This window comes from Coenobita brevimanus, chromosome 16 (assembly GCF_032717465.1).
Source record: "Coenobita brevimanus isolate Jiangsu-jjx chromosome 16, ASM3271746v2, whole genome shotgun sequence".
Taxonomy (NCBI): Eukaryota; Metazoa; Arthropoda; class Malacostraca; order Decapoda; family Coenobitidae; genus Coenobita; species Coenobita brevimanus.
The window spans coordinates 29,088,849-29,160,937 of record NC_136969.1 but is presented as its reverse complement, the minus strand read 5'-3'; the positions used below and the strand labels follow the sequence as shown (position 1 = coordinate 29,160,937).

General features: G+C 40.8%; 4 protein-coding genes across 4 annotated transcripts; all 4 read right to left on the bottom strand.

Annotated features, from left to right (window-relative positions):
* Nucleotides 1–6,945: 6,945 nt before the first annotated feature.
* On the bottom strand, nt 6,946–14,009 carry Fic (FIC domain protein adenylyltransferase). The gene is made up of 6 exons (XM_080265667.1): nt 13,670–14,009; nt 12,558–12,792; nt 10,635–10,864; nt 10,329–10,504; nt 8,581–8,790; nt 6,946–7,665 (listed from the first exon to the last, which is right to left on the bottom strand). Exons 1-6 carry the CDS (start codon nt 14,007–14,009, stop codon nt 7,018–7,020), a joined length of 1,839 nt encoding a protein of 612 aa, XP_080121793.1. The 3' UTR covers nt 6,946–7,017.
* A 6,151-nt stretch (nt 14,010–20,160) lies between these two features.
* LOC145390931 (uncharacterized) lies at nt 20,161–21,195 on the bottom strand. The gene has a single exon (XM_080265666.1). It carries the CDS (start codon nt 21,190–21,192, stop codon nt 20,491–20,493), a length of 702 nt encoding a protein of 233 aa, XP_080121792.1. The 5' UTR covers nt 21,193–21,195; the 3' UTR covers nt 20,161–20,490.
* A 7,026-nt stretch (nt 21,196–28,221) lies between these two features.
* LOC145391031 (dynein regulatory complex subunit 10-like) lies at nt 28,222–33,082 on the bottom strand. The gene is made up of 8 exons (XM_080265763.1): nt 33,033–33,082; nt 32,653–32,771; nt 31,282–31,403; nt 30,793–30,950; nt 29,943–30,092; nt 29,262–29,391; nt 28,567–28,653; nt 28,222–28,356 (listed from the first exon to the last, which is right to left on the bottom strand). Exons 1-8 carry the CDS (start codon nt 33,080–33,082, stop codon nt 28,222–28,224), a joined length of 951 nt encoding a protein of 316 aa, XP_080121889.1.
* Nucleotides 33,083–37,899: 4,817 nt separating this feature from the next.
* On the bottom strand, nt 37,900–47,584 carry Rcd6 (Reduction in Cnn dots 6). The gene is made up of 10 exons (XM_080265762.1): nt 47,555–47,584; nt 46,534–46,588; nt 44,390–44,517; nt 43,322–43,417; nt 40,659–40,721; nt 40,188–40,325; nt 39,406–39,566; nt 38,787–38,953; nt 38,227–38,416; nt 37,900–38,047 (listed from the first exon to the last, which is right to left on the bottom strand). Exons 1-10 carry the CDS (start codon nt 47,582–47,584, stop codon nt 37,900–37,902), a joined length of 1,176 nt encoding a protein of 391 aa, XP_080121888.1.
* Nucleotides 47,585–72,089: the final 24,505 nt, after the last annotated feature.

The window sequence follows — 72,089 nt, the reverse complement described above, 5'->3', positions numbered from 1 at the left end:
CTCACTATCAAAATCGACCAAACTGATGATACATGTACACATATGCATCGCTGCACACGTGTGGGTCAATCATTAGAAGAAATTTATGTAAAAAAAAAAATAATAATAGACTTTCAAAAGATGTATGATAAAAACCTTTTACAACAAATATAAGATGGCTTACTGTAGGAAAAATAATAAACTACTATTCCACAGTAATATGAAAAGTAGGAACGTGGATCATAAGGTGAAAGGATAAGTTACAAGAGTAACAGCTGGAAGGCATATTGTATTATACTGAAAAACAGATGTTTCATTTTTGCTTTGGTTTTTATGTTGCAAGTACCCAAAATGGCATAGCAGAACACTATAACACCAACAGACACTTATGCTTTAGGTAAGTCTAAGATGAAGATATAGGGAAGGTTACTGCACTTGTTTTCTCATCCTCTCGCCCAACTGTTCAATTAACCACTTCAGTTTTTGTTCTTTCTCAACCCCTTACTGCAACATTTGCCACACCCTTCCTAGTTCACAAGAACATATTAGGGGTAGTCAATGTTTCTGTTCTATCACAAATACTGTACTCACATACTCTAACATTCCTTTAGTTGTTTCCACTTCTGCTGTATCACAAATACCTATTACTTTAATGTTCACCTATTGATGCAACTTCTCTTGCTATATCTAAAACTAAGTTGCAAAAAGGCATACATACTTCTTATAGTAATGTTAAGATAACTGTAAATGTTCTTTCCATGCACTGTTGCAATGAAAACATGCAGGTATGGGAAAGGACAAATTACAGCATCCCAATGCAGGACACATAAAAAATATCACAGCCATTCATCATGTAATATACACTACTGTAAATAAGCTTCTGATTAAAAATTAGGTAGCACTTATATTGATAACCTTTCAAGGGTCAATATACAATTCCACAATGTGCTGATATCAGACCGGCGCACACTGACACAATGTGTTGTATATTAAGGAGAAACAGTAAACTGCCAATAATAATCTTGTACTGAGGAAGTTCATTTAATTTATATCATTATTTATTCCAGTGCTGATGCCCCATAAACTTGCTGACAGCTAAATGGACCCCTATGATGCTATGCAATGTTATCAGTTACAATGACAGAATATACCAGGCTGATGAAATAGTATACACTACAGATATTAATTGTGAAGATCAAAAAATAATTTTATGGTATAAGTAGGTCATACTGCAAGCAAGAAATGACTGGAGCAATCAAGTATGCTGATGCAAAGTTTGTGTCAAAAGGCTATGACAAATACAATAGCAATAAGTTTAAAATGTATGGCAGTAACAGATAAAATTTTTATCTGATGTAATGTCCTATTTTTGACATCTCCCTTTTTTTCCTACATGATACCAAACAATAGAACCCCCATGCTACAAAAAGTAAACTCAAACTTTATGATGAAATAAGACATAACCAGAACTTCCTCACTCTGCCAGAAGAAAAGAATGCAATACCAGCCACAGAACCCATCACTGCTAACTGTTCGTGAACCCTTGAATCCAGGCATGTCATAACCATTTTATTCTAGCTATCTCCAGACAGTTGCAATCAGTTTGCATGGGACTTGAAACTGGCAGAGCTGGATATGGCCTTAATCCACTCCTCAAGTACTTGAGTAGAATAAATAAAATTACTGAACAAAGTTGCCTGGTGATGACAAGAATAAACTAAAGCATACATTAGTGGATTCAAGGAGCTAATATACCAGCATAGATACTATAAAAAATTATTGCTATTCGTTTTAAAAACAACAGATTAAAAAAAAACTTAGCCTTACAAATGCCACTCTGCTACACATTTCACCAAACTTGTGCGTAAAAACTTCAATTTACAGTAATACTCACATAATTAGCATATATGGTATAATCCACTTCCATCCAACATCAGTCTCTCTATATACATATTTCTGGCTTTCATATTCTTACATACTGTACTACATTATGATGGTGACTGTAAAGGCCATGTTCTAGGTTGCATACAAGACTTTTAATGTCTCTCCCTTAGTTTTTTTTTTTTTTTTTTTTTTTTTTTTTAAGACATACTACTCCTCAACATTCTCTTCATATATTATCTATATCAATTTACCATTGTCACTGTTTACATCAACAGCATACAAGAAGATAATGAGGTATAGTGTTCACAAAAAAATAACTAAGGAAGAGGTATGAAAGCCCCAGCCACACTGCAGGTACGACTTGTCGCAAACCTGAAAATCGGGAAACCAGTCCCCGACCACGGAGGTCTCCGAGCAGTTGTGCCACCAATCGGCTAGCGGTGGTCATCCAGTGTCCGTCCAGTGAGGGGCCAAACGGTGACCATGGCCAGGTACACACAGGTCAAGACACCGACGGGCGGCCGGCCGGTCATCGGCAGGCTGCTGACAAACAGCGGCTGGTCTGCGTCCTGTCACAGTTTAGACCACAACCACTAGACCGACACCAGCCACGGATTGCCTGGCTGCTGGTCTCGGTCCAGCCCACCACCTGTCGCTCGACCAGTCGCCAGCTGGACGGCGGCTGGACTTCATCCACCACCATGGACAAGAGGCTTGTGGACGGCAACTGCCGCAGTTCAGTCGTCGCCTTGACAGAGTGCGGATGGCCACGGCACAGAGCAGGCGGTGACTGGAGTCCGTCCAGATGGCAACCACCGCTTAAAAATCAGGTGTCGCTGACCAGTCACAGTCCGTATGCCAGCCAGACGCAGTCCAGCCGCCCATTGGGCGGCTTCCGTGCCACGACATCGGTGGTCGCGGGGAGGTTTTTCGTGCAGCACGAAAAACCTTGCAACGATTTTTTGGTCGCCATGGTGGCCTGCGGCTAGACCAAGACATATGAAGACCGGTAGTAAACCTCACCAAAAACCACCCCCGACTTGCAGGTCGCGGGTGATTTGTGATAAGTCATACCTGCAGTGTGACTGGGGCCTAAGAAATCTCCAAAGCCACTGAATACAATCCCTAATTAAATAAGAGGTAGTGGTCATTATAGTAAATCCCTTCAATCTGATGACATGTTCATTCTCTTCTTACTACCATAGCTCCAGATTATTTCAATAACCTTAAGACAGACTTTTTGAACAAGAAGAGTAAGATACTTTCAATAGCCCTTTTAATATGAAATAAACTGAATGTCATATGGAGGTAGCAAGAATATAATTATACATCATCATACTGAAGGAGTTAACTCTCAAAATCATACTAGTACAGTACACTTTAAATATCAGTGAGACTAATTTACTGTATGTCTGACATTAAAAGCTATGTTAAGGAGAAGCATAGTGCAAGGTAGCACAACATCTTACAAGAACTTCAGTTATACTACAGAAATCTCTGTTATGAATTCAGTGAGACAATATTAAAAACAACATTAAATAGCATATACTTTGGTACACTACCATACAGTTCAGTGGTAAATCCTGAGAAGAGAGGGGGGGGGGTCTTGGTGGTCAAATTCAATTTGGCAAATTACACCATGCTTCTTTTTAAGGAATCTCCTTATTGACTCTGATCATGGAGCAACTGTTTTCTACAGATTGAAAGCTAAACTAAATACCAGAATCATCTAAATGTCCCCAATGGTTAATGGAAACTACCGCAAGTTCAAACTCCCCATATTTTAGCAGTGCCATATGGGCCTCTTTTTCAGCCCACCAAAAAAGAACACATTACCTCTGCCTTTTAGAAATGCATGCAGACAACACATACTGTACAATTATATAAACTTAATTAAAGGATAAAACAACTCATGTATTCCAAAACCTTGCTGACCCTACTGACAGTTATTTAGTTTATGGTTATGCAAACTAAACCTGCATTAAATATACCCTATCATATGGTAAGGAATCATGGTTGGAATGATGTATGGGATGATTATTATATTTTTTTTACCAAACAATTTTTAAATACTGTACAAGACTGCCTACTGAGTAAAAAGTACAGTTGCTCCCATACCTATGAATTTATCTGGTTCCAAGAGTTGGAAATATATTGATACTTGTGGTTATATATGTACAAATCCTTGGTAAATGTTCTGAACACAAGTAGAAACCTATATATCACAGGTGTACCAACTGGATCCAAAGATTAGGTACTTTTAGAAGATTTAGGCCTATAATGCATTATTTTGTACAGTAGATTTCAATGACAAATAATCTAGTAAATGCCTCTCAACAAAGTTTGTATCTGTCAAAGTTTGTAAGTAGGAGAGCAGCTGTACTGGACCACCCCCTCCCTTTTTATTAAATGCTGGATACATCCCTGCAATTATAAAATGATAATTGTGACTAAATTCTCTGACAGAACTACCACATGGGTTTTGATCCATTCACAACACACACCATAATAAAATGCCAATCATTATGCTAACCTTTAAATTATCATCTTTTAAAAAATACCAACCAGTGAGCTAACCTCTATGTTATTAGTACAGCTTGAATACTATACAGCATGTGGTATTACATGGATAGAAAGAATGACAAAAAATAAGGAAGTGAAGGAGCACTGTGGTGTGGCTGTGGATGTGATAGAAAGTGTTAGGAGAAATACAATGAGGTGGTTAGGCCATGTCAAGAGGGTGGAGAGCAAGAAACTAACAAGGAGAGTCTATGTGAGAGTGGTGGAAGGGGGCAGAGGGAAGGGGAGGCAGAGGATGAGATGGAGGGATGGAGGGGGGTGTGAGCTGAGAGCAGGGCAATAAAATGGCATTGGACAGGGTGACATGGAGGCGATTTGTTTGTGGCCATCCCTTACAGGATTGAGGCGCCTGGCAATAGATAGATAGATAGATAGGTATATTATGATGATGTCTTTCTGTAGTCCATCCTTGCCACTTTCAAATTATTTTATTTAACTTTGGGGAAGGCTTTTGCAGTGACGGGATTAGAAACAAGCTCCAATAAAGTCCTCAACTCTGAAAGATCTCCCTGAGTTTGAATAAAGGTGTCAGACACCAATAAGAATGAAGCAAAAATGACATCAAGCTGAATGGGTTACATAGCATACAACTACCAAATACTCCACTTTCTTGGCTCCATAAAAAAAAAAAAAAAAATTCTAATGACAATGAGTTACAATTATAGTGGACTTTTGCTACATACTGTACTTAGTGAAAAGCAAAGAACATAATTAAGTCAATAACTGTAATGGTAAAGTCAGCATATTACATAATCACTGCAGAACCCTTTTTTTTTTTCTTTTTGGGGTGGGGGGGTTGTCTATTTAAATTTGTTATCAGTTGCGGGATCTGAACTAGGTTTAAAACACTATTCTGGTGATACCATACTTCACCTCCCTCAGCTATTTCAGGACTGCTTTTATACCAATTACTATATGTTAGCATGTGAAACTCATCAAGCCCAGGTTTAATACTGAAACAGAATTGACCAAGCTTTAAGTACACTCATTTCATGGGACCTCTTTCTATTTTCAGAAGAATAGCGCTAGCATAATTCTGCACCTTCAAAGTCATACCCTGCTGCAGATACTCTTATGATACTACAGACACAACACTTTAATTCACATTTTCATGGGTATAGGAGGCTTTTTAACACCTTTTCTTTATCAATTTGTTTTGGTCTAGCATTGTTTTGTAAGTCTTATATTGCTTTCATGTTGACATACAGTAGTTGGGATAAATAATATTCAATATATGTTACTATGACATATGCAGACATAACTAAGCGGGAAGGCAGTGCTAGAGAGCCTCCTATAATTGAGAATACAATCCCTTCTGCTACCCATTCCTCACACTCTTAATAAAAATAAGTTTTAATGGCTGTCATCCACTTACAGTTTTAGACAGTCAGGCTCATGCAACTGCTAAGTGCATGAGCACGTGCACATATTTACCGGCAATGAATGCTCACTTGAGTCTCCTTGTTCATTTCACAGGATACGATGCTGTGCCAGTTTTGAGGTCCGAATATAACCATAAGAAACTTTCTTAAATAGCTCACTCCCTTACACAAGTAGCAGCATCACAGCATGAAGTAGTCAACAATTAATCTACTGTACTGTATATGCTTAAATGCCTTTACATTAGGAATGATAATGGTTACTTTACTGAAGGAAATATTCTCCTGGCAACTGAACCACCAGGGTGAGTAATTGGGTTACTTCTTATGTCTGCAACTGTACAATTTTAATAAATCAAAAGTGCAGTACAGGTATACCTCGATATACGATACCCCTAGATGCGATACGCTGGCTTAACAATGGGGATAGAAACACCACCATACTCCACCTAGCGATGGCCAAATCCTGGTTTAATGATAGGTTTTGATCTTTTTTACTGATTTTGAAGATATTTTAGACTAAAATTGTGTGTTCATGTTGATTTATGAACTGTTTTTAGACTTAGATTAATGTGTTTTAGCCATAGGTGGGGTGAACATTGTCATACAAAGGTACAGTTTACTATGCTTGATATTTTCCAGACTTATATTTGATGGTTTTCAGATTTTATCTGCTGCTTTTAGTTGGTTATTTGCAGCTGTTAGGCCATTTAGAATGACTTTTAACTTGTTTTTAGGCTCATTTGGATGGGTTTCAGACTTGGTTGGGGGGGAAACCCAAGGCTGAAAAAAAGCATCCCATTAGGGTACTTTACTGTACATGTTAGATCTATCTCGACATACGATACCCTGCCTAACGATGGAGTTTTACCTAACCAATGGCATCGTTAAACCAGGGTATGCCTGTACTTTGAAGAAAAGGAGGTGCATCTCTTTAAACTGTCAAGTAAAAGATTAGAAGGATCATTGATGCAAGCTAATAAACAAAGACAAAATTCTCGTCACCATTACTTCATGTCATCAATCAATCACTAAACAATACGGTACATTACGGCCTGTAAACTCTACAGTATGCCCCTCATCACTACTGTCTTTTTACACATCTTATGATTTTAAAATTTCAAAGCACTTCGTTTAGAAATCTATACTGCATTAGCTTAAACTCCACTTTAATCCTAGGAAGAGTAGCTACTTCCTAATCAGCCCTTGGAAAATAGTCTACATTATCTTCTCGCATATATGCCTCCTTTTTTCGTATATGGTCTAAAATCTCAGCCTCGGCGTAAATACTCCTTTCATCCAGTACCCTGCTATATCTTCCAGTTGTCTCCACTCTCTCCTCTTCCCCAGAGAACCACAAATGGGGTCTGTCATCATCAAAATACCCATCATTTACAAGCACAGAGTCAACAATACCCTCCTCCTCATTTAATATATGATCCTCAGTACTAGACAACACATGACCTTTACGTTCCTCAGGCATTATCTCTCCAGAGTTTTCATACGAAGAATCCTCAATCACAGGATTAAATGTAAATGTTTTCTCCGACCCCTCACTACTTTCCCCTTCACTATATCCTTCTGTCCTTTCCACAAACTTCTGTTTTTCTTCTTCCTTTCTCAGTTCTGATTCTCTCTTTCTCTTTTTAAATGTAGAGTGCATCTCCTGCCCTATTTTAGGTAGAACTTCACGTGTAGCCCAAAGGTAGACATCCAATGTCTTTTCTGTGCAATGAGCAATGAATCGCACAAAGGGCCTGGTATCACCTTCATTTGCAGTTTGTAGACAGTCATAATAAAGTAAACGGTCTTGTTTGCGAATGATCACTGGGGGATAGCCAGCCTGTCAATGAAAAGATGGATATTAGACAAAGACCGTAAGACAGTGCTGGGGAGGTGTAAAAATTACTGTAGTTTGTTGAGAGCACCTTGTTTAAGGATTGCCAAGAAAAAATGGAAATTACAGAGTAATAGCTTCACTTCAGTGTACTTACGCCAAATGAAGAAAGGATATGTACGACAAATTATGCAAGATATATATGAATAATATCTAATCAGTGGTGAAACAGAGACAATTTAAAAAAATATAATGTACACACACAACTCACACCCTTAATTACACATAACTGGTGGCAAACAAATATAACAGTACTTTACAGAAAATACTTTAACATCCTCAGGCAATGCTTCAAAATGTCACAGCCATTCACCTGTGGTGTGTGTAAAATCTGAATTAGAAAACAGTAACTCTTTTCCTCATGCATACCTCCCAACTCTTCACCATCAAAAGCTGTCTCTCAGTCTGCCACATAATCTATTTCTAATAAGCAAATAAAACCTTCTTTTTTGCCACCCTGTGTGGTCCTTTTTTTTTTTTTTTTTTTTTTTTTTATAACCCACTGGAACAATCTTTATTACCAAACCTACTTTGATTTTAATATCATCATCCAATCAAAATAACAACAACAACAAAAATCCCCTATTCACCTAGCCAATTCCAAGATATACTAGATCTTTAAGAAAATCTTCCATAGGGTCAGATTTTTTTTTTTTCTTGTCTCTTTCCTTACACAAAATGACTTGACCAACCACCTGGCTTCCTGTGCATTCCTTACAGCTATCAATCTTTACAACACATCATACAGTATTACCTCCTGACCACCATTCCACATACATACATGATCCAAACAGTATCTAAAAAAAACAAACATCATTGAGAATTCAGACAAAACTAAGATATAATAAATATAAAACATACCTGCATCAAGAGGAAGTTCATCAGGAGCCTGGCTGTCCTGCCATTTCCATCCGCAAAGGGGTGTATGAAGACTAGCTTGTAGTGAGCCAGGGCTGCATATTTGATGGGATGCAAATTCTGGGCTTCAGGGGAGTTAAGCCAAGTCACAAAATCCTCCATCAAAACTTGTAGTCGCGTGGGTGGAGGAGGTATGTGGTCGCTGACGTACACCTAACATATCATGGTATCAACAACAGGAATACCAGTGGACCGGCACACCACACCACTTTTGTGCCCAGCTGGGCGGTCACACAATAAGAAATAATGTGGTAGACAGTCATCCCTCTGGCTGTGAAATACTGGTACTTACTTTGCATTTTATTTTGCTAATGTAAGACAATTTTACAATACCCCAAAGAAAGATGGGATCCAAATATGTTATACTATAACATATAATGTTTTGCTCTAGAATTACCAACTAAGTATTTTACTGCAACTTACACTGGACAATTTTCTTCAGTTCAGCTCACCACAGTCATAGAGTTAAGAGAACAATATCCTTGTTTACAGACATTTTATAGATAAATAATTAGGATTTCCACAAAAACTTTGGAAACCTTTAACAGTACAAAAATAAGAATGCCTGACTTCAGTTTACCTGAATTTACCAGTTCCTTAACATGTTTTGTAATGTACAGTACCACACTAAATATTGCCACTTGCTTTTGTGTTAATTTCGTTCATACAATGCATTCTTGATTTAATTGTACAGTCCATACCTCAATTCTACTACAGTATTCAAGGTTTCAGACAATTCGTTCCAGCCAACTCAACTAGGGCTATTTTGGGCAAGTATACCACAGCAGTCATCAATGAACCCCCAGCTACACAGAAAGTGACTGTGAAGAGTTATGGCAACAGAAATCAAGTACCATTCTATACTCTTTTCACTTTAACTCAACCTAAAATTGCCATCCCTCTGTCTTAAATGGTTAGTTGTAGCAAGAGATTAAAGCTAGAATATGGTGATAGCCACATGGATGTACTACAGAAAAGATGTGGAGTCACAGTACTGTCTTTTCTGCTAAAATCTGGGACAAGTTAAGGTAAGAGAACTACAGTGTTTTCATATAGTATCCCATGACAAGGGTGTGTTCCCTGGAAAGGTCGCGGTCACCTGATATCTCCAATGTAGACAATGACAGCTTTCATTTCTCATGAATTACCGTACAAAGTGTATCGCTAGTTTTGTGTGAAGATATGAGATTGGGAAGTGTCATTTCTCACACTATTTCTGGAACAAATTTCAGAATGATAGTGAGGATGATGATGAATGATTTGTTTAGATTCAATGTAATATTAGTGGAAGGGAGGCCAAGTAATTTAAAAAAAAAAAAAAAAAAAAAAAAAAAAAAAAAAAAAAAACAATGTTGTGTCAAATGTAATACATCAGAACATAAACTCCAGTGCTACCTTATCATGTAGCAATTTATAAATATGCAAAAGCTCCATACATCTTTCAAGTACCCTAAATTAAGACTTTGTTATTTTTTTTTTAATCACTTTTGCTATGAAGTTCACCATAAACTACAAAAAAAAATTGCCAATTACAGTTCCACTGTTATGTACAGTACTTATAAAGCTGATCTGTCAGTTTCTCCAATTTACAGTACTAGTTGCACCGAATACATTATGATATTTTGGATTAAACTCTGACTCATAACAAGACTGCCTGTACTCATTAATCCAACATAAACAGCTCAACTTACCTGTGTGGTACGCATAGTTCCTGCTTGAATGGGGTCAACATGGCCGAGAACACGTCGATGTATCTCTAGAATGTCATGCAATGAGATCCGCCCAATCCTGTGCACCAGTGTGGTATTGATGAACTTCAGTGCTGCATCTAGACCCAAGATCTCATTGTGCTCCATCACACTTTTTCCTGTTGAACAAATTACATCATAAATATATATTTCCCAAATTTAATAAAAATCATCTGATATTAGGAGGAATAAACTAAAAAGGATATTGTCCATAGGCACAAGGTAAATTACAGTCTCTCTTCAACTCACCACCAACACTGAGTCTAGTCTCAAGTATAGATCTTGTTTGCGCAAGTGTCATGGTATTGCCCTCGAGGCCAGCAGTGTGGTAGACATGGTGGTAGTATGCCTCCTTCTTGATGCGACGGAGAGCAGCCGAGGAAGCTGGGATACGGGCTAAGTCGTCCCGTTTGTTGTCAATGCGGCTCAGGATCTCCGAGTCCATTTCGTCAACTAGTGGCTGGGTGCGTTGACGGTTTCTGTTAAGGGAATTGTGATACAATCAAGAATCTTGAGACCTGAAGCGTGAATGAATGAATATGTGGCCCATTTTACTGAACATGCTGCTGATAGGTTTTTGTATAAGCATATTTATTTTCTATCTTCTTTCTTGCTTTATGAGTCCTATCTCACCTCACCTTTGGTTATGGAAAAAAAATAAATAAATAAAGAGGTTGGAATGATGATGATGATGATGATGGTACAGTAAAAGGCAAAGACCCTTAACAGGTACTGGTAAATGGTAACAACCAATCTCTATACATAATAAGAAAATGGTACAGTAATTGTAAGGTACTGTAATCTTACTTAGGGAACCTGGATGGAAGAGGTCAGTGATGTGAAAATGAGAAATGTTCCTTACAGTACAAACTACTTACATGCAATATTGTATGGTACCGTACCTCACCCATCATCATCATCATCCACCCCTACGTGAGATATGGATCATGAGATGATAAATGATAATGATGATGATAAGGAGGAGGGAAAAGAAGGTCTGGTACCAAGTACACAGTTTTCTGATGAGCAGAACACACTCCAGATTACGACTCTAAGTAAAGCAATGTGTTGTCAGGCTATCGTAATAAGAAAGATAACATTACATAACCTACTTCACTGATAACACCAGCTTCAAGGCATTGCACTGCACATGTAATATACTGTAAAGTGCAGCCTCTGAATACAAACATGCTATGATACATAGCGACAGTATGCATGTATGTACTGTACAGTATGTACAGTACTACAGCGACAGGCTTGTAAATGACTGACGGTGACAGGCAGCTCTACTAAACATGTTCAACCCATGTTTTATATGTCCTGAAGGGCAAATACTGGTAACTTGCAGGGGTGTGGAACACCATTTTGTCACTGCAAAAATTACTCCCCCCCCCCCCATGCTTCATGTATGAGTACAGGTGTGGAAGGCTTAGGAGAGTAGGGTGAGAAGTGCACGTGGAAATTTCAACTGGTGTAACTGTGTTTGTAAATGAGAGAGTCTGTATTTACATGCCCTTGAGGAAACCCTAACAGGGTGCATAGGCTACAGATAAGAGAACATTAAAGAGCACATTAATGTACTTCTTTACTGTCCACCCCTGGGTGGTAATGAACCTAGGTCAGAAGCAATGACAGACACATGTTAATGAATCACCCACTTGCCAGAGGCCCCACAGTCCATGCACCTATAATGTGTCACTTTTTTTTACATAATTTGGCTACAATGCAAAGTGTAACTGACACAACCCCAAAAAAGGTAATCAGTTTTTTTCTCTCTCTCTCCCCTCCAGGTGACTTTGCATTGAGTGACATGCCAAACGGTTTCTTGTAACCCAGGAAACCATTTGCTACACTGGGTTGAACCCACATAACCAAATGACACCTGGCAGCCTAGTGGGCTACAGCATTTAAAGTGGATGAAGCATGTATGGGTTTCTGTCTGTGAGATGCCTGGGGTTTATTGTTCACATAATGCCACTCAAGGGCCAGTGAAGCCAGTCACCCTTGCTGTAAATGTCTAGCCCCGGGCCTCTATGCTTTTGGTGGGGCAAAAGAGGATTGGATGATGGATGGATGAACAGCTAATATTTCTTTATTAAAACTTTCCAGCTTTACCGATACGCTTGAAAATTAGCAGATGATACATCCAATATTCCTTATTTCCAACTTTACCTAAGTGCTCTGGAATTAGCAGGTGAAACAGCCAGTGCTCGCAAGTACAGCTTATCAGCGCGAACCACATCATTCCTGTGTTGCTCCAGGAACTCCCCATAATATATCAAGACATCGGGGTGCCTTGGGGCCAGAGTAATGGCGTGTTCCAACAACCTTCCTGCTCGAGCGCTCTTGCCACTGAACACCAACTCCCTTGCTGCCTTCACTGTATTCAGTGCTTCCAGTTCAACATCTGAGGAGGGGAAACATCAATGAGAAGGTGACAATAAAAATCAGATGGTGTTCTATAAAGGCTCTTTCCACTGAACACCTCACTGCCTTCACCATACTCTGGCATCTGATGGAGACTTGGACAAATAGCAGGCAATGTACCGGGTATATCAACTGCTTTTCTGTATTTCCATTTTGATATACTGGTAATACCGGTATTTATCAAATGGTTTTGTAAATTTTGTATTGCCAATAAAAATCAGTATTTTTTGTGAAAATTAAGCTTTTATAATAGCATTTTTTTTTCTTTAGCTAATTTTTTATTTGACTTTAAAATTTCTACATAAAACTAACTTCCTCTCTCTCAATTGCAAGTTCCTCAATTTTTGATATATTTTTATCATTCTTTTCTCAACATTTAATTCTTGTTGACACCATTTCACCAATAAACTTCCTCAAACTATGTTCTGACAGATGAGCTTGTTGGTAAGACAACAAGAGAGAAACCCTGCCAAAAGACATACCAATAAATTTAAGTAAAGAAAAAAATAACATTAAAAAGGGGTTAACTTGGGTCTGATTAAATTAGGAAAGGGTGGATTACCTTTCCACATGGCTAAACTCACTTATAAAAATCTATCCAACTACCTATAGCCCGACGCCCTAATCCCGCAAAGGGTGGCCGCAGACAAAACGCCTCCAAGTCGCTCTGTCACCCACCATTTGACTGCCCTCCCTCCGACTCATATACCTCTCAACTCCATCCCATACAGAAAGATGAGTAGATGGCCCTGAACTTCACTTTTACCTTATACTGTATTCAAAAGGGAACGAAGTCATGATTAAAAAACTCGTGGTAACTTTTGGTTCAAATTATTGGCTGCGGTATTGCTACCTACGTTTATCCTCCAGTTCCGTCGTTTGTTTCTTGGAGATAGCGTGGTTGTCATCGTGAGCTCCAAGCAACGCCATGGCCACATACCCGTCATCCATGAGCCCCAGGTGAGCCCCAGCTGGCAGAACACCCAGAGAGGAAAGTAGAGTTCCATCGGATGACGTGTACGATGTGAAGTAATTCCGCATAAAGGACACAAGCACTGCAAATATCGCTCCGCAGATGAACACGGCGAACAGAGTAACCTTATTCATCTCTTCACTCTGTAAGTTTCTGAAGATATCGCGAGAAACAACATAATTGTATCTGCGGAGGTCACAGACGTGCCTCAAGACTTTCAGCATTTGTTGTCCTATTACGTCACTCCCCAGCTTCCACTGCAACTCATATCCAGGGATTGTGTATATAAGAATACTAAACTGCCAACTTAAAAGGATTGATTTTTACGAATTACTTCCTTGAAATTAAAGTGATATGTAGACTTAAAGAGATAATTTAGAGGCGGACATGTTTTCTAATGCTCCATTTGAAATATTTATTGTTGTAAAGGGTGAACAAGTGAAGTACAGTAGTTGTTGTGTTCATAAATATTTACACAATGTTCCTCATCAAATTATGCGTAAAAATCAGCATTTTCCTATACTTTTTCCGGCTGCATGTGCTCGCCATCTACTCACTTGATGTACAGCAGTGCAGGCTGCAGCCTTCAGTTGCTTAGACAAATGTTTTCTTGTAGTCCAAAGCAACCTGTAGGCAAGCGCACCTCATATGCACAAAGACAGCTCCCACACTCACTGCCAGCCAGAAAACAAATGTCCACAACAAACACCATGTGACTTGACACTATACACTCACCCACATCCCTTGCATGGTCAGGTAATTCCACACACACACACACACACACACACACACACAATTAAGACATCCTCACAGTCATTGCTAGCCAGAACAGGGAAGTCTGCCACAACCCACTCAACACCCAGATCAGATGCATATGAAATGGCTGCATGGAAGTGCCTGCCACTGCCATCTGCCTATCTTCCGAAAAAGCTTGTGTACCTGCAATCTCCTCTCCGTAATTTCAGCCTGTCCTGTTACCATTCCTTCACTGTACTCACCTGCCTTCCACATCTCTCCCTTACCTATCCTAGCACCTCCTACCTGTCTGCCATTCCAGTCCCCCTAACAGCTGCCTTACCAGTTCCGCACCATCCTAAGTCCTCAGTCCCACTCTGTTCCACCTATTCCTTTCATCCTGCCTATGTAATGGGGTGTATAACGGCCTGCAGAGCGGGGATCCTCACTTTGGCTCAGTGGTAACGTGCGCGTTTATTAAACGTGAGGGCCATGTGAGGCGAGGCTTAGAAGGCCATGATGTTGTTGACTATCTTAAACCTTACATTCCGGGGGTGACCTGTCTGTGTGGTTCGCGGGCTCCCTCAAAGGTGGTCTCCAGTGTGCTATGCTACCAAGTGTGTTCGAAACTGACCAAATGAATCACCAGGGGGAGAAAAGAGTGATGTATTGGGGTGTATGAAAGCCCGCGTTGCCTAGAGGCAAAGGAGGAATCCTCTCTTTGGCTCAGTGGTAACATGGGCGCGTATTAACCGCGAGGGCCCAGGATTGAATCCCGGCCAGACCACTGTGATTAATTTGTTAAGTTTCAGTCCGGGCTATTACACCTACAGTACACTGTCCCTCTCCCACCTAACTTACCTCTCTCACATTCATCTACCTTCCCAATCTGTATTCTCCTGGCCATTTTGCATACCAGGCCTGTAGACAAATCAGCTCACCCTCTAGCCCCACCTTTGACCTCTTCACAGCACCTTCTCAGGCTGGGAGTGACACTGAATAATATTAATAAGACATGACCTTTCACAGCTGCAGTCCAAATAATGGAGCTGATTGCTTTCTTCACCAGGTCAAACTCACACAATAATTTTAAGAATGGAATTGGTACTGTTACAGCTTAATAAAAATGAATAAGAAAAATGCATAAGAATACAGTAAAGAGATGTCTATATTTGTTGACCAAATGGCAGCCCCAACAAGGAATGGCAGGCTTTCTGAGGAGGACATGGGCCATAAGGAAGTCAAAGACGTGGGGACTAAATATGATGTCCTACTGTATTACCTCCCTGGTAATTACAGACATATTATTTACTAAGGCCAGAGAGTCCACTGTAATATACTGGAACACATCCCTGAATTTCAGTGTAACAAGTGCTGGAAATACCACACATCTTGTTTCATTATAAAAATACCTGTACTGTGATGGAATTCACATAATGAGAGTATAGTATATTATGAGAAGTACATAATATATCAATGTACTTAACAGTTGAGGAAACACTACAAAGACATTCTTAACAGTTTAATCTCACATGTTGAAATTTATTGAAAATAATCATTGTACAGTACAGTATAACACATTCACATATGGATGCTTCTGTGTTTAACTCAGGACATTCAGCTTTGTCCTTTAACTTAATGAGCTACTATGTACAGTTCCATAAGGATATTCAGTATACCTGAAACTTGTAGCAACATTTAGTAAAATGTTCAAATGCCTCTGCAATACTAATCAGTACACCATGTACTTTTGTAACTTACAACCATACAACTTCTATCATACAAACCTAATTGTAAGACTTTATTCTGTCATGGGAAACCACCTACAGTACAACTGATATGGGCATCTCTTTACAAAGGTCGTAAAAGTCTACAGCAGTTCATGAATTCACATCTAGTATTGTACTAGATTTCTATCTTAACCCTTTCAGCCTGGTGCTGACAAGGAGCCTACATGTGGCAATGCTGTGCACTCTGGGTGAAGCTATGAATTCGGGAAAGGCTCTATCATCCACAAGGATGGCCTTACAGAAGCAGTTGCTTGCCTGTGGTCCATGGGTCAACTCAGCAAGACAGACCAAGGTTAAACAAATCAACAACAACCCCATCTGGCAGAGCTACTGTCACCAGATGACATTTTGTACTGTACTGGTGAGACTTTTCATATTAGAGGAGTTTAATGAAGGTTCTTTAACCTCATCACTGCAAGGTACCAAAAAATTGTGCAAAATCACCTGGAAGCTCCAAGAATAAAATGAAAAATATGAAGGCGCTGATGAGATAATACTTGTTGCACCAGTGAAATAAACCTACTATGTTATTCTCCACAATTTAATCCCTTAAGTCCAGCTGACTTCCTTTCACATACATCCTTGCTGCTGCCACACTTTCATTCAGTTTGCATAAGGCCCCTCATACAGAAGTGGTTTATTAAGCCTCTATCAAATCCCTCCAGTTCAAAAAGTCTGTTGCAAGCTGAAGAAAACTGTCAGAAGGTGACATAAATATGAAAAAGATATCCACAGGCTGAGTGGGTTAATGCATTCCAATCTACAACTGTAGTGCTTTATTATGTTCCAGCAAACAATCTTTACATCATTAATATCTATGTATTTTTCATTATATTCTTTCTATCTCCTGTTTCATTCAGCTTTGGAGATATTTATTTCCATCTGGAGGGAACAGACAGCCTTTAATAACACATTTAAAACAAGAAATCTACTCTAAGATGCATAAAATCACCTGGGTATAACAAGAACAAACTAATAAAACACCAGTACAACATCAGACTGAAGGGGTTAATACTGTACCTTTAAATAATTTTGTGTGCTCAATACTACTGCATCAATACCGGAGCTACTAAAATCCGACACAGTACGAATACCAAATACTATACAGCACAGTACAATACAAACATTTCTTCATGCAACCCATAAAAAACCTGTTATAAAAGATAATTAAATGTGATGCTGCAGTGGGATGGGATGAAGGGGAGCAACAGCCTCTCTCTACTTGGCCTGCATTCTCATCAGCTATGGAAAGTTCTAACAGCTCTCTTACCAGCTTATTTCTGCATAATATTATTAGTACTTTCTTATGAGTTATATTAAACAAATTATACTGATGTTAAAATGACAACTAAGAACAAACTAAATGTGCATATGGAAAATAAACTGCTAAGGATGCAGTGCCAGAAAACCTAACTGATAGAAAATGCAGACCCTTGACAGTGAGACAAAACTTCAACATCTAGTGCTGGTGGTGACAGTAGTTTCATTACTTACAACATGCAAGAGGGGAGCTGGAACCAAAAATTATGGCTATATCCTTAACACAGAGATCAAGAAGGTGCTAAGCAAGTCTCTAGTCTGTAAATATCATTTGTCAAAATTATGAAGATAGCAAACTGTGCCTAGCTCTTGTACCTAACTCCTGAATGCATGCTTTAATGCACGCCAGCTAAACATGTTTAATGCTTACAATACTTTCACAAATGACCACCAGAAGCTATGGTTTAAGTTTTAAGAATACAGCCATTGCTTTCTCTTATCCACATTCCAAGACACAGAAGGGTTTCATTATTTCTAATGCCCTGCATCCACCTGCAAACCCCCCAGTAGGGGAGGACCATAGCAGAACTGACTCCAGATGGGGTTTGCCTTATAAAATAATAATAATAATAATAATACCTTCCCACCAAATGTGATAATTCGATTATTATACCAAATGTTGTTGATGATCTACTATTAAAAACTGGACTGTATAATAAATCAAAATATAGTACAGTGCACTTCTCTTTATCAACATTTAACTCAATTCCCTGTTATTGTACATTCAAGCAGTAACTTTAGAAAGTGATAAAAAGAAATATGGTATAACTGCATGCTGTAGTCTGTATTCTGATGGTACATACAGGTACTAGTACTCAAACCTTGAACTACTATATATGTCATTAACTATATAAATTATGAGTCAATTCTCTGTTTACTCACATTTCACTTACATGGTTTTTGCTTAGCTACTTGGTATTATGGTTGGCTAGAATAAAAAAAAATCTTTAAGCAGTGTAAATTACAGTTAGGCCTACATGGGGTACAACCTGCAATATGCATTATGTCAATGACACTGCTATTAATGCAAAGTGCTGAGGTCATTCACCATAAAAGTACAGGCTTGGAAACATGTCTAACACATTGATGTAATTAAAATCTGTTGCTGCATGGCTAACACACCCACAATCTGTTCTTGTGTGGATTATGCACTTAGAAAATTGTTGCTGCACACTTATGCTGAGAAAATGACGGTGCTTGTGCACAGCATGACAATTGCATTCCAGTGGTCTGGAAGTTGGCTGCAGTCTGAAAAGATGAAAGTTCAATCTCCAACTGGCACAGGGAACAGCTTGGCAACTTGAATTTTGTTAAAAGTCTTTGCTCATCTTCCACAAGACCCACAGACATGTCACAAAAACACCCCTCCTAATACCACTGCACCATATGGACAGTCAGTGTTAGTACTGTACTAGTGACACGTGGAGTGTGGCATGTGGAAGGACTGCTGGACCTTAGAGAGCAGATCATCAAGCCCATGCCCCAAGACAGAAACTTTAAAAATAAATAAAAATTAAATAAAATTACATATAATTAAAAAATACAAAAACATTTCCATTAATTCTTCCCTTAAATAGGATAGCATTTTGGGAGATTTCTGGTTGTAGCTGTATTTTGTTAAGCATGGAAAGGTGTTGGGAAAAGGGGTATAAAGGAATATTACGGGAAGAATACAACACCTTAGTTACGAAGACGGTAACAAAACAGCTGTTTTAGAGGTGACAATATTAGTTCACTAACATGGTTTTCAATTTTGAAGTTACAGCTTTGTACTGAAATGCTGTGTAAATGGTATGCTGCCTATAATGTACGGTGCACTGAATTTCTGAGCTCTGTGGAATTACAAACATCCATATACCATTGTTGTACCATGTACCAGTACTATGCTTTGCTTCACAGCGTAGGAAATCCAGTTCAAGAAATTAATTAAGACCCATATTTCTTATCCCTACCTGGTGTTGTAAGCTAGTAAAATAATGGTACTGTAATGGAAAATATCAGGATACCAAAACACTGTCACAACACAGGACATAAGGTAGCAAGTGACACCCAATAAATGTAACTTCAAGTTATACATGTAACCGGTATAATATAAAAGATGCTAATACTTAACTTAAAATGCACAGCACAACACATCCAAATTATGGGACAAGAGCTGTGAGAGGTCAGGGCAAAACTTACATTAGGTTTAAAAGAAAGGGGTCTTAATGTCATCAATCATTTCAACCCCTCTGAGGTGCAAGGAGCTGAAGGAAAGCTACTATAATCCAAAACAGTTTGTGGTAGAACAACTTTTGCCCCTGGAAATATTATATGACTGAAAGTTGTCACTCACCTAAGGCATATTTCATATTTCAATTTTTTCTAATATTCATTCCACAGTGCTAAACTTTGGTCAAAGTCATTTGTTACACAATGCAGTACACATGAAAGTGTATATGGTATATACTCTCATCTTAAATGTCAGGATTAACTTGCCTGGCCCCGGGCTCCTATGCTCCTCATAAGCAACACAGGATTAGATGATGGATGGAAACACTGGCTCACAAAATGTGATTACATAAAAAAGGTAAATTTACAATGAAATTAAAAACTATACACAGCAGTACAGTAAATACATGTCATACGTAGGTGATGTGTTTTAAAATATCACGACTTTTTCTTTACACCTGGTACTGTACAGTAATTATGAGCAACTGGTATATCAGCTTTACAGACAGCAATGGAAGTAAAATAGACAATGTTTCTATAATTTACTTTGGACTATGAGCAAAAACATACAATAAAAAATGCAACATAAAAGATGAACTATCTGTATATATACCAATAAGCTACAGTTTACTATAAAATATTCCCAATTTCACTCAGCATTATGAACTAGCATATGTGTATTAAGACTACTCCTTCTGGTAAACATGGTACCACATGACTCACACTCAAACTTCTTTTCACCACTATGCATGAACATATGGGTGTTTAAACTGCTTCTGCGTGTAAATCGCTTTCCACATTTTTCACACTCGTATTTCTTTTCCCCTGTATGAGCCTGGCGATGCATGTTAAGACTACTCTTTCGTGTGAATAGGGTCCCACATTCTTCACATTCAAATTTCCTTTCCCCTGTGTGTACAAACATGTGTGTGTTGAGACTGCTACGTCGTGTAAACCTCGAACCACAAGACTCACACTCAAATTTCTTCTCCCCACTGTGTACCAAGCGGTGCGTATTCAAGCTACTTTTTCTCGGGAACGCTTTTGAACAGATGTCACAGGAAAATTTCTTCTCCCCAGTCTGAGGTTCAGATGATGTGATGCAGGTAAATCGTTTCTCCGTGATGATGGGTAATGCAGTAACTGCCGTGACCCCATCCTCAGTCTGTACCAACATATGCGGATCCAAATGTGTGGGTGGAGGTGGGGGCAAAAGGCCAATGCAAGGCTCACACACTAGTCTCTCACCAGCCTCCACCATGATGTGTGTTATAATGTGGCTCTTGTCTACAACTGGTTTCCAACACTCAGAACACACTATTGTGTCCTCCTGGTTTTCAAGATAATGCATAAGAAATTACTGTAAACGGCATAAGCTTAAATCCTGACTACAAGAAACAAATTGCATTTGCTGAAAATCTGAGTATAAAAAATTAAATTACAGTACATACATTGGAATACTGAATACAAGAAACATAGTTGCAAACACTGAAATTCTAAGCACAAGAACTAACTTAATACTTTTCCATATCAATCCTTCTCAGATTTTAAAGATACTGTCCTGAATACAACACTGAAATAATATGTTTATAACTGACACTGAAGCAAAACATCTGTAAATTACATCTGATGAACACCATACTCTACAAGCAACAATGTATTTACATATTCATGTGCTCTTCAAAACACTTTTCTCTCCAGTTATACACAAGGGTCAGCACAGAGGCTTGCATCTTGAGTTCTTACTTTTGCTGCATACAGCTATGCATTTAGCATCTACATATTTAACAACAACATTTATGATACAAGTGTCATACAGTAAGCTACAATAAAGTACTGTAATCAGTTACCAAAAACAGAGGAGCTTCAAAACCCACAAAAGGGCAGACTACAATATTGTAAGTGCCTTCATTCACTTTGCTCCATTCTGATGCTGGCTATGCAAGACACGGTGTGGATAGCTATGATGCCTGGGGTCTGCAGCCTTCCAGTCGCTTCTTGCCTTCGCTCCAAGTCTGCCAAAGACATCCAATTAATTCCTTCTGCCAAAGGCTATAGTAAAGGAACAATATTGTAAAAAATTACTGCTGTTATAGAAAAATGGCTAGCTACTGTACTACAAACAAATGGAATGGCTGAAATACCTGTAACTAACATCATACAAATCCCCATTTACAGTATGGTATCTACCTTATTGTCAGCAGCAATCTGTTCTATTTACAGGAAAGTCACAGACACAGTTAACCCCTTCAATTCAGTAACATATTTCTTAGCTTACTCTTCCTACTTCAATATAATTTTTAACTCACTCTAAGGGACACTTTAAATTGGAGGAGTCTGATTTAAAATTAATAAACTCCTTATATGCAAAATTATTTCTTAAACAACTGAGAATAATGCCAAAACAGTGCTTAAATAGCCTATTAATGAGAGATGGTGAATGTTAAACATAAAGAATGTTCTGCAGAGTCAGAAAAATATTATGAAAAAACACCTATTACATAAAAAAAAAAAAAATGTATTACCAAATGAACAATTTTCAACAATTGCAACAATTTTTATAACTAGTTAGAAATCTCATACAATAATTAGGCAACAGCCCAAACTAGGAAATGATGGCTAAAGAAAGTCTGCCAAGTGATATAATCCATTTTTGTTTGTCTTGTTCAAGTGAAGAAATCAGCCAATCATATGGCACAATTTAGATGTCACAATCTTTCCTACAATGTATATCACACATATCAAACCTAATGGAACCTAGATCTAATCTAAAGACAAAGCTTTACTGCTTTACACAGTATTATCCTAGGAATGTACCCTTTTCCTTTTAGCAGATGGGCTCTTTAATGCCCCTTCAGGTAAGGTTTTATTATTGGGGGGGGGGAATCGTTCAGTTACTGTCTTTCGATACAGCTTGTAAAAAGAATAAATTGTGCTTTTCATATGAATGACACAGAAGGTCTTGCGCACATTTTCTAAACGCTCATATATACTCTCCTGGTTATAAGGCCATTGCTAAGGTAGCTAACAGAAATTTTGGGGAAAAACCTACGCCTCGGTCTGGCTGTTTACCTATATCTACACACCACCAAATCATTATGCATACCCTCATCTGCCTTGCAAATCCTTTCCAAGCACTTATCTTACAATACTTTATAACATACCTCACTAAAAGACATACAACAACGCCAGGTACTACCAAAAGGTCCGAAACCACGAATGTTATTGTTTTGATTCCGCCAGTGTTGCCATGACAAGTTCCGCAGTGTTCCCAAGTCTACTCTCCTCAAATTTTGAGAGATCATCTATATTTCCCTCATAGACGACAACACTAAGGTGCCATTCGCAACATAGTTCATGAAGAGACCACCTAGGATTAAGAGGATGATAGGGGAGCTGTATTTATAAAACATCTTTACCATTTTTTAATGATAAATGGGACTCTAAACCTCTTAACTAAGCATAGGAGTTCATGTCAAAACTTTTTTGTTTTAATTGGAGTTACTTCATTAACGTTAAAATAACACAGTGATAGAGTATTATGTAGCTATGCAACTTCATATCTCTGAGCATCACGGACTGTAAGTTTCTGAATTGCAAAAAGACAATTAGAGGATTATTATTGTTGTGCCATATTTACAGACTTTCATCGGCTATGTTCTGTGTAGGAGTTTTTGTTTGTACTTTTGTCTTCACTGATAAGGTTACTATACTGTATACTTCACAACCAAACGAGTGAAAATTAATGGTGACGATGGAGGGTGAAAGACTGACGAAGAGAGTGAATGTGAGTGAGGTGGAGGGGGGTAGAGGGAGGGGAAGGCCGAGGATGAGATGGAGGGATGGGGTGGAGAGGTATATGAGAGAGGGGGGTGTGAGCTGGAAGCAGGGCAGTGAAATGGCGGGGGACAGGGCGACGTGGAGGCAATTTGTTTGTGGCCACACCAAACGGGATTGAGGCGTCTGGCAATAGATAGATAGAAAATCATATCCGAATGCCTATTAGTAAACCACTATGGAGATGCAATAATACCGCAAGTTAAGAGCCTTCATAAATAAGAAATGTGTCTATCTTGTCGCTCATATTGCTGGTCAGCAAAGTCAGCATGGAGTCTGCTGTGTGACAGAGCAATACAGTATTCGAGTTGGCACAGACGACTTCAGAATCACATTTTTCCTCATTAGTTTATTTCGCACTTTACACCTACAAGTAATCGTTCCTTTGTTCTTTTGTGTGTGTGTGTGTGTGTGTGTGTGTGTGTGTGTGTGTGTTCTTACCTCTTACCTAATTGTATCTTTACAGGAATGAGTCAAGCTCGTACTGTCCCGTGTCTTAAACCATATTTATCGTACATATCCTTAAATTTGTGAATTGTTTTGGCACACACTATTTCATTTCGTAGTGCATTCCATTGATCAATTGCTCTGTTTGGGAAACTGAATTTCCTTACGTCTTTATCACCTCTCTTCTTATGCAGTTTTTTGCAGTGTCCTCTTGCTGATGCTTCTCCATATGTTAAGTAATCATTTATGTCTATTTTCTCCTTCCCTGATATGCACTTATATAGCATTATCATGTCACCTCTTTTCCTTCGCTCCTGTAGTGTTGGTAGATTCAGTTTATTTAGTCTTTCTTCGTAGCTTAGGTCCCTTAAGCTTGGTATCCATCTTGTAGCGGCCCTTTGAACTTTTTCAATCTTGTCTATGTGTGTGTGTGTGTGTGTTTTGATGTAGAAATAACTTGCATCGGTGAAACAGAAGGTACTGCGATGTACTCGCACTCCTGCAGAATACATCGCTGAGGATGTGATGTCACAGAATCTCCAAAGCCACTTACAATGGTAACCTAAGCCTACCACTGGCCGTAGCAAATGGTTTTCTGGACTTCAAGAAACTGTTTGTCACATTGTGTACGAGTATTGTCACCTGAAAGTAACACTACGTCAAAAACCATACCAAGAGGAAGTTGGAAAATAAAACAAAGTTCACATCAAAATCATATACATAAGATTATATTATATGCACATAGACCAGGTAGTCAAGATCATAATTACATTGTTACTCTGAAAAAATCTCAATGGGTTTTGTTGTGGCCCAGGATCATTTGAACGTGAATCCGGTGGACTCAGAGCTGATGCTGCCCTTTTCGTGCAGTCCATCATCATTCTTTCGGGGAATAGAGAGGAAGCTGAGGGATGTTTGCATTACCGGGCAACAGAACTGCTCGGTTATATCACTGCCACCGAGTGAAGGTGTCCCATTCCAGTACCGAATGAGATATATCGCAGGAATGTAGTTTTGTAAATGAATGCACAGATAGTCCTCGTTAAAAGTACCTGCCTACCTACGTACCTACCTATCTGTCTATCCAACCATCTGTCTATATGTCTATGCATCAAGCTATATTTGTTTGCTTGTTTGCTTACCTGTCTATCCGAAAATGGTGATCACAAACAAATCACCTCTATGTTACCTTGTCCTCGACCATCAGGCTGTCATATCTCCATCTCACACCTCTAAACACATGTACAGTCGCCAAACTTTCCACCTGGGCCACCTAGCCGCGAGAGGTGGGTAACGGGTGCTGGCAACAGTGTATATGTTTGTTCGTGTGTACATGCTCGACGAAAGTTCGGATCATCAACTCTCTTCGTCCATAGTGAACCTCTGTCAGAGTCAGAGTTCATCCCATAGATGGCTGGGTACGGAGTTAGGTGGTGAGAAAAATGTCTCAGGAGTAAGGCGCCTATCCCATCGGCTCAGCCAGTTGCATGAAACTGGTCGCATGGAAAATTATTGTGTGCCACAGGTCGCGCTGACCAAGGCCAAAGATATATGACTATATAAATTTTATAATAAAGTAATATAAATAATATTCTTATATAAATATAAACTTTTATTTATAATACAATAATATATATTATACTATACATATTTGGCCTTGGTCCGTGCAACCTGTGACATGCAACAATTCCATGCTACCGGTTTCCTGCAATTGGTCGAGCCGGTGGGAGAGCTGCTTAAGGGGGGAGCTTGGCATAGTGAAGTCCAGGGCAGGTGCAGGACGTTGAGGGGAGGGGGTTACGTTATTCATACCGCCAGTGACAATAACTGCCGAACTAGTTTTTGAGATCCATTGGCAATCTACCAAATATTTACATTTTTAACAATACTAAACATGTTATTTTCTATGTTGTTTTTACATTGTTACAATAACATGTTAATGCACTAAATACTGGTATCACTCCAAGCCTTTCTCTCACACTCTCTTATTATATCAGTAATTCCATTTCACAGGGTTATCACTTGATACCATTATCAGTATAGGTTGAAGATGAATGCATTTACCTAACATCTACAACCAGTTACAAGTAAGATTGCCTGCCATATTCACATCATGAATGACACTGACCAATAAACATTAGGATGATGTTCAGACACTGTTAACGGTTGCTTATTTCCTCGTTGGTAGTACTTCAGGCAGATGTTTTCATGTGTTCTGTGGTGCACCACGAAGAGTTAGGAGATTAAAATACTGTCACCTCAGCAGGCAGAGAATTTATGCATACTTTTGTCGAATGTGGTTATTATATCAGCTATGATAATGATTTACCGTACCATTTTTCATATGACTATGATCATTACAGCACATCTTTATAGTCCATTCGTCTAACGTATGACTGAATTACACATTGCAAGGAAAACTGATTGTGAGCGGTGCCGCTTATGTGTGCGGTCACACATTTACATGCTCATCGATTATTCACCGAACAACATTATCTCACATTATAGCAAGATGAAGACACCATCTCTTCACCACAGTATGCAAAAGCTTCCAGTCATTTTAAGCTCAATTTTATTGATTCATGAATTGTTTGAACATTTATATCACCATTGCCTGTGATATTACTTATGTGATTGGTAAATGCAACATAACGAACATGAAATTATCATTACAGGCTGGAACCCTTTTTTTTTTTTTTTTTTTTTTTTAATCCCGCGAACCTCGCTTTAGCCCCCGTCACCGAGGTCCGGAGTGCGAGGATATGTGATGTTGGTTGCTGACTGGCTGCTACCAAGACCTAGGTCATAAGACAAGGGCTTGGTGTTTAATAGGAGAAACCCATCTCTCCTGACGGGGGTGGAACCACGTCACACGGATCGCCTGGCGGAAGCGTTAACTACCACGTCACCCACAGTACTGTTTCAAATATTTAATAAATATCAACTATTAAAACAATTGCCGTGTTTGCACTGCAAGCACAGAGATCCACGTAATGATTAAGTGATGAGATGCTTAGGTTTTCTATTGTTAACGAAAGGTTGACTCATGACTAGCTGACTCAAGGCAGTATTCTGCCTCAAAGAACGAGTTTCAACCTCCGACATCTACAGCTCCTAACTCTCCTACTTAGTTTAAATTAATATCCTCCCAATGAGTAATCCTGTAACGATTAATGACCTAACTTGTCTAATCATGTCTCGGATCAAGAATGGTATTTCAATAGGTTTAATCGAGACCGGCCCAGGACTGGCTAAATGCAAAACGAACAGTCAGACACAGGTATCTACTTTTTCAACCATAAGAGCCGGTCACACGACGGTTCTTCCCCCCCAATATGCAGTAGACATTTTTTAGCCATGGGTTTATCATGTAACAATGAAAAAGAATACTTTTTTAAATATATAATATATGTAAAGATGCGGCCTTTTGAATTAGTTTACTTACTGTTTTCAATACTTGCATTATCCAACACTTTCAAGAAGCTCCTTTGAAATTCTATCGCCTAAAAATTGTCGACTGATTACTGGGATGAACTTTGACTGAGGTTCACTAAGGAAAACGAGAGGTGATGATCCGAACTTTCATCAAGCATGTACACACGAACAAACAGATAGCCTACACTGTTGCCAGCACCCCTTACCCACCTCTCGTGGCGGGGTGGCCCAGGTGGAAAGTTTGGCGACTGTACCTCTCCACCCTGGCCCTCTGTCTCATCATCGGTCTTCCCCTCCCCTTTCTGTCCTGCACCTCACTCTCCTAGCTAGTCTCTCATTCTCCAATTTCTCTATGTGACCAAACCATCGCAAGGTACTTCTAGTGGTTTCTAACACATCCACAGCAACATCGATTCCTTCGCTTCCTCATCAGGTTAGAAAATATCAGCTACTTTTTTTTTTTCAACCAAAATATTACTCCATATATCTGGCGCCGTACATTGAGGGGAGCTGGAAAAGTATGCATATCAGTGGGAGAGAGAGAGAGAGAGAGAGAGAGAGAGAGAGAGAGAGAGAGAGAGAATGTGTGTGTGTGTGTGTGTGTGTGTGTGTGTGTGTGTGTGTGTGTGAGTTTCAGCATCTGACACCGTCCCATTCTCGGTTACTTCTTGTTTTCCTTGGCGTCTTTGGGTTTCTTCTTCCTTTTGCGCTGCGCCTTCTTAAGCATCTTTCGCATCTTGTAGTGTTGCCATGCTCGCTGGATAGTCCGAGCCGCGTATTCCCTGCGGAACTCAGCCTGTCGAGAGAAAAGAAGAGTAATCGTGGAGTAAAGTGTGTGGTTGTGACACTGAGAGGTATTTCCATTGGCATAAGAGACCGTAACACCTTCTCAGTGATTTATGTTCCTATTACGAACAATATTCTAGTGTTAATCTCTTATTTCATCTCTGCATTCAAAACACAAATGGCAATTTTAGTCCTAGTTAAAGTGGAAATAGTATAATACCTGCATGGCCGCCAGTCTCTCCTCCTCCAGTCGTTGTTTCTCCGCCTGGATGTTACGGTACTGCTCCTCAACCTCATGCAGCCACGCCTACGTGAAAAAAGAAACGGGGAAGTGATGATACACGTTAAAACATCGAATCCGGTGCTCAGTTCTATAATTTGGGACTTTGAGCCAGTGGTGAAATACCAGTACAAGTCCAGGGCTCGAATCTTGGTGCGGGTAAGGTAACTGGCCGTCTGGCCAGTTCGTGTGTCCAATCCATCCACCCTATATAGGTTGTTAGGTAAAATGAGTACCTAGGATAACACTCATGAAGGCAAGTGTGATAACCTAGATAATGCACCGGCCGTGTGTTCCAGGATAGTGTGTTATCAACTCGCCACGTGACGAGTGGCTTAAGTTAAAGAGATGAGCACCTTAGCTATAAGCGTCTCGACTTTTGCCCTCACCTTTACCTATCTCTGGACGATGTTAATCAAATTAAGTATTAAGGAGCTCAGTTTAGGCTATATGGTCCCCCTTCAGTTTCAAAATTCTCCCCGAAAACGAAGCAAATCATCCGAAGTTAAATTTGGCTGAAGGTGACGTTTTCTCTATGAGAGACTCCCAAGGCTGAATAGACCACAGTCGGCTGAAGGTGCCAAAAATGAAATAAAATGATATCCTAGAGATGCTAATAGAGCATAAACTGTGACCTTCTTGTGGTGCAGACTGTCCACAAGGGCAGCATGATCCTTCTTGAGATCGTCCAGGCGGGTCTGTAGTTTGCTCATGGTGGCGTCGTAGCGGCGGATCACACTCTGGATCTGTCTCTCTAGTTCCTGTCTATGGGGAAGAGGTTATGTTAGATTAGAAGGATGCAGGGGTAGGTGCACGAGGACAGACTGTATGGTAAACAAAGACTGGATAACCCCAGCAACTGTTGTGCGTAAATCATCAAAGTTTTGTGAATACTTTTATCGTCGTGATTTGTATAACAGCATTACAGCACAACAGTTATCACTACCCCTCCCATTACAACCATCAACTAATATACTCTGTCCACTTTAACTTGGCCTACCATTTTCATCTCTCTGCCTTGAATGCTGAGCTGTAACAAGAGATGAGCCCAGAATATGGTGCATGTCACATAAAAACTATTACAGAAAGGATACTAAACCTTGGTATTCTGTTACTACGCCACTGAACTACAGGGAAGATTTCCAAATAGACAAAAATTTTTCGCCAAGTTAAGGTGAACAGACTATACCACGGTCACTAGTCGCAAAAAATGTGCTACAAAACGTACCGGTAAGCAAAGCTCTAGGATTGTCTTAACTTGCCTCTGAGCTGCTACATGAACAAGTTTCAAAGAGACAAAAATCTCCGTCACACACCGTCTCTCCCTCAGCTCCAATTCCGCTTGTTCGTGCCTGGCCTCCTGCGCTGTCATGGCCTCCTGACTGGCCTGCAGGTCACTCCTCAGCTGCTGCAGGCTCATCTCACTCGCGCCCCTAGCCTCATCCATCTCAGCACGAGCCTCCTGTCTGTGGCGGAGATGGTGATTTACCGCAGCCTGTTATATTTTTACCACAGTCTGCCCTATTTCACCACTCCTAAATCGCCGCCACGGCCTGCACTGCCACATTATCATACTTTAATGACCCATCTTGTTTTTATCACAGTGCCATGTTTTTATGTTCAATTCCGTTTTTAAGGGCCGCATCCATGACTTTGGAAAGGAGGATGAGTGAGTGCTACTGGAAGTACCACTTCATCCATTTCAGCAATCAGACAATAATACACTTTTATTTTACTTGCATTAATCACAGGCATACGAGAATATAGGCAAGTGCAGTATGTCGTATAATAATCATCCTAAGCACTTAATCAAGAAATCACAATGTAAACTACTCATAACATTATTCTCATATTATGTATAATCAGTGCCCTCCCCCCAAAAAAAAGGGAGGAGGGGAAGCGGGGAAAGGGAACGTACGCTCCTAACCCCCGTAATTCGTGCGTCCATTGCCACATTCCCACAATCAAGTCCATCACAGCTTGAAGTAACACGGCCTGTCTGTTTTCACTAAAGTCTGTCCTGTTTTCACAAAAGCCTGCTCATGTAAAGCCTATTCCACCACAGTCCCAGAGCCCGATTTTCCACAGCTTGAACTACCACAGTCCTCGTTTTTATCACCACAGCGTATCTTAGTTCCACCATATTCTCTCCTATCTCCACCTCACCTGCAGACACTTATGGCCTTCGTGCCCGAGGTGTGGAGGCGTGTCAGGTGTGAGGTAAGGCTGGCAACTAGGTTCTCTCGAGAAGACAGCTCCGCCTCTCTCTCCCTCTGTGCTGCTGTCACCTTGCTTTCCACTACCTCGATGCTCTCACCGGTCTTCTGACAGGAAGAGAAAGCTGTCATCATCATCATCATCATCATCATCATCCCAACCCTTACTTTCGTCTAAAACTATGTGTGTGAAGTACAGGCAGAAAGGAAACAAAGTTATCATTGTCAGCTTCATCCTACCTCAACTCCCCCCCCCCCCATTCCTCTCTGTCATACACACCTCTGTCTACCTCCTGACAAAAGAAAGAAACTACGAGAGAAAACCATCACGTGTCGGTTTTCATTCATATTTCAACTCACTAACGTACTGAAGGAATTACGCGGCTGAATATGAATAAAACGAGGAGTAAATGAGCATTAAAACCAGAGCATAACTAACGGTGGTGGTTGCCCTACGCCTGGCCAACTGGGAGGCGTAGAAATACTGCAGGGTGGGGCTGAAGTACAGGCGGTGGTGCATGAGTGGACACAGCTCTTCAAACAGCTCCACCACCCTCCACACTGAAATAACCACAGACACTAAGTTCTCGCTGCAAGACCTGTAACCCTCCCCCTCCCCCTCTCTTTTTTGACTTTCTGTTTTGCCAGTTACAAAAAAAAAAATGTCTATTAAAATTCCAATACTAACTATGATACCAATTCGCCAGTTCCCCAAATTTGCAGTACCAGCCGCATAGAAAAGAAAAATGTGCCATTTTGGAACACATTACAAACATATAATGAGGATTTACCGTAACTGAATTCCACACAGCACTCCGTAACACTACAATTTTAGCTCATATTACATATTACACTCATCATGCAAACCCCTACATTGTTGTTGTTGTTGTTGTTTACCCAGGTTCATCTGTACGTAAACATACTGGATTGCACGAGACTAGCCACTTTAACTGGCGCTCCCAGAGAACTCTGTTGAGGGTTTGTCTGTGCTTTGATACTGAAATACAGGAACACTACATACTCTAACACCACAACACACACATTATTTTCAACAGTCACATCATATAACACAGTACAGCACCACAATACACATATTAAATCCATATACTCGCATCGTAGAAAAACTTAAACACGACACGTAACTCATATCATACAACAAACTTACATCAGTCACAATAAATTCATATCATAAACATACACAACACAGCATTGCACCTCAACGCTCATATAACACATAGCACACCTATGTGAAGCCACTTTCCTCTGAAATGTTAATAAAAGTAAGGATTCTTTACACCGGACAAACAGTCAGCATGCCTTCCGACGAGCGATAAACTGCATAAGGCCTAATTTGTTTTACGTTTAATAGGTTGTTTGTCTACATCAATGGTTCACAGGACTGAGGGCTACTGAAGGTGACCGATGTAAATATTCTCTGATATTCCTGAAGAAACCGGCCTCGGTAAAACACTGAATAAACTGTGACCCTACTCAGCACTTGGAGTGTATCTCTAAAATGTCCCTAAAATCGATAATGACTGTATCTGGTGCGGTGCTGGAGAGGGATGCTTTTACCTGGTGTCACTGATGGTCATATAAACATCCCTTGACTCCCTCCCTATCCCCTGAAAGGATGACGGTGAACTGCAAGAAAAGGAGCATTTCAGCCTGCAGTCCACTGGGTTCACATCCAGATGAACCTGGGGCCATAATAACAACAAGAACAATAACAATCGACACTAGATACACTTGAATGTCTCTGGAACTGGTGTCAAAGGAGGTAAATCGACATCCTTAGCTATAGACTGACCTGCGGATTGGTCCGGTGTCGGGGTGGGGCTGCGTGGGTCCTGAAGCTGGCATGCTAGGTCCTTCCCATCCTCCACCAGCTGCTGCATCACACGTACCACTGCAGTCTTTTTCCTGCACACACACACACACACACACACACACACACACACACACACACACACACAAGCACACATGGTCACTGATTAATCCTTTATTTTTGGTGATGTCTTACTTTATATAACAAACTACTGTATAGCCAAAATAACATTTTCGTATATTTCCATCTCTACCTTAAAAGTTAATGCAGATTTTTTTCTATTTATCAGCTGCCGAAATAGTTAATAGTTTTATCCCCAGTTTAAGCTCTCAAGGTATGTCCAGTAAATATTGGTAACTCACCTGGCCACATATGAGTCTTGTTTCTTTTTATTATGCTCTGCCGGGGCCATGGTTGTGCCTAGTAATAATAACAATGACAATAACAATAATAATAATAACAACAATAATAATAATAATAATAATAATAACAACAACAACAAAACTAATATTCATTCTCTCATCGATTTCCTTCATCATTTATCATTCTAATCCCATTTTTCACTGATAAATGGAGTGGGTAAGATTTTAAAATATTGTATAAAAAAGGAGAGAACAAATATACGAGTGGAATGGGTTATTTATCGATTCTCTCATCACCCAAACCTTTTATTTCTCGGCTCCACAGGAATATGCTTAAAACACTGTATGAGAAGCCACCTTCGGTATCCAGGTAATGAAAAGTATGCCTCCTTTCCATACTTGCTTCTCGTACATGCAATCACTCCCTCTTTGAATAAAAGTTGTCTATAACTGAATTATTTCATGCTCCCTCAGCTTCTATCTTTTGCCCTTCAGACACAGACTAACTTCCTCACAAAATTCACAATACTTACGACCTTTTGGGACTGGAAAGATGAACTAAACTCGGAGAAGGCCGGTGTCGACTTGGTTGCCATAGTTACGGCGTCATGTTTGTTGACATTCGTACTTGGTGCGCGCGTTCAAGGATTCGAGGAGGGAGGTGCAGGGGGAAGGTTACTGTACTAGTTCAAAGTTGGTAGCAAGACTGGCGAGCTGTAGAATTAATGTTATATACATGTATATATAATAATAGATGAAGCAATAAGTAAACAGAAAAAATATATGTACTAAACACGAACTTTTTTTTTTTTTTTACACTGGATTAATAAGGCCAGCACAAAAAGTGCACAGAAAAAAGACGGCGGTAGAAGTAGATTTAAAGATAAAACCACAGGAAGAGAAAAACGAAAGACAAGGGGAGGAGGAAGTCGCGAGAGGGGAACAGGAGAGAGGGATATTTACGATAAGGATATGGAATGGAGAGACTAAGACTTTATTAACATCTCCCTATCTCTACACCACCACCTCTCTTTCTCGCTACCACCTTCTTCCTTTCTGCCCAATACCCATGCCCTTTCTCTCTACCTCCTCCTCCTTTCCACCACTCTCTCGTTTCCATCACCCTTCCTCTTTACCACTCTCCCTCATTTTCCCCTATTCCATCTGTCTCTCCTTCAACTATTCTTTCTCTCCACCCCCTTTCTTCACCACCACCCCCTCTTCTTTCCACCCCCTCTTTCTAGCCACCATCTTTCCCCTTTTTCTCCCCCCCTCTCCTTTCTCGCAGCCATCCTTCCCTGTCTCTCGAACACCCTTCCTCTTTCTCTCCACCATCCATCCCCCTTCTCCACCCTCCTCCCTTCTTTTCTCTCGAACGCCCTTCCATTTCTCTCCACCACTACCCCTCTCTCGCTCCACCACCGTTCCCTTTCTCCCTCCCACTCTCCCCTTTCTCTTCACCACCTTCATCATTTCCCTCCATTACACCCCCTCCCTCCCTCTCTCCCTCCCTCCTCTCTCTCTCTCTCTTTGTATATCACATTCCTATTCTCTCCTTGCCTTCATGAAACTTTCTTCTTCTCTCTCTCTCTCTCTCTCTCTCTCTCTCTTCCTAGACCCTTTCCTCCCTTCTTGCCCTACATCCCTGCATCCTCTCCCTTCTTCAGAATCACTGCCTTCTCTACCCATCCTCCAGCATCCTCTCTCATTTTCTTCACTTTACACCTTTTCTGTTCCCTATTACTGGCAGTCTCTTCTCTTCTCATTCTTCCTGTTATCTTCTCCATTCTTCTCCATGACCACTCACTTCTCTCTTCATCACTCTCCTCTTCCCTTTCATTGTAGAGATGTTTGTATTAGATGTGATGGTAACTATAGTAGTGGTAGCTGCCACTAAAGTAACATGCTATAGCATTAACATCATGGGCTAAAGGAGTCCATTGATACTATTTGTGGCCTCCAATAACATAGGGGGCTTGGTTACCACACGACTGCATAAGATGAGTTGTCAATTCCCTGGCCCACAGTCAACAATCAGTTGTACTATGGTCAGCTTCAGTAGGAGCAAGGATGGCATAATTTTATTTTTTACAATGATGAATGCTGCACAGCAAAAATTATGAAAATGTAAAAAAATATCCCAAATAATACATTAACACTGATAGCATTTTATTTCAATAAAAAACATATTTTTCATAAATTCATCTTGCTTACCATGACAAAGTTGATATAAATATTTTGATTTCAGTCAGTTGGATTGAACACAGGAGGTTAGGTCAGCACAGTCAACAAAAAAGTATGTAAAGAAATTACGTGTCTGACATTAATAAATCAGTTAAACAATGCACTTATACGGTCAGCCATGAAAAAATGTATTAGTAACAATGAACAAAGAACTGTTTTTACATACAATATATTACACTTAAAATATATCTTTACATATATTACTGAATATTCATAAAATTCATATGGTTTATAAGTACATATATACAGTAGTGTATTATACAGTCCTTGCATAAGGATATGGTTGCCCCGTCATTGCTCACATGAGAACATTCACGTAGATTTTAAATGACACAGAAGGCTTGATATCACCTCTTCCTGTGATATATATATCATTATTATTGGATTATTATTATTTTTTGCACATTAGCCATTTGTATGTTATTCATATCATCTTAATATACATTGCATTAGGAACATACAAGAGGATACTTAGGTGCAATATGCAGAATAAATCATTAAGGAAGTGTTACAAGATTCTAAAGCCACTTAGAATAAGACTTGTTTGAGATGCTATTAATTTTTATCACAACCATATTTTTTGGTGTGCAAGCTACTGACTCCACATCCCTAGCAGACTGATGAGGTGGATATCATACTGTAATTAATTTACTAATATTGCACAGCACTCTGTGATGATCATTCTGCCCAATCTGGCCTCACTATTATGGCATATGGTCCAGACTGTGTTCCTCCTGTTGTCCTAAGAACTGTGCTTCAATGTTGACTCCCCATCTAAGCATACTTTTTCTTCTTTGTCTGTCATCTGGCACCTTTCCTTCCTGCTAGAAGTTTGCTTTCATTCAGCCTTTCCAAAGACAAGTGACCAAGCTTCCAACTCTCTAATAATTCCCAATTTGACTTAACCTCTTGTATTAAACTATATGCCTGGCTTGATACTGTACATACGCATACTAAAACTCAATTGCTCTAAGGCTTGGGGTTAATGTGTTGAAGTGATCTTCATAAGGATGCCACCATACCTCTTATACAAGAACCATGCTTTCGATACATGACAAGGAATTTAAGGGATCTCCTGAACAGAAACATTAAGAACCTAACGTCAGGAAATTTAAATAAAAGATACACAGAGGAAGGTCTACTGTCAAGAACAGAGGAAATTTCAAATGTAATAAAACAACAACAACAACAATACACACTGACGTGTAAATTTCAGTAACAAAATAAGCTACATAATCTATGAAATACTGATTTGTTAAAAATTTATCTATCATAATTTGGTTAGTTTCTGCCTGTAGTGTTAATAGATGTTAGTTTTCAGTTTTAATGGCATTATCTGATAACATATGCTTGCCTTGATACTAGCAAATAATTTTCTATTCGTCCATCTATCCATCCAATTGAATCTTTTACTTCCGTAGAACAGTAAATAATGTGATTAAAAAAAAAAAAAGGTTAACAATATCCAGTATATTTACTTAACAAATAAAACATCACTAGTACATCTGTTGTAGGAGTTAGTTACAACTACCTGTACTGATTTTTAGAATCAAGGCAAGCATTTATGCCAATGATATGAATTTCTGTATGGCTTCTGACCACTCTGTATACATTACTGTACTACAAGTATTCATTATCTGAGCAATAACACCATTTGTAGTAAATGCACAGTACTGTATGTTCTTAAACGATTTCACTGCTAAGGATCTCTTTTGTTGAATATAGACATCTGATATTAGACAGCACTGATACCAGAGTATCTGAAAGGAAAGAGTTAAGGTACTCTGAGCATCTTTCACAGCTGGAATAGCCATATACAGCATACTGCACAATACAACACTTGATTTGTAGCTATAGCATATTTATTTGGTGTTAATTAAATTCTATACATAAGTAAAAGTGCATATCCATGAGCAGGACAGGTAAAAAAATATCACTTGCACAATTCATATTCCTTCCTTCATGTTCACGTTTTTCAAAGTGCTGTGAATATTTTTTTTGCAAAACACCATACAGCCATTACATACTTTTACAGTACCAGCATTCATTACATCTAAATTGCTTTTGTCAGCACCTTGCTTTAATCAGAATCTCATTTTTTGTTCGTTCAACCAATTTTTTCTTTAGCTCATTGGATAAGAGTCTGGATGATGCTACATTTTTACAATTGTGACACACAGGCGAGTTAATATTTGTGGCTAGTATAATATTTAGTTCAGACCTTCACAATTCATATTAACAAGTCACCAGTAAAGGGTCGAATAAAATTGCCTTCCACATCAATCACAAGCTACAACTATTAGGGATTGATAAGCAAATTTCAGCGCCACTCTACCCATCATTACTTCACAGGTGCGTGTGCCTTTTTTCTCAAAGTTCAGTTCAAACTAATGGTGTCACTGAGAATGCACTAGGTCCTTGCTGTATATCAGTGATGTGTTTTAGAATGTCGCAACTTTTACCATACATCTGGCACTGCAAACTAGAGGAAACTGGCAAATTTGCTTATGAGGCAGCAACAGGACTTCAGTAGTTATCAGTAAATTACAGGGTACTAGAGATTTAATAGTAAAGAAAAAAAAAAAAAACATCTAACGAGGACTTTCTGTATGCTCATTCTTCCTCACAATGCCACATCTCGGTATTTCCTAAAGTCATCACTCTCAGCACCCAATGAACTCCGACTCTCCCTCACCATGCCAACACCAACACCTGCCAGTATCCCTGCTCGTCCATTTATGCCATCACCCAGGGAACCTCCTCGCATATATCTGAAACGTACCAGAGAGAGTAAATGATTGGTATTGCAATGGAGACCGTAACTACTGTATACTGTGCAGTAGTTTGTTTGCTTTCACCTGATGATACTGGGCCACTCGAATTGATTCATTTATATCAATTCAGTTTGCTAAATTTACTGGTACCTTAGTTTATAACCAATGTGCCTTACCTACGTCTGTCAAGACTCTGTGTTGAGTAGTAATATTGCTGGTCTGGGTACATTAGGTGTGGTGGTGGCAGCTGCTGATGGTGGTAAGGATACAGCACCTGAGGACTGTGGTGGTACACTGTCAGGCCCCCGGTGGGTGGGTACAATGCTGCCTCACTCCGGCTATTCCCACTCACCAGGGGTAAAAACCCTGTGTAAAGCAGAACCTGACTTAGCATGTTTCAACAAAGTTCAGTGAAGGCGTACTGGGAAAGGGATTTTCAACTGATGGATAAAAAGGGAACACACACACACACAAACACACACACACACACACACACACACACACACACACACACACACACACACACACACACGCACGCACGCACGCGCGCACACACACACACACACACACACACACACACACACACACACACACACACACACACACACACACACACACACACACACACACACACACTCCTCAGACTGTTCCATGCCTTACCAATAGACTGAGCTCATTAACTTACATCTAGTACAGCAGTTCCTTCCCCTGAGATCAGACCACCCCTATAACTCACCGACAGAGGCTGGAGAGAAGGCAGCTGCATTGAACTCTGACTGTGAGTCCCGAACAGTGTAAGGGTCCCAACCAGGCAGCCCCATTCTGACTGAGGGCAGGGGGGCAGCAGGGGCAGGCGGGGGAGGCATGTCACTCCATGACACCTGCGATGCACGGGAAAGTGATCTGTGGTAGGAAGGAAATGGTCATTTTAACCAAAGGAGATTTAACTCCTTCACTGCAACTAATTATCACTAGAAAATCTTATTCACGTTAGGGAGTACCTCTAATGGTGAAGGCTTAAATGTTGTTGTTGTGCCTCCAGGCTCATTTAGAAGTGAACCTAGAGGAATGCAAGCTGATACTGTTCTTTTCCTGCAGTTCACCACACTCCTTTCAGGGGACAGGGAGGGAGTTACGAGACATTTGTATAATCATGCATCAGAGCTACCTGATCATAATGGTGTCACTGCATGAAGGTGCCTCTCTCTAGCACCACTGTCAATGAATGCTACATATCAACCCTCAAATTGAAAACAGTTCTAGTATTCTCTTCCAGCTACTGGCAGATAATTTTATTTAGCTAAGAGTGAGAGTCATAGTCCCCTCCCCCCACCTCTTCCAAGCTTGCCCTTTACCTTGTAAGTGTGGGTATGGGTGTGGGCACTGGTATTGGTGTGGGTGACTCTGGTGGGCCAAGGAAGGCAGGGTTGTGGTAGGAGAGGGTTGTTTCACCATCTGGGTTCTCATCTCCTCCCGCTATACTCCCACCACCTACATAGCTCTTGTTTAATGAATTCTGAAATTGCATGAACATAATTTATCCAATTCATGCCAATACAGTAAAGTTAAATATTACAAAAGGTATAGCAAAGAGAAGACAGCATTTTGTTTTAATTAATTACTCTGATCCATCTATATATCCTTCACCCAGTCCTTTATTACCTCAACAGATTCATGGTGGCCTGGGGCTAGTCTACTCCATCTGATATTCAAGGTGAGTGACCATGGCTTTACCATGAGCTTCATTATTCTGTATAAGAAATAAGCTCCAATCACCCCTATCTCTGGCTGGGGTGTCTTACCCCCCAGACCATCAGGCATCCATTTGTTAGTTATATGGTTACCATCCAACATGGTTTTTTGGCATGTAACTTCATGTAACCAACCAAATATAACACTACATCGAGTGAATGAGTGGTGGGCCCTCCGCCTGCCACAGAGTGCACTGGTAGTCTATGAAAAACCAACAAGGGTACTCTGTTCCTTTATTGTAAAGTAATATGCATATATTGAAATGTATATTCAGCATAATATAAATTGAGGAATGCTGCACTATACGGACCAAATAAAAAAACAAGATATCGATACTGCCTGACACAAGTAACAAGCTTGCTATTTCAGGGAGAGACATACATGCAAAATTAAGGCAGGGAAAAGCTGTGGTGGTCTTATGGCATACCATATGGAGGTGCTCAAGCCTCTTGAGTGTCTGGGCATTGATGGTCTCGTCCCTCCAGGTGGCATATTGGGACTGCACACACAACACTGACAGCAGCTGTGGACAAAAAATTCATGTAAAATTAAGGCAAAATTTACGACTGACATCTCGTACACTCAGCATGGTTAAACACAACCGATATTAATTATCTGAGGGGTATTTAACCAAATTAACTCATACAGACAACAAGTCTTCAGACAAAATCAATGAATCAATGAGTACCTACAATGAATACTACAACACCTACAAATAAACTTAGACATCAGTACAGTACTACAAGTTTCTGTATCACAATACTCTATACTGTACACAGGACAAAAACAAATTCAGACATTATAATGAAAAAATTAATTGCATATTTACTCAAACCAGGGATCAATCAAGACTCACATTGAATGCAGCTCGGAAGACATAGAAGGTAAGGTCTGCCACTCCATATGTTGAGGAGATTTTCTGAAAGAGGTACAGGAGTTACTGTGGATTGTTCTGGCCTGACAAAGATCCCTATTTCCCTTCAGCTCAGTTCATGGCCAACTGTATTTGACTAGTAACCAAGGAGATTCTTACGTCATAACTTAGGCTCATTGAATTTCATGCATCTACAATATTCATGTTGTGAGAGCAGCCCAATTCCATCAGATAAGAAAAAAAAACTGTCTGTCTTAATTCATACACCTAACAAACATACAACAATAAAATTAGTGAGCATTAAGGAGACAAAGCACGAAAAACAAGGCTGGGACGTAAAGTGTTATGAAGACTAATGTATTGTGTTATCCTGCTAATTGGTTAGGATCTTTTATAAATGTGAGCCTTAGGTCATTTGCTTTCTCTCTCTCTCTCTCTCTCTCTCTCTCTCTCACACACACACACACACACACACACACACACACACTGTACATCTTCATCTCTCCTCAATTCCTTTTATTCCTTCTTTTTCCTTTAACTTCAATCCATCTTTCGTTCTCTCTCCTCCCTCCCTCACTCTCAAAGCCTTAAACTTTCTCTCCCTCCACCTTCCTCTTTCTTTCTCCCTCATTCCCTCTGCCTCTCATTATCATTCTATTTCCCTCTTTCATTCCATCTGCATCTCCATCATTCTCTCTGCCTCTCTCTTTCATTTCCTTTGTCTCTCTCTTTCATTCCATTGTCGTCTCTGTCGTTTTCTCTGCTTATATCTCTCATCCCTCTGCCTCTCTGTCCTTCTTTCTGCCTTTCTATATTATTCCCTCTGCCTCACTATCATTCTGTCTGCCTGCCTATCATTCTTTCTGTCTCTATCATTCGTTTTGCCTCTCTGTCATTCCCCCTTCCTCTGCCATTCTCTCTGCCTCTCTCTAGCATTCCCTCTGACTCTATCACTCTGTGTCTCTGTCATTCTCTCTGTCTTTCTCTATCATTCTCTCAGCCACTCTGTCATTCTCTGCCTCTCTTTCATTCTTTCTGCTCCCGTATCATTCTCTGCCGGTGTCTGTCATTCTGTGTGTGTGTGTGTGTGTGTGTGTGTGTGTCTGTTTGTATGTCTGTCTGTCCGTCTGTCTGTCTGTCTGTCTGTCTGTCTCTCTCTCTCTCTCTCTCTCTCTCTCTCTCTCTCTCTCTCTCCCTCTCTCAGTCATACCCTCTGCCCCTCTGCATCTTCCCCGCTGCATCTGTCTATCATCCTCTTTTTCTGTTATTCTCCCTGTCTCTCTCTCTATATCGTTTTCTCTACGTGTCTCTGTCATTCTCTCCGTCTCTCTCTATCATTCCCTGTGCCTCTTTCCATCATTCTCTCTGGCTTTCTTTATAATTTTCTCTGCCTTTCCCTATCATTCTCTCAGCCTCTGTCATTCTCTCAGCCTCTGTCATTCTCTCTGCCTCTCTCTGTCATTCCCCCTGTCTCTCTCTAACATTCGCTCTGTCTCTTCTTATCATTCTCTCTGCCTCTCCCAGTCATCCTCTCTGCCTCTTTCTATCATTCTGTCTCTCCCTGTCATTCTCTCTGCCTCTGTCTATCATTCTCTCTGTCTCTCCCAGTCATTCTCTCTGTCTCTCCCTGTCATTCTCTCTGCTTTCTCTGTCATTCTCTGCGTTCCTCTACCATTCCCTCCTCCTCCTCGTTTTCTGCTCTCTGACTCTTTCATTCTCTCTCCCTCTCTTTTTCGCTCTTTCTCTATCACTCTCTTATTCCTTTTCCTTATCTTCACGCTTCTCTCCCTATCTCTTTCACTCTCTCCCTCCTTCTTCACTCCCTCATTATCTCTTTCACTTCCCTTCTCTCCCGTTCTCTCCCTCTTTCACTTCCTCACCCTCCCTCCTTCACTCCCCTAACTTTCTTCTCTCTCTCTCTCTCTGTTCTTTTTCGCCTTAACCCTTTCACGCTGTTAATAAACTAAATGTCATCTAAGTAAAAATATCCTGCCCACCTGAAAACAAGCATAATAAAGTACAGGCAGTAATATATTTCCCTAATTATCACTATTATCATGAAATCACAGAAAAAACAACATTTATATGACACGAAAATCTGACAAGAAAATAACTGTGAAAAGTGAAGTAGGTAAAAGTAAATAGAAAAACAATCTATTTTCTAAGGCTATGAAAAACTATCAATAATTCACTGACAATAAAAGAAATACTTATTAGGCATGATAAACTGATAATGAAAGAAAAGTGAAATACCAGTAAGAGAAGTACTACAGAGTGAAAAAGCTGTTAATAAAACAAGCGTAATATAATAATAAAAGAGATGAAAAGAAATAATGAAAAAAAAATGATAATAAAACAAATGTGAACTATCAGTACAAAGTTAAAAATAAGGCATGAAAAACCAGTATAAAAAAATGGTAAAAATAACGTAACAGAAATTATAAGAAATGTGAAAATTACTTAACACATAAAGAAATGGGAAAATTACGCAACACATATTAAAAGGAATGTGAAAATTATGCAATACATATTAAGAGAAATGTGAAAATTACGTAAATTAAGTGACACATATTACAAGAAATGTGAAAATTATGCAATACATATTAGAAGAAATGTGAAAATTACGTAACACATAATAGACTAACCCAGTGGACAAAGACCATAAAGGCGACCATGCCCATCTCGGGGAAGCAAAACAGCGTCATTATGAACACCCACGCCAGCAACACTCGCGCGCGCTTCTGTGAAAGTTACAAAAATTAATTATTATAACGACACTAAACGCCAAATAACAGGGAATAATATTGATTTTTAATTAAGAGACTACCACCAGATTCTATAAGGCACCTAATTTTACACGAGAGAAACGAAACTATGGCCTACATATTCTACGTCAATGAATAAAATTATGGCTAATTCCAGAAAACAGAAAAAAACACCAATTATCATCTTACAGGATAACACCAAGCTTCACGTAAGAATTTAACACTAAGTTTTATATATAAGATTAACACTACGTCCTGAATAACACCATAGCACTCAATTTCTTCCTGAGAGAATAGGAGTAAATTACATATATCAAAATAACAATAGAAAGCTGTACATAAAAGCCACATTAATTCTCATTATAATTAGTAGTTTATCAATGAACAATACTGTCTTCCTTTATCATTCTCAGCCTCCCTTTTTATCATTTCCTCTGCCTCCCTCTGTCATTCTCTCTGCCTCCTCTATCATTTCCTCTGCCTCCCACTGTCATTTCCTCTGCCTCGCTCTTTCATTCTCTCTTCCTCTTTCTATATTTTTCTGCCTCCCTCTGCCATTCTCTCTGCCCCCCCTTTATCATGCTCTCTGCCTCTCTCTATCATTCTCTCTGCCTCCTTCTGTCCTTTCCTCTGCCTCCCTCTATCATTCTCCCTTCCTCTCTCTCTCTCTCTCTCTCTCTTCTACCTTCCTCTGTCATTCTCTCTAAGCCTCTCATAAGCTGAATAAAATTGACTGGAGATGAGAAGAATGATTAACACACACACACACACACACACACACACACACACACACACACACACACACACACACACACACACACACACACACACACACACACACACACACACACACACACACACACACACACACACACACACACACACGTCATCAGAGTAAGAAGAGGTTAGCCTACTTCCAACTGGCCTTCCTGCACTTCCCTCCATTACCTTATAGAGGCCAAAGAGCATCCATACAGAGACGGCTGCTATGGCCAGGTATCCCATGCAGAGTAGGTAGGCGGGGATAGGCACACCACCCACCATACCATCACCATCACCATCACCATCACCATCATCTCCACCTGAAATGAGCACGAAATGACCTGATATCAAGAGGAAATAAGCACGGGAATGGCCTAAATTATATTAAATAGGGGCACACCATCATCACCATGACCATCACCATCACCATCACCATCTCCGCCTGAAACGAACAAATCAAGAGGAAATAAGCACGGAAATGGCCTGAAATTTATTAAATAGAGGCACACCATCATCACCATCACCATCACCATCATCACCATCACCATCTTCACCTGAAATAAGCAAGAAATTACCTGAAATCAAGAGGACATCTATCTATCTATCTATCTATCTATCTATTGCCAGACCCCTTAATCCTGTGAGGGGTGGCCACAAACAGGTTGTCTCCACGTCGCCCTGTCCCCCGCCATTTCACTGCCCTGCTAAAACAGAGGTAAGCAGAAACAGACACACCATCATCACCATCACCATCATCATCATCACCTCCGCCTGAAATGAGCAAAAATGACCTGATCTCTCTCTCTCTCTCTCTCTCTCTCTCTCTGGGATTAAGCTTAAGATTAAGATAATAACCACCAAGGCCTAAAAAGAAAAAAAGAGAGAAAAATAAAGCAAGGGCGAAAGAAAGACAGAAGGAAAGAAGGAAGAAAGAAAAGAAAGAAAGAAAGAAAGAAGGAAGGAAGAAAGGAAGGAACGAAAAAAGAAAATTGATCAGTTATATACATCGTCACCATCATCATCATCATCATCATCATCAACAGATATTTAAGAAACTATGAATGTGGCTGAGTTTATATTTTTGTTCAATAATATGCTATTCGTAAAGGGAACTTACGTGCATATAACACATACACACACACACACACACACACACACACACACACACACACACACACACACACACACACACACACACATCCACCCCACCATCCGCACTTTCGAAACACACCAATAAAATACTATTAAATAAAATGTCATAAAAATATAAATAAAGGTTATATGAGCAAAATGTTATAACCTTTTGTATGTAATTTGACAAAGGCTTTATCTTTCAGTGTCTGACCTTAAACTGTCGTGCTGAGAGAGAGAGAGAGAGAGAGAGAGAGAGAGAGAGAGAGAGAATGCTAACCCCCCCACACAAATATTTAAATCAATCCATGGCACAACTAAAAAAAAAAAAAAAAAAAAAAATCCTTCGTTAAGCAGATAAAATACACAAAAAAGTTTACAATATCAAATAAATCATAAATAAAACAACACTTACAATACATACATGGTACAAAAATAAATCTAAGAGTATAAAATAAATTCGTATAAGAACCACGAAACCGGATCCGCCCCTAGCCACTTATACGAACGCCGCTAGTCATTTGTCACCGCAATTGGGCGCCAAAACAGGGAAAAATCGTCTTGTTTAGCCTCCTGACTTTCTCTTGCTTGTGGTTCACCCGGGGATCTCTCTCTCTCTCTCTCTCTCTCTCTCTCTCTCTCTCTCCCTCCCTAATATTCTCGCTAATAATCCATCCCATCTACTTCTTTGTTGCTCCTGTAACTAAGCAAATGGTTCCGGGATTAAACTTAAAATTAAAATAATGGAAAACCAGCTCACAATTCTCCTAGTGATATTATGCGATCAATCCTTGGACTCAAACCCTTATGGGACACATTCGGCTGGAGAGTCCTGATCCACTCGACCACCAGGAGTCCATTTATTGATTGTTATGCTCTTTTTACAATAACTTGGCCTAAAATTGCCATCGCTCTATCTTTAATGCTGAATGGTAACAATATATTTACACTAGAAGATGGTGCTAGTCACAAAGAAGTGCTGTGGAAAGGATAGAACCATAACGTTGTCTTGTTCTACCACTAAGCTACGTTTAATATGCTGCAAGAGGACGAAATATGCTGCAAGAGGACTACAATGAGTGAGTGGATGGTGATAGCCCGTATCAAGAAGAACTAAATAATAATAATGATAATAATAATAATAAAAAATCAATAATAATGATAATAATAATAATAATAATAATAAACAATGCTCTTACCATCAGCTTCCACAATCCACCAGACGGAGATAACGAAGGCGGCAAGATACACCAACTGTAAAAGAAAGAAAAAAAATATTAGTTATTCATTACTTACGAACCTTGAAAATATGAAGATAAAAAATAAAAAGCACGATAGAAATGAATTAATAAGGCAAAAACAAGAGGACACACATTACTTATTTTTAATACGAATGACCACGAAAAAATGAAAGTGAAAAATGAAAAAAACAAAACAAGAAAAACGATTAAATAAGAAAAAACAACAATGCACACTTTGTTTATTTTGATACGAATAACCTCGAAAAAATGAAGGTGAAAAATGAATGCAAAATAATAACAATGGAATAGCAAAAACACATAATTTTAACACACACACACACTCGAAAACAACAGTACGTAAGAAGATATGTAGGTCTTAAGCAAACAACAAATGACAACTGGATACAAAGTGAGAGAGAGAGAGAGAGAGAGAGAGAGAGAGAGAGAGAGAGAGAGAGAGAGAGAGAGCGAGAGAGAGGGGACCGTGAAGAAACCCCGTCACGATGTTTGCTTGTGCCGGGAGAGAAAGGAGGTGGTACAGGCAGGATATGGGTCAAAGGTGAGCAGTGCAAGGTTGTTTGGTGTGGCTTTACCGTAGGAGCACCGTTTAGGAGCGTGTCGCGTGCTTAGTCTATTTTTTTTTTTTTTTCTGTTCTGATGTTACTGTTGTTGTTGATATTATTTTGTTTGTTCTTGTTCTTCTTGTTTTTCTTCTTTTTCTTCTCCTTCTTTTTCTTTTTTTCCTACTCCCCTTCTTCCCCCTGCTTTTCTTCGTTTTCTTCAGCTCCTCCTCCTCCTCCTCCTTCGCTTCTTCTTCTTCCTCTTCTTCTGCTGCTGCTCCTCTTCCTCCTCCTCATCCTCCTCCCCGTCCTCCTCCTCCTTCTCCCCCTCCTCCTTTTCTTCTTCTTCTTCTTCACACTTTTTTAAACATATATTTCTGTAAGTGAGATGATGGCCTACGAGTGTGTTGCGTGCTTACTTTCTTCTTCTCTACCTCCTTTTCACACATTTATTATATTTCCTATAATTTGCTCAAGGCCTCGGAGAGTGTCGCGTGCTTACTCTCTTTTCTTCTCCACTTTTTTTTTTCTTTGTTTCTTCCAGTTCAGTGACGGTTCAGGAGAGCGTCGCGTGCTTACATTTTCGTTTTTGTTTTTCATTCTTTTTTTCTTTTCTTTTTTCCCCCTGGCGGTTCGGTCACGTGTTCAAAGTCCTTAGTTTCTTCTCCTCCTCCTCCTCCTTCCTCCTCTTCCCTCCTCCTCCTCCTCCTCCTTTTTTTCCTTCTTTCCGCTTTTATATATTTCCATTACTTGTTGAGCAAGGTTTGGGACTGCTGACTTCTTCGTTTTCTTCTTCACTTTTTATTATGATGATTATTATTATTATTATCATTACTACTACTACTACTACTACTACTACAACTACTGCTACTACTACTACTACAACTACTGCTACTACTACTACTACAACTATTATTATCATTATTATTATTATTATTGGAAGGTTGACCACGACATAAGAGAGAGCGTCGCGTGCTTACTGTCTTTCCTTCACTTTATTTTTTCATAGTTCTCACAGTTCACATTTCACTCAAGTACTATTTACCCTACCCAAACTCCTCCCATTATTTTTATTTCCAAAAGCATTATTTGTAAGTTATTCGGTATATACACAGCACTTTTCCCCATTATTGCAAGACAAAATCTCTCTCTCTCTCTCTCTCTCTCCTTCTCATCTGTATGTGAACCCGGTAGACTGCAGGCCAACGCTGTCCTCCGTCTGCAGTCCGCCATTCTCTTTTAGGGGGGATAGGGAAATAGGGAGGAGGTAGAGTAACGTCTGTATAACCGGACAGTGAATCCGACCGGTCAAATCAATGCCACCGTGTGAAGGCGTCCCTCACCACCAACGCAGTAAAAAGAGTATAGAGCTTCAAGTACGGCATAGAGCTTCAAGGGGTATAGAGCTTCAAGTACGATATAGAGCTTCAAGTACGATATAGAGCTTCAAGTACGATATAGAGCTTCAAGTACGATATAGAGCTTCAAGTACGGTATAGAGCTTCAAGTACGATATAGAGCTTCAAGTACGGTATAGAGCTTTAAGTACGATATAGAGCTTCAAGTACGATATAGAGCTTCAAGTACGATATAGAGCTTCGAGTACGATATAGAGCTTCGAGTACGATATAGAGCTTACGGTAACTCCTTTCATAACAAAACTGTATGCTTCCCTCTCACGTTATCTCTATCCATCACCCCCTTCCTCTTCATTCTCTCCCTTCCTCCTGCGCTCCCTTCTCCCTCCTCATCTCCCTTCCATCTCCCTTCTCTCTATCCTACCCGCCTCCCCTTTTTCCTCCTCCTCTCTCCCTGTTTCCCTCCCTTCTCCTCTTCTGTCTCCAATCCCTTCCCTCTCATTCTTATCTCCCTCTTACTTTCCTCCTCCCTCTTCCCTCTCTAACCTCCCTTCCCTTCTTTCCTTACCTCCCTCAATTCAAACCCTTTCCTACTTTCGTCCCTTCCTTTCCCCATTCGCTACCTTCCTCCCATCCCTACCTTCCACCCTCTTATCTCCCTCTCTCTCCTCTTCACCCTCCCTCCCTCCCTCCTCTATATCGACCTTCCTGTTCATTTTTTTTTCTTCCGTATCTCTCTCATTCTATCCCCTTTCCTCCCTTCCAACTTCTCCCACTTTCCCTCCCTTCCTCCCTCCCTCCCTCTCTCCCTGCTTCCCTCCTTCTCCCTCCCTCCCACTATCACCCTGACCATCTCTTCTCCCTTATCTCCCTCGCTACCTCACATCCTCCCTCACGTTCCTCCACCACTCACTCCTCTCCCTAAAAAAATAAAAATCTCTTTCTCTCTCTCTCTCTCTCTCTCTCTCTCTCTCTCTCTCGATTCATAGTCATAGCACAGGCTACCTCCCTCCCTCTCTCCCTTCCTCCCTGCGGTCACCTTCCCTCCCTCCTTCCGTCCTTCTCTCTCCGTTACTCTCTCTCTCTCTCTCTCTCTCTCTCTCTCTCTCTCCAAACATTCCTTCCCTTCCTGCTTTCAACCCTTCCTTCCTTCCATCTGCGTATTCCCTCCTCCCCTTTCCTCCCTCTCATCTACACTTTCTTTCCTTCCCTCACTTCCTTCCTCCCTCCCTCTCATTCATTCCTAACTCCACTCACTATTACATATTCCTCCCTCCCTCCCTCCCTCCCTCTTACATATTCCTCCCTCTCTCCCTCCCTCTTACATATTCCTCCCTCCCTCCCTCCCTCCCTCCCTCCCTCCTTCGCATTCCTTCCTGCCTCCCTCCTACACATTCCTCCCTCCCTCCATCCTACGCACTTCCTCCCTCCCTCCATTCCCTCCCTCCTTCCTAATCTTCCCTCCTTCCTTCTCACATATTCGCCCCCTTCTCTCTCTCTCTCTCTCTCTCTCTCTCTCTCTCTCTCTCTCTGATCAGTCAAGCCTAAAAAGCTGCGTCTGGACAAACAAACGAACAGGTGGGAGGGTCGGTGTGTGTACAGTTAGGCAGGTGTGTGTGTGTGTGTGTGTGTGTGTGTGTGTGTGTGTGGAGAGAGAGAGAGAGAGAGAGAGAGAGAGAGAGAGAGAAGGATGACAGGGAAACTTATGAGTGGGGGAGAGAGGATAAATATAGATGGATGGAGGGAAGGAGGGAAGGAAGGAAGGAAGGAGGGAGGAAGAGAGTGTGCGCGTGGGAATGTGAAAGGGAGCGTAGGAGTGTGGGAGAGAAGGAGGGATTATGAGAGAGAAATGAAGGGGGGTGGAGGGAGGGAGAGAGGATGGGTGTGGGAAAATCAAAGGAAAGGTATCAGTGTGAGAGAGGAATGAATATAAGAGAAGGAAGGAATGGGTGTTTGAGAAGGAAGGAAGAAAGGAAAGAAGAAAGGAAGGAAGGAAGGCAGGAAGAAGAAAAGGAAAGAAGAGGAGAATATGAGGTGGATGGAGGGAGTCTGTGGGAAGAAAGAAGGGAAGAAAGGAGGATATATTTATATATAGATGTATATATATATATATATATATATATATATATATATATATATATATATATATATATATATATATATATATATATATATATATATATATATATATATATATATATATATATATATATATATATATATATAAAGAGAGAGAGAGAGAGAGAGAGAGAGAGAGAGAGAGAGAGAGAGAGTGCAGGAAGGAGGTTTGGATGAAATTTAAGAGATTGAGGGAGACAGTTCAAGTCTGACTAAGCAAACACATGGGGTTCCATCCCCAAACATCCGCTTCCGTGTGTGTGTGTGTGTGTGTGTGTGTGTGTGTGTGTGTGTGTGTGTGTGTGCGCGCAGGAAGGACAACCGCCACATTTCAAATGCTTATCTCAGCTCAAAAATAGGTTCAAGTTCTTTGGTACGTTTCTTTTCTGATCTCTCTCTCTCTCTCTCTACTTTTAAAGGAATGATTCAAGAGATAAATGAATAATAATTTCTTTCATTTTTAACCAACGCATATATATATACCCAAGTATGTATAATTAGATTTTACGATAACTGCGGTGGCCACATACAATCCCGTGCGTACACAGTGCCTCCCACACGCAAGCCGACAGTCAGATATTTGAAGGTGGCCTCCCATTGTTTACATTCGTTGCGATCTCCTCCCTTTCATTCTATTTCGTGCGTGCAAGGCCACCGAAACACCACTGCTGTACCAAAATAACAGTGCAAGTGCTGAACAAATAGTGCAGTGTACCGCATTAAGAGGAGTGATAACGTTTGCTTTGTGAAATACTGAAACTTGTGGCGTGGAAAATAATAATGTATACCGTATCAGGGATGTTACCACAAGTGGAATGCGTGGTACTTCTGAGGGAGCCAAGGGCATGTCTAAAAGGGTAAGTTTTTTTATGTATTTATTTTAAGATTGTTTTGGTTGCGTTTTCATAATATGCCTCCACCCTATCCCACGTTAACCATGTTATATCGAACTTGCTCTATGATAAATGGGTTTTCACTTCACGCATCATCAACGTATTGCAAGGCGAGGTATATATACTGTATGTATATATATATAAACTGTTACGGTTCTTCACGAATGCCAGCACGCAATACCGACGTATAATTACAACTTACGGCCAAGTGATGATCCTTAAATATTTTATGTTACGGACGACGATACGTGAAGATTAGAAGTTAGGGACGAATAAGACGCACGCAGATTAAGTAAGATACGGGCGAATAAATATGAGACATAGAAATTCAGAATCGTTGGCGACTTCAGATATGGAAGGAGTCTCTCTCTATCGTCTAAAGATCTGTGATGGAATTCTAGAACATATTTACGACTGGCTCCCTATTGTGGCACAGATTTCCTTTTGTAGGTAGATCTGGAGACAGGGGAAGATTTTACAACTTCTTTTCCTTGTAGTTCCTGTAGAAATATAAATACAGCTTACGATAATAACTCTAAAATAGTAAGATCGGTTACAGACGGAGTTGCAGAAGATATGGAAAGCATGGAAAGCCTCTCAATTCTACATTTGTTATTATCAGTGATAAAATAATGATGACAGTACCAATAATTATTTCTGCGTATTAATTATAAGTTTGTTCTTGAATCTGACCCACTGAATGTTAATCGATGGTTGTGTGTTGTAGAATGGAGGATCTCTCTCTCTCTCTCTCTCTCTCTCTCTCTCACACACACACACACACACACACACACACACACACACACACACACACACACACACACACACACACACACACACACACACAAAGAGAGAGAGAGAGAGAGAGAGAGAGAGAGAGAGAGAGAGAGTTGCAGCACTAAAACAGGTCACACCGTCCAACTACCTGCCATCTTCCTCAATGAACATTCCCCACACCACCACCAACAGTCTCTCTCTCTCTCTCTCTCTCTCTCTCTCTCTCTCTCTCTCTCTCTCACACACACACACACACACACACACACACACACAGTATAAAGAGAATGAACACGAAGAACAAGAGGAGGAAAATGATGACCTGGCATTGCACGTTTGACTGTACTAAGTAAAAATCAAAGTTTCTCCAGTTCATGCGGATAGATATCGAAAATTTTAAATTATCGTAACCATGGCTTAAAAAATTACAGTACTAACTTTGGGAGAAAAGAGAAAAAGAAATCGTTAACTGCAGCTCGTTCGTGGGAAGGCTGTAAAAACTGTGTTCAACCTTTCTTTTGTTCGTTTGAATCGTCCTCACTGGCTTAAAAACTAGTAGTAGTAGTAGTAGTGGTAGTAGCAGTAGTGGTAGTAATAATAATAATAATAATAATAATAATAATAATAATAATAATAGTAATAATAATAATAATAATAATAATAATAATAATAATTAGTAATGTAAAGAGAATATACGTGAAAAATTTGGGGAGATTGAACGTTACCGTGTAATCAAAATTACTGCATAATACTTGAAACGTGCAAATGAATTATGAGAGAGAGAGAGAGAGAGAGAGAGAATTTAGGGAAGGCTGGTGTATTCTTTTTTTGTACAAGTACTGGTAAAATGGTTACAACGAAACGGACTGATTGTTACGCAAGCAAGACTCTGTGTGTGTGTGTGTGTGTGTGTGTGTGTGTGTGTGTGTGTGTGTGTGTGTGTGTGTGTAGTAACAGTCGGGAGTGGGCGAGAGCATATTGCTTCTAGATATAGTTTTCCGTGTGTCTTCTCGTTTTCCTCATTTTTTCTTTTCCTTCACGTCATCGTTTATAGCAATGTATGTCGATGTTAATATACCATAGATAATATACAGAAAGGACCATTTTTTTATCAGGGATGTTTCTATTCTATTTTAGGATATTTATGCAACGTAGGTCGATAGTAATAAGATTGAAACAACATACAAGAAAATGATGTGCGATACTCAAGACAAATCGCTAAGGAAAAGGTGTTACATAGCCTTCCGAGGTGATTAAAATGCGGGTCTTGATTATATCTGTGCTCCTATGTCTCTTTCCTAGCTTAAGAGGGTAGCCGAAGAGATGATGAATTAGTATCGGGCAAAAAAATCCTCAAAGAACAAATGGGTGGAAATTGGTCCTCCTACACCTTAGAGCTGGCTGACACGAAGAGGGTGGAGATTGAAGGGCAGAAGGGAAAGGGAAGGAAATGGAGGAGACGGGAGGGGAAAGGAGGGGAGGGGGAGGGAAGGGAATGGAGGGGAAGGGAAGAGGGTAAAAAATATGGTGGGAGGGGAGCGGAAGTGCAGGGAAGTGAGGGGAAAGGAGTTGAAATATGATGGGAGGGGAAGTGAGAGGTAATAATACAGTGAGAAGGGGGAGGATAATTTACAGTATGGCAGGAGGGGAGAGAGTTACAATATGGTAGGAGGAGAGAACAATATGGTAGGAGGGGAGAGAAAAGGAGGGAAAAGGAGGTGTCAAAATATGGTTAGGGCGACAAAACTTATACAGAAGAAGGACTTAAATAGGCGTTCGATCATTAACCCTTAAAGGCCATCCCTAAAATTCATTAGTTCTCTGGAATTTGCAATAACAAATAAATAAATAAAGATACAGGTAAATAAATGTTTAATCATTACACGACGAGAGGGTATGCAATAAAATCGTCTAGTAGTGTCAAAGTAGATCGGGGTTAACAGGAATATAACAGGCTAGGCTTTCCGTTGTCCCCAAAAGTTAAGTCAAGAACATATGAAAATACGTATAAGGGCACATAACGGGACAATGTGCTGGAGAGGGACACCTTCACACAGTGGCACTGATATAACCGAGCGGCTCCACTGCCCGTTATACAAATGTCCCTCAACTCCCTCCTTGTCTGCCAAAAGTAGGACGGTCGACTGCAGGATAAGCGCAACTTCAGCCTGCACTCCTTCATGTCCACATTCAGATGAGACTGGGACTGCAATTACTACTACTACTACTACTACTACTACTTCTACTATTACTTCAGGACACTTATGCAGGTAACTCCCGGCTGTGAAGAGACTCATACAATATACACATTTTCTCCATGAACTAGCCCACAAAAAAAGAAAAAAAAAAACTTCCTACACGGTAACTGTCTCAAGAACTCCCGTAAGACGTGGGTCCAGTGGCTCGAGAGACAGTGGGTGTAAAAGATAAAGTTATACGGAGTTAAAAGGAGAGTAAGAGAGGTAATAGTAGTAGTAGTAGTAGTAGAAGTAGTAGTAGTAGTATGGTGTAGGTTTGAAGGGGGGTAGAATAGATGCAAGGTACAACACAAGATAGTGGAAGTAGACACTGGTATGGTGTTGATAGTCGTAGTAGTAGTTGTAGTAGCAGTAGTAGTAGTAGTGGTGGTGGTAGTAGTAGTGATATGGTGTAGGTTTGGTTATTCCCCCCCTACCCCACCCCCACCTCCTCCCACTGGATCTCCCCTCCTCGCCCCTGTGACGTGGGCAATGGGAGGCGGGGTGTGTGTGTAGGTGTGGGTGTGGGAGTGCCCGGAACTTGTGTCTGCCTGACCTTCACTACACACACACACACACACACACACACACACACACACACACACACACACACACACACAAAGGAGACAATACACACGGACAATTTGTGACCCTCAAGCTTTTTCCACTATTATACTCTTCACCCTCCCTCCCCCCCCAAAAAAAAAGAGAAAATTAAAAAAGAAAATAAAAAGCCATGAGTCAAGAGAAACGCCCACTCCATAAAGGGTTACAAGCGCCATTGGATATAAAGACTCATATATAGGAAGCTCCCTAACACCTTTTCCTAGGCGATTTATTTTACTTATTACACCTTCCAGCCCCATTCTGTTATATAAATCCTTCAACTTTTGCCAGTTTGCATAAATGACATACAGATAGATATTAACCAGCCACATCCAAAAATAAATCGCTGAATAAATCGCTGTGGAAGAGGCGTTACGAAATTTCCGAAACGATTACAAGTGAGGCACATAATCTACTGGGATTTGGAGGCTCCTAACATTCTCTCTCTCTCTCTCTCTGTTTTTTTTTTTTTTTTTTTTTTTTTTTTACAGACAACTTCACAATCAAGGCAGGTAATTGGAACGACTTCCTGTGAGAGGCAAACCTTCAGGTAGACGAGCAGCGCATTAGTGAGAACCAGAACAAAGACGCTGACTTGAGAGGAAATCATCATCATCATCATCATCATCATCATCATCATCATCATTACCATCATCATCATCATCATAATCATCATTATCATCGTCGTCATCATCATCATCGTCATCATCATCATCCTCCTCATCATCATCATCATTATCATCATCGTCATCATCATCATCATCATCATCATCATCATCATCATTATTATCATCTTCACCACCACCACCACTACCATCATCATCATCATCATCATCATCATCATGGCTATCCTAACCCTGTTTCTCACTAACATACAGTATGTCTCGCGCATTAAAGAACGGATGACAATTTTAGGCCAAGTTAGAGTGAAAAGAGTATAGTATTATCTGGTAAAGAAGCTACAGGTAAAAACATAAGCTGACCTATTTTACAAACGATTTACAGCTAGTGAACGTGGGCAAAAGAAAAAAAAAAAAGTACCTAATTTGACTGCTGTACATTTAACACCATTCCTTTAGGTTTTAGGCCCGTTAGGTATTCCAAGTGACATAGGAGACTTAACACATTTATCTTAGCGATTAATTCTGCTTATTACATCAAAAAATTATCTCGTACATTATTTATTTAGACCTATACCTTTTTAACATCGACCTAATTTGCATCACTAACATAGAGAAGGAAATTAATGATAAAATATGCAGAAAAATCGCTAAAGTAGGGGTATTACGGCATATTCAGATCCATTTAGTTCAGATAATGTCCGTAGGTTACATAATTCAGGCGTAGTAATCAGTGTAGGGTAAGAGGTAAGAAATATTGGTAAGAAAATGTCTTATTGTTATTTGACACTCTTCCGCGCCGTTTAATATTATCAATAGACTATCCAAGGTCCCTCAGTTGACCAGTGTGTGTGTGTGTGTGTGTGTGTGTGTGTGTGTGTGTGTGTGTGTGTGTGTGTGTGTGTGTGTGTGTGTGTGTGTGTGTGTGTGTGTGTGTGTGTGTGTGTGTGTGTGTGTGTGTGTGTGTGTGTGTCTTTAGCTGTACGGTATGGATCGCCACAAGAATGCCTAAGGTTGACAGCCAAAGGGATTGAAGTGATAAAGACAGGATCTGTGCACTAAAAGAAAGAAGAAAGAGAGAAAGAAAGAAAAAAGAAAGAAAAGAAAGAAAGAAAAAAGACTCAGCCGTATTCTAAGTGGTACAGGAGGCTTCGTTTCACCTCTTTATTAGCGATTTATTTTGCACAGTACATTTTAATTGTCTCTGGCACTTTATTTATATCATCTTAATATTGACATAGTTTGAATCAGTAATACACAACAGGGTATTGAGGTGTAATGGGAAAAATAAGTAGCTGAGGAAGGGGTGTTACGGCGTCTCCCAGGTCATTCAGATGTGTTCTGAGGTGGAAGAATGAACAGGGAGAAGGATAGTGAGTGGGATGAGGAATAGGGGAGATGGAGAAGGGTGATGAGAGGAGGAGGAATGTGAATGATGTGAGAGGAGAAAGCAGAGACTAAGGCAGAGAAGAAGAGAAGGGGAGGGACTGATGATGAGAAAGAGGGGAGAGGAATGATAAGGATGTAAGAAGAGAATGGAGAGAAGACTAAGTGGAGAAGAAGAGGAAGGATTCAGGAAGTGCACCTGTATATTATTCATATTTTTTTACCTAATCGTACAAAGGTATATATGTTTTGTTTCACACCTGCCTTGTCTACACACCTGGCTTCTCTCACACACACTGCGGTGCTTACAAAAACGTGCGGTGTATATCAACTGCCTAGAGTACATTGCCACTATTAAAGACATCTGCTTTCATAACACGTAGGCTATTTCCTCCTCCCTCACACACACACACACACACACACACACACACACACACAGTTCTGAAGCGTGTGTGTGTGTGTGTGTGTGTGTGTGTGTGTGTGTGTGTGTGTGATTCATGGTCTCAGAAGGGACCGAGGACACAGTGTGTGGAAGGAACAAGAGGAAGGTCAAAGTTGGAGTCAAGGGGAACTGGGAATTATGGGGATCCAATGGGAGGAGAGAGGGATTGGAAATGGGAGGGGGTGAAGGAAGAGATGGAAAAAGTTGGGAAGAGAGGGAGGGAAGGGGTACCAACGACAGAAGAGAGGGGAAGGGGGTGGAGAGGTCAAGGAAGAGGGAGAAGACAGGGTGTGGAGGTGGTGGGGAAGAGGGTTGTAGAAGAGGGGAGAGGAGGCAGGCGGAGGGGGAGTATAGAAGGTAATCAAGGACAAAAGAAGAGAGGGAAGGGGAAGACATGAGGAGCAATGCGTGATAGAGGGAGGCAATGGAGGAGGTGGGGGAAGGGATGAGGATGAGAGGGGAGGTGGAGGGGAAGGAGGTGAGGTGAAGGAAGGGATGAGGATGAGAGGGGAGGTGGAGGGGAAGGAGGGAGTTGAAGGAAGGGAGAGGAAGAATCAAAATAAGAACCAAGGACAAGGCGTGGTAGTAGAGCTTGTAGTTAACACTGATGCGTCAACTTCCACCTCTGTCGTATCCAGAGGTAATGGAGACAAATCACGAGGCAAATTCCTGCACTCTTCATGGCAGGGTTGAAGTACTCTTGCGTAATTGTCTTATACTCTGTCTACTTTAACTTGGCCAACAACTTCTCCTCAGCTTGATTACCGATCTGTAACTAACGATTCACGATGGTAGTCAAAATCAAGTACTAGTAAAGGATGTAAAACCGTAAGATTGTTTACACTGCCTTAAAGGAAATATGCTTTAAAGGGATGCAAATATCCTATATATACTGCCTTAAAGTCAATGGAAGTAAGCTTCAAAGGGAAGAATATCTACGCCACCTAAAGACTGAGAAATTAAAGAAGGGTAATGTTTAAAATCAACCAACGGAATCACCCATACACATCACAAGAGTTTAGTGTTTTCCTGGCCTGGCTAATGACGAAGCACCACATCTCTGACCATTTTTTCATAGCAATCAAAAGAGACCATGCTGTTTTTATTCTACCTTGGCCTAAAATTGCCATCTCTCAACCTTCGATGCTGCGTTGTGATAAATTAACACACGACAATAATGGCAGTCACGAAGAAGTGCAGTGAAAAGGATGTAGAATCGTAGCATTGCCTTTTCCTTACTCTAAACTCCATGAAGTAAGCTGCAAATAGACGAAAATGTGGGCCAAGGTATAGAGTATGAAGGGTAAAGGTAATGTTTACACACTCTGGTGGGAAGTTATGGATCCTGTGTTTACTGTAGCCTAGGGTCTCTGAGTGGGAGGGTTCACGGAGGCTTGAGAGGGGAGTGGGTGTAGGGGTGGGTGTAGGAGTGGGTGTAGGAGTGGGTGTGGGAGTGGGTGTAGGGGTGGGTGTAGGGGTGGGTCGAGATTCCGATAAAGGGGTTCAAGATAAGGTGTGGCGGGAATACAGTATGTTTGGTGAAGGCCTACGGAGCCGAATCCTTTTTCTTTGTGTGTGTGTGTGTGTGTGTGTGTGTGTGTGTGTGTGTGTGTGTGTGTGTTTAGTAAGGAACTATCAGCCACACCCGGTTTCTACTAAATGCCTGATTTCTGACTCATTCAAGTGATTTTTTTCTCACACCTCTTCCCCTCCGAGAGAGAGAGAGAGAGAGAGAGAGAGAGACTGATAATAGGCAAGGCATTATATTAACCCAGAGGCACTAAGAGAGAGGAAATGACAGGATGCAGACAAAGGGTTGCATCCTCGTGTGCTAAGAAGGCTCCCTAGCACCTCTCTCTCTCTCTCTCTCTCTCTCTCTCACCCATGTTTCCCACTCTCTATATTTACCCTCCTCACCCCGTCCCCGTTTTTGCAGAGGAACAATAGAATGGCAAAAATTACACTCTCAATGACTCTGCTTGTTTGTGAGCGAGTACGTCTGTGTGTGTGTGTGTGTGTGTGTGTGTGTGTGTGTGTGTGTGTGTGTGAAAACAATCTCCATTACCCCCTTCAAAACACCTTGCATTAACAGTTAACTTCTTATCCTTTTCTTATTATACTAGCATATCTACAGGAGGGGCTCTGTCTGTCTGTCCCTCACTAATGATTTTCGAGCGAGGTGCTTTACTCCCGTTGACTTGAGAGAAGTTAATGATGCAACATTTATCTTATTCTTGTCAACTATGTGATGATGATGATGATGATGATGATGATGATGATGATGATGATGACCGCTATTATTATCATTATTATTATTATTATTATTATTATTATTTGCTATGATGACAACACCACCACCAACAACAACTTTACTACTAACTACTACTACGACGATTACTACTACTACCACCACTACCACCACCACTACTACTACTACTGCTGCTACTACTACTATTATTATTATTATTATTATTATTATTATTATTATTATTATTATTATAGCTTCAGGAAGGACATGTTTAGTGAAAGGTTTAGAGAGTCTCCATTATTCCCTTCACTAGACCTACATTTTTCTACAACCTCCCATGATTTTTTTTTCGATTTTTTTTTTTTCTTTTAGTCTGGAAGAACCTGTCACAGTGAAAGGATTAGAAAGCCTCCATTAACCCCTTTAGCCTACCGCGAAGACGATTTTTTTTCTTTAACCTATAGATGATTTTCTCTCTCTCTCTCTCTCTCTCTCTCTCCCGCGGATCAATCCATATTTCTATCCCCAGTATTCGCTGTTGATAATACATTCCGTCTCTTTCTCTCTCTCTCTCTCTCTCTCTCTCTCTCTCTCATAACCAAAAACTTTCTTAGTATCTTCAGCACGAGGACGCTTTTCTTTACTTAGGCCCTTCTTGATCTCTCCAGACGGTTTTATTTAGCTTAGTAAAGATCTCTCGTACTGAAGGGGTTAATAAAGGCTGTAGTTAACCCCTCCAGTCCCAAAATGCTAAATAAAAATAGTAGAGAATAATAATGGAGTTGGGTGATGATGATGATGATGATGATGATGATGATAAGGAGGAGGAGGAGGAGGAGGAGGAGGGGGGGGACGAGGACAACAAGACGACTGTGATGATGATGATGATGATGATGACGATGAAAAAATGACATTGAAGGGGATATTAAAATTCATCTATGCATTTGTCTGTTTATTTATTTATTCATTCATTTTTTTCAATTATAAAGGATCATTTTTAAGGCCTAGGTTATCATGCGTCTATAATCTTTTTTTTTTCTTATAGCTTCCGCCCACGGGATCGGTGTGACACGCATAATGAAGCCAATAAATCTGTGTGTGTGTGTGTGTGTGTGTGTGTGTGTGTGTGTGTGTGTGTGTGTTTGCACCTTTTGCCACATGATTAATTTTTTCATTCTGTGTGTGTGTGTGTGTGTGTGTGTGTGTGTGTGTGTTTGCGTTTGCAACCCTTCGCCACATGGTTAGTGTTCTTTTCATCTCTCTCTCTCTCTCTCTCTCTCTCTCTCTCTCTCTCGGGTCAGGGGTCATGAGAGAAACTAGAGAGAGTGGAGTGTAGGGTGGTGTTGCAGGGGGGAGGGGGGAATTCGTGAGTATATTGAACAGTGTGAGAAAGTGTGTGTGAGAAAGAATGTGTGTGTGTGTGTGTGTGTGTGTGTGTGTGTGAGAGAGAGAGAGAGAGAGAGAGAGAGAGAGAGAGAGAGAGAGAGAGAGGGGGGACATTTATGTGTGAAAGTGTTCGTGTTTGCGTGTGAGAAAGTCCTCTTGCATGGTTTGTGTGTTTTTTTTATGTGTGTGAGGAGCGAAAAACACTGATTTGCACACACACACACACACACACACACACACACACACACACACACACACACACACACACACACACACACACACACACACACACAGAATGTGCAAGGAAAAGAACCGCTGCATTCATTTGCCAACCCAAATTCATTACTACTTCTTCCTGTGCAGGTTTTCTAATTAAGGTTGTTTGCAAAGGTGTGTGTAGTAGGGGATGGCAGGTGTAACAGTGTGAGATGTGAATGTGAGGTGTGGCAGTGTGTGGTGTGTGTTAGTGTGAGGTATGGAAGTATGTGGTGTGTGGTAGAGGGTGTGGTAGTGTGAGATGCCGTATGATTGAGTTGTGGTAGCTAGTATGAGGTGCCATAAGTGAAATGTAGTGTAAGGTATAGCAGTGTTGAGTGTATGTTAGCAGATTATAATGTGTCAGTGTATGAAGTATAACAAATAAGACAAGGCAGTGTGAAGCATGAAGTAGTGACTGAAGTGTGAAGTAACCTGCCAGTATGAATGAGTTGTTGTAGTGTGAAGTGCAGTAGAGCGTTAAGAGTGGTGTGTGGCAGTATGTGAAGAGGAGAGGCAGTAAGTGTGACGCGTTGCAGCGTGAGAAGTGCAGTAGTTATAGGTTCGCATTGTTGGTTATGGAAGCTCCCTAGCACATCCTCCATAGCGATTTATTTTTGAGTACGGCTGGTTGATATCAGTTTGTATGTAACTTATGCTGAGTATGGTGGTATGTGAATGATTTACGTGACAAAGGAGAGGACTGTAAGTAATGATAAGCAAAATAAATCGGTTGGGAGGAGGTGCGAGGGAGCTTTTTTAACCGACTAGAATATTGCCCATAGTGAATAAAAAACACAGTGATTTTTCTAACGTCCTTTGGTACACGAAAATACAACATATATATCATCTTCAGTGCTACACAATCTCGCGTCGTGGGAACTACTTTCTCTACGTGATGCCAGCCGCACCACACACGAGTTAATCAGGGAGGTATTCTTGCGCGGTTAAGAAGCTTAAAAACATCTCTTCCTTACCAATTTATTTCTGATTTTCCTCCGTTACCATAATCTTGTGTGTTATTTCTGCAATCTATGTTGATATTAAAAAGATATATGAAGCAAAAAAGAGGATACTAATGGGTATTTTGGAGGATAAATAGTTAAGGAAGAGGTGTTAGGGAGTATATAGGCCCTCAGTTCATATGATCCCACACCTGTCACGCAAGGGGCCATTAAAAATGTAGGATTTTTTTAAAAATATGTTTCCACATTGATATTATAATTGTAAAACTAATCTTAATTGTGTGGATCCAGTTGAAAAATTTTGACACTGATAAATAGACAGAAAAAGCTTTATAACATACACACACACACACACACACACGCACACACACACACACACCTGCTTTCTCCTTTCTGACCTAGGCCTACAGACACACGTACACATAAACACACACCATTAACATAAACATAACGGCACACATTCCATGCTCTCTCTCTCTCTCTCTCTCTCTCTCTCTCTCTCTCTCTCAGACCTAAAACCCTCCCATTCTGAGGTTGAGCGTGAGTTGTCTGTAGAAAAGAAGGGAGTTAATTGATCATAAAATAACTATATGTCTCTCTGTCTCTCTGTCTCATTAGCATACTCTCTCCATTCTGAATCTCTGTCTGTCTGTCTGTCCCGTCTACTATATTCTCTTCACTTTACCTTGGCCTAATTTCTCATCTCAAAATTTTCAATCTCTCTCTCTCTCTCTCTCTCTCTCTCTCTCTCTCTCTCTCTCTCTCTCTCTCTCTCAACAAGACTCTTTTCACCTTAACTTGGCCTAAACCTGTCATCTCCCCATTCTGAATCTCTGTCTGTCTGTCTGCATGTCTGTTCGTCTGTCTGTCTGTCTGCTCTACTCTTTCCACTTTAACTTGACCTAAAATTGCCATCTCTCTTTCTTACGTGCTGAGATATAGCTAACACGAGATGACCGCAAGAACACACCCCTAATCACGAAGAAGTGCTATGGAAAGTTAGTAGATCCGTCCAATCTTCAGTACCGGGCAATGGCAAGAGAACAACACAATAACGTAATGCTAGTCACGAAGAAGTGCAACGGGAAGGATGTAGAGCCGTAGTACTGTCTTATTCTGCTATGAATGTACTGGAAATAAAGCAGAAAAAAAGAAAGCGAAACTCCGAACCAAGTTTAGGTGAAAGGACTATATCAGTTTCTCTCTCTCTCTCTCTCTCTCTCTCTTGTGGGTAAGTGTAGCGGGTGGAGGTGAGGCCTAATTGATCATAAAATTCTCTCTCTCTCTCTCTCTCTCTCTCTCTCTCTCTCTCTCTCTCTCTCTCTCTTTCTCTCGAGGTGAGGTCCTAATAGATCATAAAAATCTGTGAAGCGGGAGTTAAAGCTACGGGGAAACCACAGAGCTTGACATCTATTCTTTAGCGATTTATTTTTCACATTACACCATAAATGAAATGCAATAAAAAGTTAAGGTGTAATAAGCCTAATACTAATTCTATTCTCATCGGTCAAGGAAGCTCGCTAACACCTCTTCCTTAGCGATTTGTTTTTGGAATTGGCTTGTTAATATACTTTTGTACGTTACTTATGGAGAGTACGGGGCTATTAGAAGTACCGAGGTATTTATGTAGCGGAGAAGAGGGTAAGGTGTATCAAAATAAATCGCTTAGGAAAAGGTGCTAGGGAGCTTTCTTAACCAGCCAGAAAACGGGCTTTAGAATAGCGGTGAAAATATTTAAAATTGTATATAAGAAAATGGTATTTATGTTTGTCTTTATTCACACCGCTAACAAACTAGCCACTGTCAGTTTGAAGTAGATATAAAAGTGAAAAAAAAAAAAAAGATCTGTTGTAGAGAATCGTTTATCGTAAAAATGTGACCAATTAGGAAACTTTATAAATATGAGTCTACCAATCCTTAGGCAACCCCAGTGTTTTACGTGGTGGGCGGGTGTGGTGTAAATAGATGGTGTCAACATTATATTCTGGTGCTCACTCCTCACCTCGTGTTGTGGCCGCGGGATTAATAAAACCACAGTGGGCTATCTCCTTTCACCCCACATCCAATTTCCTATTACCCCGTCCCGCGATGCTATCTGTTTTTTTTTGTTTTTTTTTCAATTAAAGGGATTAGGCCTAACCTTGAGTTAAAGGCTGAACACAATAAATGTTTAGCTGGTATAGTACACGGAAGTTTAGAGATATAATGCTCCTTTAATAACCAGGTAGGCCACTGTAGACTATGCTGCTTTTCTCAAACTTGGCCCAGATCTTCGTCCTTTTGTACTGTACCTTCTTTCACCCGGGTATATTGAAGGAGACAGTGATTAGGCTCTACATAGCCTACCGTACTTCCCATAACACTTTTTTTGTGTGTGTGTGTGTGACTAGCATCACAGTCTTGTGTCAGCCTACTCATGCAACTCAGCTTTACGCCACGTTAAAGTTAACAAGCAAATAGACAATTTGAGTATATATATATATATATATATATATATATATATATATATATATATATATATATATATATATATATATATATATATATATATATATATCTCAGTAACTTGAGCAACAGGAAACCCAAACTGTGAGTAATCAGCAGGTATGAGGTGTACTCTGTGTCACGGAACACAATACAAGAGCCTCGCTAGCGTCACAACGCTGCACTCTGGTTCCACCCACCCACTGTGTGTCTTCACGAGTGCCTGTGGTGATAAGGGGAGGGGGAAGGGGAGGTAACAATCACCCCATCATCACACTCACTATCATCATCAACAACAATATGAAGTGACTGCTGCACGAAGAGAGGCAGGCTGAGGCAGGTACTGGCTAAGTGAGGCAGGCACCGTACCAGTAGCCTACATGCAGGACCAAGACAGTAAGAAGAACCACTGACAGGCAAAAAAGATAAAGTACGAAGGTTTAGGGAAAGAAAACTGGAATGTAATTTTGTGGACTTTCATAGCTCTCTCATGGTCGAATGCTCTGTTAACACTGAGAGCAAATACAGGTATCTTGTAAGTAACTGTCGTGCGCAGCCAGAGGGCGGTGTAGGAGGAGGCAAAGAGAGAGTGGTGCAGGGTGAGGCAGGGTAGAATGAGGCAGGGAGGCAGAGTGGCAGGGCGACATTGACAGCCTACAGGTTAGATAGGGAAGGGTGGTACAAGGGCTTGGTAGGAAGACGGTGATATAGTTAAAGCAGGGAGAAAATGGTACAGGGTGAGACTGGCATGGTGCAGGGTGAGACAGGGAGAGGATGGTACAGGGTGAGGCAGGGCGAGGCAGGAAGACGGTGATACCAGTGAAGCAGGAGGAGGGTGGTACCGTAGGCTGCCGTGCAAGGTGAGGGAGAGGCTGGTAGAGGCAAGCACGTGAAAGGAAGAATGACAGTATGTGTGTGGGTGTGGGTGTGGGTGTGGGTGTGGGTGTGTGTGTAGGGGTGCGTGAGGTAGGGAAATAAGTAGGAAGAGAGGAAGAAGGTAAAGGATGAGGGAAAAAGGAGAGTAAAGATTAAAGAACAAGAAAGAGAAGTACAGGCTGAGGGAGAGGAAGGGAGGAATTAGAAAGTAAGGAAGAGAGAGGGAGGAGGTAAATGATGAGTGAAGGAAAGAGGCAGGGAGAGGAGGAAGAAACAGAGACACTGAGGCAGTGAAGGAGGAAGAGAAAAGAATCGGGATGAGGGAGAGAGAGAAAGGAATAGGGGTGAGGGAGGGAGAGAAATGAATGGGGATGAAGGAGGGAGAGAAATGATTGGGGATGAGGGAGGGAGAGAAAAGAATGGGGATGAGGGAGGGAGAGAAAGGAATAGGGATGAGGGAGGGAGAACAGAATGGGAATGAGGGCGAAATGAATGGAGTAAACAGAAAGAGGGAGAAAAAATTACAAGGAATGGAAAAAGATGGGGAATAAAGAGAGAGGAGGGCAAGGAAGTAAATATAAGTGCTCATGTAACATTTGGTGACCCTAAACAAAACTCGTACCAGGTGTTCACATGAGGAATGCGGGACGTGTTTTTTCTGAGCTGTAAATTGAAGGAACCTTGACTTTTTATATCCTGAATCATTGGCTGTGCATGTGTTTGGAAGAGCGACCGAAGTGGAGGAGAAATTTAACAGAATGAGAGGATCGTTAATATTCTTTACTTATTAGCCCCTTCAGTAAGAGTTTATATATATATATATATATATATATATATATATATAAATATCTATATATATATATATATATATATATATATATATATATATATATATATATATATATATATCTTGGCCATCCTAGGGTTATAATGAGATAGGCTGGAGGGAGGTAGTGACACAAACAGGATGTAGTGAGGCAGGAAGAGAGGCAGGTATAGTGACGCAGGAAGTACCGTAGTAAGACAAGAAGGGAGGTAGGAAAATGGTGAGGTAAGGAGGAAGGTAATGAGGCAAAAGGGAGGTAGTGAGGGAGGGATAGAGGTTATGTTTGTATTCAGAGTGGCTTTAGAGATTTCGTAACACCTCTACCTTACCGATTCTTTCAGCACGTTGCGCCTCAGTATCTACGTATGTTATCTATAGTTTTAATACTGACATACTTTGCATCAATAATATAAAAGGAAGACACTGAGGTACGGTAGCTTAAAACATGCAGAATAAATCGTTAAGTAAGAAGTGCTACGAAGCCTCCAATGCCATCTCGGCCCGTATCCTCGTCTGTTGAGGAAGCTCTTTAGCACCTTTTCTTAACCGCTTTATTTTATTTATTACACCTTACTGTCCTCTTCTGTTACATACATCCTAACAGTATCGCCATACTCTGCATAAATAACGTACAAACGGATATTAAACACCTATATCCAAAAACAAATCTCTAAGGAAGAGGTGTTAGGCAGCTTCTTTAACCAATGAGAGTACGAGCCTCAGTCAGCTGGTTGTGAAGAAAGCATGGAGATACTCTGAAAGGCGGGAAAGAAAGAGGTGACTGGCAAGGGTAAATAGAAGCGCCGGAACAGATTGCTACGGGGTGAGGAGGTAGAGTGAGGCAGGCAAGAATGTGGCAGGCTGGAAAGTTGGCAGAGTGTATGAGAAAGAGAGGAATATGGGAGGAAGGAAGACAAGCAGGAATAAGGAAGGGAAGGATGAAAGGAGGAATGAAGGGAAGTAGGAATAAGGGATGATGGAAGGCAAGAAGGAATAGGGGAAGAGGGAAGGTAAGCAGAAGTAAAGTAAGGAAGGTTGAAGGGAGGAAGGGAGGGAATGATGATGAATAGAAGAGAGGGAGGAAGATACTGAGCGAAAGGAGGAGAGGGGAGGGGGAGTGAGGTAGGAATCAGAATAAAAATAAGAATCAAAATACCGGTACTTTATTCCAAATGGTTTTTCATCATACAATAACCGTCAATATGGCGGTCAGTTCACCAATATAGCCTAAAAATAATACAGTAAAGTAATAGAATAATATGGAATAAACGCTACCCTAAAGTATATAATGATTTTAAAATCATGCCACTCTTCAACCACAAGAAACATATTAGATATCAGGAAACCAGGTAGCATCGTAATTTATAAGACAGTAAATCAGCGAATGTTTGAAACTGAGAGGTAGCCAGCAATGTGGTAGGAATATGCAAGAAGGAAGGGAGACAGATGTGAAAAATAAGACTGGGAGATACGGAGATAAACAGAGGGTTATCAGGGAGACACGGAGGTTGAGAGCGATGTAAGAAGGAGAGACCGAGAGAAGGGAAGCAGGGAGGTGGTGGGGCATGTAGACAATAAGGTAAACTGGGAATCAGGAAGGGAGGCAAGGAGGAACTGAGACAGGTAGACAGGGAACTGAATTGAGGAGTGGAGGGAGACTGTGTAGTAGTGAGCAGAAGAGAGAGAGAGAGAGAGGAAGACAATACTGTAGTGAGAGGGGGAAGGAGGCAGTGCGGGGAGGTAAGCAAGCAGTGAGGCAGTGAGCAAGACAGGCAGGCACTGACCGTAGTACAGACTCTCTCGATGACGGAACCAGTAGAAGGCTGCAGCAGAAATGAGACGGAGGGGTAGCAAGTCAGGAAGCAGGGATGGAGGCAGGGAAGTAGTGAGACGAGGAAGAAGACAAAGCAGGGAAAGACGCGGAGAGAGGAAGAGAGGTAAATTAAAAGACATTGAGGTAAGTTAAGAAGCAGGGAGGGAAGTTTGGAGTTTGAGGAGTAGCCAAAGGGTGCGGGGGAGGGCAGCGGCAGTCCTTGAAATATGTCTGGCCAACACAAGTTTCCGGGGAGCTACCCTCGTCCTTCTCTTAAAGAGTTCTCAATGGGCCACGTCGGATTTGCCACCCCATTTTTTTTTTTTTATACAACGTTCGTTCTTAGCAAATAGAGGAGTTAGGATGCAGGAACAGAGACTGGGAAGGGGACATGTTAGCAGGGAGACTGAGACACGTAGGGAGACAGAACAGAAAGATAAATTAAGAAACAGAAAAAAAAATCAGCTAACCGTGGTGTATACTCCGCCGATGATGGATCCTAGTAGTAGGCTGCAGCAGAGGCAGGAGGAGAGCAGGGCCATGGCGTCCACACCTGCTCAGTAGGAGGGGCATGGCAGGCATACTGGCGGCCCTATGCTTCACCGCCGCCACGGGGAGGTGTGCCAAGGGTAACGCATCACTTTACGGTTTCCTTACCAGTTACTTTATACTTGCTGCCGACACACGATTGTATTCTGTGTAGGGTAGACTTCTGTAAGTGGTGCAGTCCGTTTCATTTCATTTCTTTTCTTTTTGCTAGCATCTTAACACATCACTCCACATCTTCAAAATCAAGGTGTTTTATTCTTGTTTCCGCCACACGATTGTTACGGTATTTAGGGGTAGAGCACTTAGGGGTAACGCATCAATTCATGGCGTCAGAACCAGTTATATTATTCATGGTTCCGCCACGTAACCTAACCCCTAACAGTAATACGTCTTTCATATTTTACTCTTGCTACCAACACAAGACTGTATTCAGCTTTGGTGCTATTGGGGTGCACGTTTCCTTTTATCCTTTTCCAGTTTCTTACGATGAATATTCCTGTTACTGTCAAACTATTATATTTAGCTTAGGGGAGACCTCTAGTACTGAAGCGGTTTAAAGTATTCACTGGTACTTTCACATCTAGGTACAGTTTTCTAGGTAACGTTAGACGATTTTATTCAGAAAGTGGAATTCTCGTGCAAATTACTAGCGGACCATCACCACATCAGTGGCGTAGCTAGGTCTCGCTAAGTGGGGGAGTCGGGGTGGGGCCAAGTCTTAATATGGGTGGGTAGGGGTGGGGGTGGGGGTGCGACTGCTGCGCAGTGTGCTCACATTAAATAATTCTGTATCTGAAAAAGAGGTGCCGATGTTTTGACATGGGGGCTCAGGCCCCTACAGGCCCCCCCCCCCTTAGCCACGCCAGGGCACCACACTCACTCATCGATTAACAGACATAATTATTATCTTCCTCCTCTTCATCATATTCCCGATCTCTTTTCCCATCCAAAGATGGCGTGAAGTAGGGTTCAAGAAAACAAGAAAAAACATAAGAGAACTAAGCAAGAGCATGTCCAGTGCAACAGCCCATACACTCGTTCCCTCACCATTCAAGCCCCGGGAATCCTCATTTCACCTTACAGGCATAAACCCCCACACATAGGAGCCCAGTAATATCTGAAAGTCAATCCAATGACTAAATTTAAAAGAAAAGGGGGGGAGGGCATTCACTAGCTCCTCTGTACAAAAGTCATCCTACCAATTCAACCCCTTGCCAACTCTTTTGCATCCTCAGTCTCCCTAAATCGATTTCTCAATACACTTATTTACCAAATTTATTCACCTTCTTGGCCTACCACTCCTCCTCCCTCCTTCAGACTCTCTGATACAACAATAACCACATTTCTTATACCTCTTCTCTCCATACGACCACATCTAAGCACTCTTTCTTCAACTCTTTGGTCCGCAGATTTCCTTACAGCACACTCTTCATGAATCACACAATTCCACATCCAGTACACGCTCCGCACTCTATACACATCCCCAGTATCCCCAGCTCCACTGCTTTAACTTCACTATATACGCCACACCAAAGTCCCACACCCGTATGTTAATGTTGTCATCAAAATTCCTCGAGATAAATGGGGTGCTGGTAATAAGTATACAATATCTAGCATACACTACCAGGGGATCAAGCCATTTCACAATAGGGTACTCATAGCAATAGGCCTTAATAACAAATGTCGCTGAACAGTTGACAGGATTTTAATACCAATAACTTAATCACACAATTTCAGAGTATTAGGGTTAGGATGTTGGAGATAGTTTGCAATATCTCGCTTATTCTACCCGGGAATCAATTTTACAAGTCAGGTGCAGCTGGTGAGGGACGCCTTCCCGTGGTGGCACCGGTATAGTAAGGTGATTCTGCTGCCTGGTTATACAAATTCCGTCTACTCCTCCCGTATCTCTTCCAGGGAGTATGGTGGACTGCAGGAAAACGTAGCTTTAGCCTGCAGTCTACCAGGTTCACACTAGGATGAGCTGGGGGGGGGGGGATGCAACAACAGCAACAGTGTGTCAGAATATACATGGATGTGGGTGAATAGTTTACTAGGCTACAAAACACTACTCCACTGTACACACACGTAATCCAGGTAGAGCTCCGTGCCAGTTGACTCCATCGCTAAACTCTGGCACTCATATATCACCACCATCACAAGTAGTGCTTCTGTTCCGTTACTTCGTTTTCAGTGGGCGAGGTCTCACGTGACGGAGAATATAAGTCTCCGTCACAAAATCTTCACATCTCATAATAAGTCAGACTCTAGGAGGAATGCTATTATGTATGATATTAAAGTTTAAGAGCAGTGGATAGTTTAAAATATAGGAATAATGGGCGAAGATGAAAACACAAGCTTTTTTTTTTTCGTTTTTTTTTTTTTTGCCTACTCCTTCCAAAAATTTCAACTTTCAGTAATTCAAGCACCAGGAATTGGTTTTATCAGCTACTGCATTAATATCAAGACCAGTGGATTTAGTCTGATAAATAAATAAAACGCAGAAGATCACACGATGAAGGATATAAGCCTCTTTCCCAAACGCTTTTCAATTTCATGATAATTCAAGCACCATAAGTGGGTAAGGCCGTAGCATTCTAGATATTTTAGAAGGATTAGTAACGCCTCTTCCTTGGCGAATTACTTCCTCTTGTATACAGTTCATAGTTTTAATTTGGCCATAGTTTACATTAGTGACACAGGAGAGGTTCTGAAAGTACAATGTGCAGAATAAATTGCTGAGGAGGACGTGCTACGAAATATCCGAAACCACTTAGAATTCAACCCCCAGTGGACACAAATTTAAACGTGGTGATGATGGGGATGTTTCGTATCACAGCAATCCAGAAAAATGTATCCCACCTCCACCACAGCTTTCCAGACACTGAGGGAGTTTGTAGGGACGGCGTGGCCAGTCCAGTCGAGCCAGTTGCCAGCTACGCACCTAAGACGCAACCACCGTGGATTTACTCGGGCGTGGCGGACATTACACCCTAAACCCAAACTCATTCTCCTAGGGTAAACCGCGCCCGAGGTAGAAGTGAGGAATCCGCCAATGAGTTCTGATGGGCCATAAAAGGTGCGGTCAAACGGTAATTGTGCCCCCGCCCTTTGACAA

Excerpts from the sequence above, each read along its gene's own strand:
- LOC145391031 (XM_080265763.1), bottom strand. The coding sequence starts at position 33,082 with ATGGCCCCGGCAGAGCATAATAAAAAGAAACAAGACTCATATGTGGCC. Across the intron at positions 30,093-30,792 it reads AAGGCCATAAGTGTCTGCAG|ACAGGAGGCTCGTGCTGAGA; the intron begins GTGAGGTGGAGA and ends TCTCCGCCACAG. Across the intron at positions 28,654-29,261 it reads ACAGTCTGCACCACAAGAAG|GCGTGGCTGCATGAGGTTGA; the intron begins GTCACAGTTTAT and ends TTTTTCACGTAG.
- LOC145390931 (XM_080265666.1), bottom strand. The coding sequence starts at position 21,192 with ATGCATTATCTTGAAAACCAGGAGGACACAATAGTGTGTTCTGAGTGT.
- Rcd6 (XM_080265762.1), bottom strand. The coding sequence starts at position 47,584 with ATGTGTGAAAAGGAGGTAGAGAAGAAGAAA. Across the intron at positions 40,722-43,321 it reads TTATGGTCTTTGTCCACTGG|AAAATCTCCTCAACATATGG; the intron begins GTTAGTCTATTA and ends TACCTCTTTCAG. Across the intron at positions 38,954-39,405 it reads CCCATACCCACACTTACAAG|ATCACTTTCCCGTGCATCGC; the intron begins GTAAAGGGCAAG and ends TTCCTACCACAG.
- Fic (XM_080265667.1), bottom strand. The coding sequence starts at position 14,009 with ATGCTGAAAGTCTTGAGGCACGTCTGTGACCTCCGCAGATACAATTAT. Across the intron at positions 10,865-12,557 it reads GCTAATTCCAGAGCACTTAG|AAACCGTCAACGCACCCAGC; the intron begins GTAAAGTTGGAA and ends TTCCCTTAACAG. Across the intron at positions 10,505-10,634 it reads GACTAGACTCAGTGTTGGTG|GAAAAAGTGTGATGGAGCAC; the intron begins GTGAGTTGAAGA and ends TTTGTTCAACAG.